Here is a 72,089-nt window from a genome sequence, read left to right as displayed (position 1 = left end):
CAATGACATGACCTTATCGGGGTTTGCTTCGATTCCTCGGGTATTGACGATGAAACCCAGGAATTTTCCAGATGCGACCCCGAAAGTGCACTTCTGTGGGTTAAGCCTCATGCCGTATTCTCTCAGTATCTTAAAGCATTCCTCCAGGTCGGAAACATGGTTATCAGTAGTTTTTGACTTGACCAGCATGTCGTCAACATACACTTCCATGTTCTTCCCAATCTGGTTGGCAAACATCTTGTTTACCAACCTCTGGTATGTAGCCCCGGCGTTCTTCAGCCCGAATGGCATGACTTTGTAACAATAAACATTAGTTGGGGTCATGAAGCTAGTGTGCTCCTGGTCCGCTGGATTCATGGCGATATGATTATAGCCCGAATATGCATCCATAAAGGACATGAGCTCGTGCCCCGCCGTGGCGTCTACCAATTGGTCGATCCTTGGCAAGGGGAGACAGTCTTTGGGGCAAGCTTTGTTCAGATCGAAGAAGTCGATGCAGGTCCGCCATTTCCCGTTGGGCTTTGGGACCAACACAGGATTTGCGACATAGACCGAGAACTTAACCTCACGGATAAAGCCGCACTTTAATAGCCGGGCTACTTCCTCCTCTAGGGCTTCAGCTTGGGTTGTTCCTAGGTGCCTCTGTTTCTGGGATTTCGCATGCACGCTTTTATCCAAATGGAGGGTGTGCATGATGACACTCGGAATGATCCCCACCATGTCCTCATGAGACCATGCAAACACGTCCAGGTTCTCTTGCAAGAACTTAATCAGCTCCGCCTTCCTCTCGCCAGATAGATTTTTCCCGAGCTTTACCATCCACGAGGGATTCTGTGGATCGATATTTACCTCCTTGAGCTCTTCGATAGCTTGGAGCTCGGATTTACCCTCGCCTATTCTGGGGTCAATATCATCACTTAAGATGATATTTTCCCCTTCGGCATTCTGAGGTTTTTCAATCTCAGGATTAGGCGCAGGTTCCTGAGATTCCTCATTTCCACCTTGAACGGTCATCGGTAACTGCCCGGGTTTTAATTTTCCCTTCATAGAAATGTTGTAGCATTCCTTGGCAGCAAGTTGATCGCCACGGACCGTGCATATCCCCGTGGAAGAGGGGAATTTTAGCGTGAGCGCGGATGGAGGTAACGGCTTCAACCGCTATTAGCGTAGGTCGACCCAAAATGGCATTGTACGCGGCAGGACAATCGATGACCACAAACTCGAGTAGTTTCGAGACTGTCCGAGGTCCCTCTCCCAAGGTGATCACCAGCTGGATCGTTCCTATTGCCGCCGATCCTTCTCCAGAGAATCTGTAAAGCATCATGGTGGTGGCTTTTCAGCTCGGTGACAGACAAACCCATCTTTCCAGCGTGGACTGGAACAGTAGGTTTACCGAGCTCCCATTATCGACCAGTACTCTCCTAACCCTCTTATTAGCGAGCTGCACGGCTACAACCAGGGGGTCGTTATGAGGGAACTGGACGTGGCTGACATCTTCTTCAGTAAATATGATTGGTTGCCTCTCCAATCGTTGCTGCTTTGGTAGATGCTGCTTAGGGACTAACTCCACTCCATTATGAGCCTTAAGTTCGTTGACGTATCTCTTTTGGGCACCTCTGCTCGTGTCAGCCAGATGGGGACCTCCAGAGATCGTGGAGATCTCTCCTCCTATCATGGGAGGAGGGACGTCCTGATTTACCCGAGACCCGGGCTGACTGACCGGGACCTCCGGAGCTGGATGGGCTGCGGGAACTCTATTCCGCGCATACTGAGCCAAGGGTCCGACTCTGATGAGAGTTTCAATCTCATCCTTTAGGTGTCTACAATCATCGGTATTGTGGCCAATGTCGTTGTGGAACCGACAAAACTTGGAAGGGTCTCGCTTACCCTTCTGGTGCTTTAACGGTTCCGGCTTCTTCCAGGGGAGGCGAGCAGAATTTGCTAGGAAGATGTTCTCCCTAGAGTGGGTGAGCTTGGTATACGTCGCGCAGACCGGCTTGAATTTTTCTACGGACTTGTTCTTCTTTGGGCCGTGCTGATTGCCCTCGCTGCTCCCCTTTCTCTTACCTCCACCAAACTAGTTATTCTGTGTAACGGTTTGGGTTGTTGTCACGACCTCTGTTTCCACTCCCGCGGGCTGCTCGGGGGCTTGGCTAGTTCTCGCGGCTGATGCTCACGCCTCCTCCAGGTTTATCCATCCCTGGGCCCTATTTAGGAATTCATTTATGGTGTTGACTCCCTTCCTTTGTATCTCTTCCCAGAGTCCTCCTCCGATGAGGATCCCAGTCCTCAAAGCCATGAGCTTGGAGCTGTCATCTGCGTCTTTGGCCCGAGTAGCGACATTCGCGAATCTACTCAGGTAAGCCTTCAGAGGCTCATCGGGTTGCTGCCTTACACTTGCCAGGGTATCGGCCTTGACGCGGGCAGCCTGGGAAGCTCATAATGCTCTCTTGAAGTTAGCAGAGAAAGCTTTCCACGAGCTTATTGACTGCTTCTTACTCTGTTTAAACCATTGTCTGGCTGGCCCAGTCAGGGTGGAAGGAAATATAAGACACCTCAGCTCGGGACCAATGTTGTGGGCCATCATCAAGTTATTGAACATACCCAGATGATCTGATGGGTCCTCGTCTCCGTTGAACTTGGACAAGTGAGGCATACGGAAACCAGGTGGATACGCCGTTGCTGCTATGCTGGGGGCGAAGAGCTCAAGTTTGTCCCCTGAATCATACTCATCTTTTTCTTTTTCTGATAAGAGTTTCCTCATCAGCTCCTCCATCTGAGCCAGGCGCTCCAGGGTTTTGTCTTGACTCCCTTGGTTGTTCCGGGGCTGTTCAATAGCTCCGGATCCATTGTACTCGTTTGGCAGGTTATTGTCCCTCCTATCTTAAGATAGGTTATATGGGACGTTCCCGCTGTCGCGTACTTCGGACAAGTCTTCCCTTTGGCGAGCACGGCTGCCGTTTCCCACTAGGTCTCCTCTTCGAGAGTTTAGGCGATCTCAGAGGTCGTCTCTAGGGGCGGCCTGAGGACTTTGCGCCGAGCTCAAGCGCTGGCGCAGGTCTCCGCCGCTGAGGACGAGGATCCGGGACTTCTCTAGGCGCCCGGCTACGATGAGAAGGCCCGACAGAAGGAGGATTTCTCCTGCAGCTCCCATGAGCTGGAATGTCTCAGACTGGCCGGGGAGGAGATGGGTATCTTATCAGTGAAGGAGGATGCCTGACCGGGGATGCGATCCTAGTCCCGTCAGGGCAGATCAAGCTAGGTCGCGGCTGCTCTGTTCTACCATCCTCCGCGTCCTGTGCTCGACGGTCTGAGCAGGGCGCAGGATGGCTGGCTAGGGCGGGCTGTCACTATGAGCCCTTCCCGGATCTCCTTTGCGAGCTCCCTTGAGCCCTCCTGGGAGTGCTCGAGGGTGGAAGTGAGCTGGGAGTTGAGGTCCGGACCAATCAACTGTATTGTTGCTCGGCCCTAGGTAGTTCCTCAAAAGTGGTTTCCTGGTGGTGCGATGTAGGAGTGGAATTTGATGTTGGGGGTCTGACCGACTGACTGGGCCTGGACCGATTACCCCAGCGGGACTTATGAGTCTCACCTTGCCTCTTTCCGACGTTAGCGTCGGTTGTAAGAGAGGGTAGTCGGGCCAAAACCTCTTGAATCTGCTGGTTAGCTTTCGCCAAATGACTCCTCAGCTATGCATTTTCAATTTCCACCGCCGTGTAAAAATCTGGGTTCGGATTGGGTGGCCAGAGAGCCAAACTTCCAGTGTCATCTTGGCCTATTGGCTGCTTGCTCGGCCGCTGCTGAACCTCAGGGTTCTAATCATAGGAAATGGCGGCATGATGGGCCTCTGGCCCATCACGTTGGTCGGCCTCGTTACCATGTCTTGAGCGAGAGACTACCATGGTTGGGTATTTGCGATAGCACCAATCTAACAGCTCTCAATGAAAGCACCAAACTAGTGACACGGTTCTTCGGCAACAGATAATTAATAGAATAAAGAGTGGGATTAGTGCTAAATAATGAACCGTAATAGATGAGTGATCTCAAAGTAAAATGATAACACAAATACTTTTTTAGGTGGTTCAAATGTTAAAATCCTTCTAGTCCACCAGCAAATATTATTGCTATCCTTCTGATATATTTTACAGGGTATTTCTTTACAAAATAGAATCCAACCCTTTGCAACTCCCAGGGTCTCCATATTTATAGGAAGAAGGCAACTGGGGGTTGGCAAGGGAAGTCATCCCGTGACCTTCTTACCCATCATGTCACTTCTGTGAAATTCATGATTAATTCTTAAAACCTGACAATGAAGTTTGGTCTAATATATAGGTAAGGGGGATAATGGGCCGCACGGCCCAACCCAGTCGTGGGTGCCTGAACACGCACGTTTATGCTGCGTGTCCGAGAATTCAGGGATGGATCAGATACGTGATGTCTGATATATGCACGTTTACATTGCGTGGTTGACTTTATAAGGGGTCAGAGGTGCCAACTCAAGCTCGCACCTCGAGCTTGATGTACTCTCAGCTCGTGGTGTCCATACTCCTGACCCGACTCTTAGTAATCTCATTAAGCCTTTGGTTACCTCGAGCAAAAGAGGTAGGACCTGGTAACAGCAGCTTCAGGTACGTGACATCCATGTGGCTGATATAATTACACCATTTCTCAGCTCGCTAATAGCCCGTGGATATTTAGGGCGTACAAGTATGATTAGCGGTTTAAGGATTAAAAATTTTGGTTAAGATATAACGTTTCACTAAAACGTTTACTGTATACATTGGGATCACAAAAATATAATTTAAAGGTTTATTACAACAAAATATTTACAACCAATCAATCTAAGCGGCAAAACAGGGTTTAACCCTAGTTCCTCTTTCAACCCTCGGTCATGGCGGTCGAGCAGCCGCATATGCACACATCGTCACCTAAGCTCTCCAACTCAAGGATGGTCTAGCTTTCTTTTGCCTTTACCTGCACCACATAGCACCCGTGAGCCGAAGCCCAGCAAGAAAACTCAATATGCTCATGACCATTAATATCATGTCATCAAATCATCAAGTGCATGCATAGCAATAATAGCCTTAATCACGCATGCAAATAAGTTCAAATAATGATGGGGTATCCAGGATATGGAATCCTGCCCTTCTGAGTGGATGACTATCAAGTCAATCCTAATCAGATCAGTGATTTAACACTGGTGGTTCTGATAACCATGTTGGGCTTATAGCCTTAATCAAAGTCACTAACATGGGATCCGCACCCTTAGATGAGTGACTGATAAGCAAGTCATTAACATGGGATCTGCACCCTTCGATGAGTGACTAATAAACAACTCACTAACATGGGATCCGCACCCTTAGATGAGTGACTGATAAGCAAGTCACTAACATGGGATCTACACCCTTAGATGAGTGACTAATAAACAAGTCACTAACATGGGATCTGCACCCTTAGATGAGTGACTAATAAGCAAGTCACTAACATGGGATCTGGACCCTTAGATGAGTGACTAATAAACAAGTCACTACATGGGATCTACACCCTTAGATGAGTGACTAAGGAGTCACTAGTGTGGGTTCCGTACCCTCAGCTATGTGACGATACAGTCACCTGGGCCTTCTGGCCCTGGCTCTGAGTAACTAGCCATAGGCTAGACAAGTGCTTATAGTTTTTCATCGAACTTGGGGTCGGTCCGGCATTAATGCTCATAATGAATCATTCAAAACAATTGTCGATTAGATCTAATCTTTTATCGGCTCCGCGTTGATGACGCTTATGCCGCTCTTGACTCGTAGGTCAATAGCAAACGACCAGTGCTCAGTACCGCTGTCGAACTTGACTAGTAATTCACAACTTCATAGCCAGTTCTGACACCATTTCCGATTCTGACTAGTAAGTCAGTGCCACGCATAAGTAAGCAATGCTACCAGGCATATATCATATGTCAAATATCCGAATGTAGGGCATTCAGCATGCTTACTTAACAATTGCTAGCATAATTAAGATCATGCACAAACACAAAGACTCAAGCTCTAATCAATGTCATATTTAACATTCATGGCATGCCCTAACCACATGTTTCTCATGCATAACATACTGGGTGCAGTTCTCTTACCTCTGGTTCGAGCGAGAAGTAACAAATGAACGACCCTTGAGAAAGATCAATCCTTTAATCCCTTAGCGGTTACCTAGTCATAACCAAATACAATCTCCATTAATGAAATCAACAATAATAGGGTCTTGACCTAAACCTCACTCCCGGGACCCCGAATTGTACCCAAACGGTGAGTAGATTCGATCCCGAGCTTTAAGGATTGAAACCCCGAGCCAAAAACCCTTAAAAACGCCCAAAACGGGAATCCGATGGAGTGGGGTAGCGCTGGGGCGCTACCCCACTAGCGCCTAGTGCTCAATTCAGCAAAACTCCACCTAAGTAGCGCTGTAGCGCCCCCTAGTGGGCACTGTAGCACTACCCCCAGACAGAAAATGCCCCTGAACCTTTTTCCTTCGACTCCACCATTTTCAACCTAAAAATCAAGCTCCCAAACACCATTTAAACCCCCCAAATGAACCCAAATATCATCTACACATATCCTAGGCGTCACAACCCAAGTAATCCTAGCCAAAGCTTCCATTAAATTCCCAACTTTCCAACTCAAAACCAAACTGGAACTTCAATTAAAAACAGAACAGGAAAAAGAGATTCCATGGTTAAAAACTCACCTCAATCTCAGCAACACACCTTCTTCAATGGTAGAACACAACCCTACATTATCAAAGCTTGGTTCCCTGGCTTGGTTCCTCAAAAGAAGTTTCAAAAATCAAAGAGAAAATGGAAGAAAAAGATTATCGGGAGAGGAAGATCAAGCTATGCTCTGTTTTGGTCACTTCCACAGCCATCTAATGGCTAATATATATATTTTAGGGTGAAAAGACTAAAATACCCTTATGTCATTTCAATTCCTCTTAAGGCCACCAAGGGCAAAACTGTCATTTCCCCCTTGTCTCGTTAATTACAATTAACACCCTCCAATTCCCGCTATTCTCAACATTCTCAAATGCCAATAAATCATATCCCATTACCCTTAAATTCCCAGTAATGTTCTAATCCTCAAAATTACCTTAAGACTCACCCCAAGCCCCGAAACTAATCCTGTTATGACCAGACTGAAAACTTGCATTCCATGATCATCTCATGTTGAATGTTTCGAACAAATCCACATATAATGTGGTATTATTTGTAATTCACCCACATGTATGAAAATACACAATTACACCCTCAACAGGCCAAATTACCAAAATGCCCTTATAATAAAATGTGGACCCATATGCATGCATTTATCATCATATAATAATATAATTCACATAAACATGCATATAATCATTTAATGACATAATAAATCAATTATGGCCCTCCTGGCCTCCTAATCAAGGTCCTAAACCTTATTAGGAAATTTGGGGCATTACAACTATCCCCTCCTTACAGAAATTTCATCCTCGAAATATATCTGAACTGTCTAAAATATAAATTATGCACAACTGATTCCAGTTTCCCAGGTCGTTCCCTCGACCTCACTGTCTCTATAACCTTACCTTGACTCAAGGTATAACTTTGTTCCTCAGAACTCTGTTTCTTCTATCAAAATCTGGACTGGCTTTTCCTTACAGGATAACTCAACCTCAATCTCCAAATTCCCATAACTCAACTCATGAGTTTCCTTTCAACTCATGTCCTCAACATGGAAATACAAATACACTGTATACCACTGTCAGAGCCAAAATTATGGCCTAACCAAAGGCAACCTGACCAGCCCTATCAAGGACTCAAACTTTCATACTAATCTAGGGCTCAACTTGCCCTTAACTCCTCACCCCTTTCCATGGTGATACTTTTAAGAAAAATACAATCTTCTACTTGGAACTCCATGTTCTTTCTTTTCAATTCGGTAAAACTTTTCCATTTACTCTGAAAAGTGAGTGTCCAAGCTCTAACCTTTAATAATCCCAATGGCCCCCTTAACTACCTCAGGATCCAAAATCAACACCTCACCCATCTGATTCCAATGAATAGGTGATACACATTCTCGAGTATACCTCGTCTCATAAGGTACCTTTCCAATAACTAGTTAACTCTCTCTCTCTCTGATTTACCATCAGTCTGAGGAAAATGAGCTGTACTGAATTCCATCTATATACTCATCACCTTCCTTAACCCTTCCAAGACCTAGAAGTTACAATAGAGTCTCCATCTGATAAGATAGACCTTGAATTCCATGAAGGCGCACTAACTCTTTCACAAGTGGTCTGAAAACTGATCAGCTGCATTACTTGTCCTTACTGATAAAAATGAACTCACTTGGAATACTGGTCCATCATGACCTAATCCAATTCATGCTGAACCCGGGGCAGCCCCACCGCGAAACCCATTGCGATGTTTCCTTATTTCCATTATTGAATACTCAAAGGCTACAATGGCCTTACTAATTTCTGATACTCTGTCATGACCTGCTAACAGGTTAGGAACTTTGCCACGTATATCATTATGTCCCTCTCCATCCCAGGCCACCACTATAAAACTTTCAAACTCTGGCACACTGTCATGATGCCTGAATGAAAAGAATAAGGGAGTAGCATGAGATTCATCAAGAATCTCCCATTTAATCTCAGTGTCCATCAGATTCCAAATTTGATCCTTATACCACAATAAATTCATACCCGACACTACAAAACCCTTAGCTAATCCAGCTAAGACTTTCCACTCAATCTTTCCTATCTGTGATTCACTTAATCATCTTTCCTTTGATCCTTTCCAAAATGATAATCTCAAGCATAAAGTTGGCCACCTGGCCCACCAAAAACTCTACTTTAGTTCTGGTCAGATCCTTTACCCAACATGATGCATAGGCAATCCCTTTCTCCCTGCCACTGAAGTGTCATAACAACCTACCAATTGATTCTGATCTGTAAAAAGACTTAGAACTCTTTCCTGAGGCACATTTAATATCCTGCCTGTCCAAGGAAACTCCTGCCCCTTAGGCCTTCCTTGACCTTGGCAAATCTCCGCAGAGAATAAATCACAACATCATTGATCAAAACGATCACAAATCCAATTCAGATAATCCTTAAATACTTTGTTCATCTAATCCATAAAAACCACTTGGCATTCCCAGTGCTCTTATCTGATATAACATCAGTTTTCTACATATCCTTCTCCCTGATCTCTACCTGATAATAACCAGATCAAAGATCCCCTTAGAGAATACCATCTAATTCAATGACTGAGCTTTTAGGTTCTTACAACTTTGCTGAAGCCATTCCAAACATTACCCTAGACCAAATTCCATCCCTGGCACCAATCCAATCACCATTTATCCCTTCATATAAAGGTATATGTACGCCTTGATATTCAGCCCGGGTCTTTTATGCAGCTCGAGTACAGCTGGCTAGCTAAGAACAGTACCAAGGGGCCCACAAGTTCATATTTCCTCTGCGAAGGTAGTGCGATTCCCCAGGTAATAACACGAGCTGAGAAATACAGCATCCTGGGCACGAGCTGACATTATATTCAGGTCGTAGTACTCCGACAACCTGCCATGACCAAGAGTTTATTAAGCTAAATACGTTATATATAAATGTGTGTGATCAGACATCACATGTCTGTTTATCCCTAAATTCTCGGACACGTAATATAAATGTGCGTGATCAGACATCACATGTCCGATTATGCCAGACGACCCATGATCATTTTTACCTAATGATTAGACCTTACCTTATTATATATTGTAATATTCATCATTTGTAGAGGACAGGTCACAAAAAGGAAGATGTATATTCACGTGGTGACCCCAACACCTATCCTGGGATGGTTCTTCTATAAATACCAAGACCCTGGATAGAGAAGGGGTTGGGTTTTTTCTGTGCAATGCAAATACTCTATCAAAATATAGAGAGAGACACAACAATAATATCGACTCGTGAACTAGGGGGATTTTAGCCTCCAAACCATGTAAAAAGGAACAAGTGTTCTTATTATTTCATTCTAAGCATCCTTAAGAGTCATTATTCTTACTACGGTTTATCCTTAAGCACTAGTTTATTTCAGCTAATTTATGTAATACACTGTTGGCGAAAAACCGCTTCAACAGTTTGGTGCTTTCATTGAGAGCTGTAAATTAGTGTCGTTGAAAAAGATTCAGGAGACAACTCATCATGGTGGTCACTTGTTCAAGGCATGGTAACGAAACAGATCAGCATGGTGGGCAGGAGGCTCACCATACCGCTGTTTCTGACGAGCGAAACCCGGAGATTTAGCAGTGGTCGGGAAAGCAACCGATGGGCCACGAAGACACCGGAAGTTCAGCACCTCTACCACCGAATCCGAACCCGGATTACTTGACTGCAGTAGAGATGGAGAACATGCAGTTGATGAGCCATCTAGCCAAGGAAAATAAGCAAATAGAGGAAGTCTTGGCTTGGCTACCCCCTCTTGCAACCGACGTTAACGTCGGAAAGAAGCAAGGCGGGAATCGTAAGTCTCGCCGAGATAGTCGACCCAGGCCAAGTCGATCAGTTAGAACCTCAACTCCAAGTTCTACTCCCGTGCCGCCCAATCACCAAGAAACCCCATTTGGGGCTTTCCCAGGGATCACCAATGAGTTATTCGGTCAGTCAGAACCTCGACTCTGAGTTCAACGCCATCGTCGAATGCCCATGGAAACCCACGCAGATGGTCAAGGACAAACTCGCAAAGACAGCATATCCCGACCGACTTCCCTATACCGCGATCAGATCGCCATGCACAGGGAACCAGAAATGGTGGAACAGAGCAACCGCGGGCTAGTTTGGTTCGACCTGATGGGAGGAGAATTGCTTCACCAGTCAGACACCGTCCGTCGCCGATAAGGCATCCGTCCCCACCTCGTTCTACTCGAGACATTCCTGCCTACGAAAATAGCAGGAGGAATCCTCCTCCCGCTGCCCCTGCTCATGTGCTGCAAGCACGCAGGAATGCTCCAGATCCTCATCCTCGACCGCAAGCTCTGAGCTTCTCTATTGGAAGCTATAGGATGGAGGATCGTCAAAGTGGTAAGACCAACACAGATTTGAGGAATCAGCTGAGTTCAGCTCAAAACCCTTGGGTTGATCCACATACCGATCTGCGAGATCACCTAAACTCACAAAGGACCAATCCGGCTCGCGATGGAGTTAGCGGCACTCACCACGAGGGAAGTCCTTCTGAAGTACGCGATAACGGGAATGCCCCACCAAACCAAGCTCGAACTTGGAGGGACAATAACCCATCAAATGCGTACGGTTGAATGGGAGTTGTTGAACAGCCCCAGGGAACCAAGGACCCAATCCTCGAAAGGCTGGCCCAGATGGAGGAACTGATGAAAATACTCCTATCAGAAAAGGAAAAAGACAAGTATAACTTAGGGGACAAGCTCGTGCTTTTCGCCCCCAACATCGCAGCAACACCATACCCGCCAGGTTTCAGGATGCCCCATTTATCAAAATTTGACGGAGATGGAGATCCGTCCGACCACTTGGGGATGTTCAATACCCTAATGATGACCCATAACATCAGACCCGAGTTAAGGTGCTTAGTATTCCCTTCGACTCTGGTCGGACCGGCCAGGCAATGGTTCAAGCAATACAAGAAGCATTCTATCAGCTCGTGGAAGAGCTTCTCCGTTGACTTCAAGAGGGCATTCTGGGCTTCTCAAGCAGCTCAGATAAAGGCAAACTCCCTGGAAAACGTAAAGTAGCAGCTCGGAGAGCCTCTGAAAGCTTACTTGAGTAGGTTCGCCAACATCACTGCACGAGCTAGAGACGCGGATGAAAGCTCTAGGCTTATGGTGATGAGAACAGGAATCCTTGTCGGAGGCGACCTATGGAAAGAGATCCGGAGAAAGGGCGTCAACACAGTGGATGAGTTCCTGAACAAGGCTCAGAGGTTGATCAACCTGGAAGAGGCGCGAGCTTCGGTCGTAGGAACCAGCCAAGTCCCTGCCTAGCCCGTTAGAGAGGTAACGGACGTGGCAGCTACAGCTCAAACCGTTACCCAGAATAACCACGGGGGAGGAAGCAAGAGGAAGGGAAGTGGCGAGGGAGGCCATAATGGTTTGAAGAAGAATAAACCCACGGAGAAGTTCAAACCAATCTATGCGACTTACATTGACCTCATAGACACCAGAGAGCGCATCTTCTTGGCAAATTCTGCCCGCCTTCTGTGGAAGAAGCCGAAGCCTCTAAAAAATCAAAGGGCGAAGAGAGACCCTTCAAAATTTTGTCGATTCCACAATGACATTGGTCACAACACTGATGACTGCAGGCATTTGAAGGATGAGATCGAGACGCTCATCAGGGCTGGGCCCCTGGCTCAATATGCCCGGAATCGAATCACTCCTAATCAGCTCGCTGGTCAAAACACTCAAGCAGCTCCGGAAGTTCCCGCAAGTCAGACCGGAGCCCAGGTGAACTAGGACACCCCTCCTCTGATAATAGGAGGAGAGATAACCACCATCTCTGGAGGCCCTCACCTGGCAGGCACGGGCTAAAATGTCCAGAAGAGATATGTCAATGAGCTGAGGTCTCACAATGGAGTTAAGTTCATCCCAGAGCAGCGTTTTTCTAAACAACAACGATTGGAGAAACAACAAATCAGTTTTACAAAAGAAGATGCCAGTCATGTCCAGTTCCTGCATAACGACCCTCTGGTCATAACTGTTCAACTCACCAATCAGAGAGTTAGGCGGACACTGGTTGATAATAGGAGTTCTGTGAACCTGCTATTCAGGTCAACACTAGAGAAAATGGGATTGTCTGTGACTGAGCTGAAGGCAACCTCCATGATGTTGTATGGGTTTTCCGGTGAAGGATCGGCAGCTATCGGAACGATCGAGTTGGTGATAACCCTGGGTGAGGGACCACGAACTATTTCCAAGCTGCTCGAGTTTATGGTTGTAGATTGTTTGACCACATACAATGCAATCTTGGGTAGGCCTACACTGATGGCATTCGAAGCCATAACTTCCGTCCGCCACCTTGCGATAAAATTCCCCTCAACCACGGGAATATGTACTGTCTAAGGCGATCAACTCGCTGCCAGGGAATGCTATAGCATTTCTATGAAGGGAAAATCACAACTTGGGCAGCAAATGATGGACGTGTAGGATGGAGGTGAGGAATCCCAGGAAGTTAGAGCTGGCCCTGGGATGGAAGAACCTCAGCAAGTCAGTTGCAGGGGAGCCACCCCGAGCGAGGATATTGATCCCCAAATAGGTGAAGATAGGTCCAAGCTCCAGGCTATTGAAGAAATCGAAGAAGTAAACATCGATCCCGAAGATGCTTCGAGGGTCGTTAAGCTCGAGAAAAATCTTGACGCCGAAAGAAAGGCAGAGCTGGTAACATTTTTACAAGAAAATCTAGATGATTTTGCTTGGTCCCATGAAGACATGATAGGAATCAGCCCGAGTGTCATCATGCATACACTAAATTTGGACAAAAGCATGCCTGCAAAATCCCAGAAACAGAAGCATCTAGGCACGACCCGAGTTGAAGCCGTGGAAGAAGAAGTAGCTCAACTTTTGAAATGCAATTTTATTCATGAGGCTAAATACCCGATCTGGGTCACCAATCCTTTCCTGGTCCCAAAGCCAAATGGGAAATGGTGGATCTGCATCGATTTCTCTGATCTGAACAAAGCCTCTCCCAAGGATTATTTCCCCTTGCCAAGGACTGACCAATTGGTGGATGCCACCGCAGGGCACGAGCTCATGTCTTTCATGGACGTGTACTGTGGATATAAACAGATCGCTATGAACCCCACGGATCAGGAACATACTAGCTTCATGACTCCAACCAACGTGTACTGTTATAAAGTCATGCCTTCGGGCTGAAGAACGCTGGGGCGACCTACCAGAGATTAGTCAACAGAATGTTCACTGGTCAGATCGGGAAAAACATGGAAGTGTATGTTGATGATATGCTGGTCAAGTCAGAAACTGTCGATAACCATGTCTCCAATCTAAAGGAATGTTTTGGGATTCTAAGAAAGTATAGTATGAGGTTAAACCCCTATAAATGTACTTTCAGAGTGGCGTTGGGAAAATTTCTAGGATTCATAGTCAACACCAGGGGGATAGAGGCGAACCCTGACAAAATCAGATCGCTGCTAGAAATGCCTTCACCCAAGTCGCATAAAGATGTCCAAAGTCTGACAGGAAGAGTGGCAGCCCTTAATCGGTTTATTTCTAAGTCCACCGACAAGTGTTTGCCATTCTACAACCTACTCCGAGGTAACAAAAAGTTTGAATGGACTGATGAGTGCGAGCAGGCTTTCCTCGATCTAAAGACGCATTTGGCCGACCCACCAGTGTTGTCTAAGCCAACGGCAGGAGAGCCCCTTTTTCTTTATTTAGCCATGACGGAAAGCGCGGCCAGTGCCGTGTTGGTCCGGGAGGAAGACCGAGTTCGAAAGCTAGTATATTATATAAGCAAAAGACTTCTCGGAGTAGAATCTTGGTATCCTCTAATGGAAAAGATGGCGTTCTGCCTCATTACGGCCTCCAGGAAGCTTAGGCCATATTTCCAATCCCATTCAATCCACGTCATGACTGATCAGCCTTTAAGGCAGGTGCTGCAGAAACCTGAGACATTGGGACGTCTGTTGAAATGAGTGGTCGAGCTCAGCCAATTTGAGATACTATATGTACCCCGAACTACGATCAAAAGCCCAGCCTTGGCTGATTTCATGGCTGAATGCACTGGATTCTAGGAAGAGCCCTTGAGAGAACCAGTTCAGGAATTATGGAGAATCTTCATGGACGAGTCATCTAACGAAAACAGATCTGGGGCTGGGATCATCTTAATATCCGCTGAAGGGCATCGTTTCCACTCCGCGCTGCGGTTCAGGTTCGTGGCATCCAACAATGAAGCTGAGTAGGAAGCCCTATTGGCCGAGCTCTGAATGGCGAAGGAGTTGAAAACCAGGGTCATCAGATGCTACAGCGATTCCCAGCTCATGGTAAACCAAGTGTTTGGGGAGTACCAAGAATGGGGGACCAAAATGGCAGCTTACCTGGCCAAGGTAAAGAAGGAGCTCTCTGAGTTTGAGTATAGCCTAGTCAAGCAGATCCCTTGTGAGCAGAACGCCAATGCCGACGCTCTGGCTAGACTCGCTACCTCCAAAGAAGCCGAGACTCTGAGCATAGTACCAGTGGAATTCTTGGAAAGTCTGAGCGTGGCAGAAAGCGCAATGGAGGTCAAGATGACCGATATCAGACTGACCTAGATGACTCCCATAATAGAGTATCTTATGACAGGAAAATTGCCTGACGAGAAGAAAGACGCGAGGAGAATACTCTATCAAGCTCCGTCATAGACGGGATGCTATACCAACATGGCCATTCTTTACCTCTTCTACGGTGTGTTCTACCGAAGGAAGCCAAAACTATTTTGCAGGAGGTGCATGAAGGCTTCTGCGGGGATCACGCTAGGGGGGGGAGGGGGCAAAACCTAGCCTTGAAAATATTAAGGCAGGGGTACTTTGGGCCCATGTTATCAAAGGACTCGATATCCTATGTCCCAAAGTGTGATAAGTGTCAGCGATTTAATTGGATCCATGCCCACAGGAAAAGGAGGAGTCTGCTATGCAGTGGTGGCCATCGATTATTTCACGAAGTGGGCAGAAGCGGAGCCCCTAGCAACAATCACCTCAAAAAAAGTCCTCGACTTCGTGGTCAAGAATATTGTTTGCCAGTTCGGACTGCCAAGAAAGATTGTATCAGACAATGGAACACAATTCGATAGCGATCTCTTCACCAAATTTTGTGAAAGACACGGTATAATCAAAAGCTTCTCCTCGGTGGCCTACCCGCAGGCCAACGTCATTTTAATTCCAAGGTCAAGAAGCGCGTCTTTGGATTAGGCAACCTGGTACTCCGAAGGGTATTTTTAGCAGGCAAGGACCCCAAAGATGGTGCCTTGGGTCCGAGCTAGGAAGGGCCCTATCAGATAGTGGAAGTCATACAGGAGGGAACTTTCAAATTGGCTCGACTTAGTGGAGAAACGGTTCCACGGACCTGGAATGCTATGCATTTGAAAAAGTACTATCAATGATCAAACCACCTGTCTATGTAAGGATCGATTATAAAAGCCATTTAATTTAAGAAATAAAAATTATGGTATATTTGTATCTTTGTATGGTTTCATCTGCGTGTTAGTTTGGATGGTAACGTTGGTCCAAAGTAACCCACAAAGTCCACTTCCTAATTACTCGGGGGGCAGATAACCCGAGAACCAGGTCTGAAACTTAGAAGTTGGTAAAATTGATTAACCAGTCTTTTTCTAAAAAATGCAAGGTGTCAATAAAACTAACACGAATTAAGTTTTAATTAAATATCCTGGATACGACCAGGTTCCGAAACTTAGAAGTTAGTAAAATTGATTAACCAGTGTTTCTCTAAAAAACGCGAGGTGTCAATAAAACTAACACGAACTAAGTTTTAATTAAATATCCTGGATACGACTAGGTTCTGAAACTTAGAAGTTGATAAAATTGATTAACCAGTGTTTTTCTAAAAAACGCGAGGTGTCAATAAAACTAACATGAACTAAGTTTTAATTAAATATCCTGGATACGACCAGGTTCCAAAACTTAGAAGTTGGTAAAATTGATTAACCAGTGTTTTCCTAAAAAACGCGAGGTGTCAATAAAACTAACAAGAACTAAGTTTTTAATTAAATATCCTGGACACAACCAGGTTCTGAAACTTAGAAGTTGGTAAAATTGATTAACCAGTGTTTTTTCTAAAGAAAAAGAGAGGTGTCGATAAAACTGACACAAACTAGGTTTTTAATTAAAAACCCTGGATACAATCGGGACCAAGGCCTGATACTTAACAGGTAGGATATAAATCGTCATTTTTGGTTACGGCCAGAAGTATCTATCTCGACCTAAGGGTCATTTCCTAAGGCTTTAAACGTGCACGTCATGAGGCATGAGAAAGAAATCAAGGAATAAATAAAACTTAGATACTAAAATTATAGATAAATTGTCTCGAGGAGAATAACCTCGTGCTTAACGTTTACAAAAAAATATATAACATAAAAAAAGGCAAATAAAATCTAAGACCCTCTAGGCCGCTCTGAGGATGTCACCTCCTCGATCTCCTGCTCGTCAGCGACAAAGGCCTCCCCGGTCTCAGACTGCAGCTCTTGTTGAAGTCGAGCCTTGAATTTCTCGAGGTAGTGCCCCCACACTTCGAAGGCCATGAAGGAGAAGTTGCCATCCTGATTGAAGGCCCAGCAGTGGTACAGCATGCTCTCCATGGAGGATGTCGATGCCTTCTTTTCCTCCTAAATAGCCACCTCGACCTCCAGCTATTTGACCTTGGCTCCCTCGAGCTTGGCCTGAAGGGAAGCCAAGGCAGCCTTTGCCACCTGCTCGCCCTCTTGATCCGTGGTTAAGACAGCCTTTACCGCCTGCTCGCCTACTTGGGCCGCCGCCAAAGTAGCCTTAGCACTTTGTTCGCTTTGCTGATAGGCAGCGAGAGCAACTTGGGCCACAGTCAGGGCGGCCTAAGTAGTTTGGAGCTCAGCCTTGAGTTCATCATTCCTGGCCCTAGCCCGAGATATGCTGCGATGTTGAGCCAAGACCGCTTGCAAAAAGCAAGGAAACAGTTAGGCACATACCAGGGAAAAATAATAAAAGTCAGGTCAGGGAAAATGCTTACTATGAAGTTCATTCCCAGGGCCGATTCCATAATGTTCTCCGGGCTCCTCTCCTCGATCGCCCTCAGGTCATTGGGCTTGGCCTTATAAAAATGCTCCACCGCGTGGTTCGCCATCTCATAGACAGTCCCCCAAAAAGTGTTTGGAATTTGCTCCAAGTCCTGGGTGTTGACGGGGATGCGAACAGTGGCGGTGGGGACTATTGGAGCTAGGGGACCAACTGGTGCTACCAGGTCCCGAGCAGGAGCTGGGGGAAAGCGAGGAGGGGGTGCACCCGGACCTCTCTTCTTTGGGGGTGCGACGGGTGCAGCTCCCAAGCCAGAGCCTTTCCCCTTGGCCGGGGATTTGGAAGCAGTCACGGCCGGGGGAGGCATTGTAATGCCCTTAAATCCCTAATGCGGTTTAATGGCTGGATTAGTAGGCCGGGAGGGCCATAACTGTTTAATTATGCCATTAAATGATGATATGCATGTTTATGTGAATTATATTATAATATGATGTTAAATGTATACATGTGGGTCCACATTTCATGGCAGGGGTATTTTGGTAATTTGGCCCGTTGAGGGCATAATTGTATATTTGTATGCATGTCGGTGATATATTGTTGAGGCCACATTATAATGTGGATTTGTTCGAGCTATTCGGCATGAGACGATCTTTGAATATTAAGTAGCGGTTTAGTCATAATGGGATTAAGTTCGAGGCTCGGGGTGAGTCTCGGGATGTTTTAATGGTTAGAGCGTTGCCGGGAATAAAAGGGTAACGGGATATGAATTATTGGTATTTGAGAATATCGAGAATAGCGGGAATTGGAGAGCGTTAATTATGATTAACGAAATAGGTGAAAGATGACAATTTTATCCTTGGGGAGACTTTAGAAGCTTTAAATGACCAAGGGGCATTAGGGTCATTTGGCTTGAGATATATATGGTTTAAGTTGGCTGTAGAAACATATTAAACAAAACAGAGCAAGGCTTCTTCTTCCCGTACATCAATTTCCCTCTCTCTTCCATTGAAGTTTTTGGTCCCAAATTGAAGTATCAAGCTAGGAAATCAAAGCTTGGAGGTTATAGACTTAGTTCATCTACTAAGGAGGATTCAAAACCAGCTGGAGGTAAGAAATTGTCCATGAATTCCAAGTATTACTCTGTTTTTCTTTTAGTTTTCAGCCTATAGATTTTGATGTGGATAGTTGGAATCAAGGGGAGTTTTTGTTTAAGATTGATTGGGTTTTGGTGAGGGGGTGATGTAGATGAGGGTTAGGGGTTGAATTGGATGTTTTGGTAAGGTTTGGGATTGGTTTCAAGGGGAATCGCAAGGAGGGAAAATCAGAGGAGTTGCTGGTCTGAAGTTGGCGCCCCAGCGCCAGTCCTAGCGCCCCAGCACTATGCAAGGCAGAGAATAGCCCTCTCTGTTTCCAGGGCAGCGCCCCAGCACTGGTTGGCAGCGCCTAGGCGCTAGGTCAGTTTCAGGGAATGTTACTTTTAGGGCTTAGGATGGTTTTTAAGGCTCGGGGGTTGGTTCCTTTACCCCTTTTGAGTAGTTTGAGAGTCTCGAGAGTGAGGGATTGATCCCGGGAGTGTGGTTTAGATTGTGAACCATTCATTGATTTACTTTATTGATGGTTTCTAATTGGTTATGATTAGGTAACCGCTAAGGAATCTAAAGGTTGACCGTTCTCAAGGGTCATTCTTATATTGTTTCTCGCTCAAAATCGAGGTAAGAAAACTGCACCCTATGTATATATGACATGCGTGATTGTTATTGAGGCATGTTGATTGATAAATGTTGACATGGATTTCATATTAAATGCTAGTGAATGTTGTTTACTTGTATATGGTACTAACTAGTCAGGGACACTGACCTAAGAGTCAGAAACGACATAAGCGTCCTGAACGCAGGGCCGAATGAAGATCAGATCTAATCGATATCAGCGTTGAATGGCTCTAAGGCATTAATGCTGGACTGACCCTAAGGTCGATGAACTTAAAAGCGCTTGGCTAGTCTAAGACTAGTTACTCAAAGCCAGGGCCTAAGGCCCAGGTGACTGTTTGTCACATGGCTAGGGAGCGATGTTCCAAGGTTATGACTCTATGGTCATGAGGAAGGTTATGTTGGTGACTAGACTCCATGCACCTAATTTGTTTAAGCTAGTGAAAGGTTCACTTATCTGTTAAGCCCCAGTGACCCTATAGTCACAAGGCTAAAGGGAGCTATACCCAACTTAGTGACTTTTGTGACTGTCACCTATTTGTTTTGGATTGATAGTCCTGAATGATTATTATGATCATTGTTGATATTATATCATGTTATGTTGTGTTTTCTTGCTGGGCCTTGCCTCATGGGTGCTATGTGATTCAGGTAAAGGGAAAGAAAAGTTCACCCAGCCTTGAGTGGAGAGCTTAGGTGATGATGTGTACATATGCGGCCGCTTGACCACCATGGCCAAGGAGTTCTCAGAGTAACTAGGGGGTTTACCCTATTTTGCCACTTAGGTCGGCAGATTTGTAAATTTGAAACAGTAGTGACCATTTTGAGTTGTAAATAACTTGTAAATGTTTTGATAAGCTCATGTGCAGTTATATACCTAATAAAATGTATCCTTTCCTTTTTATTGGTTTTCCACCTTAGCTTGTTAATAACACTTAGAGCGCGTTTTTAACCAAAGGACTCGGGTAGCGGGTCAAATTTCCAGTTCACCATTCACCGTAACTGTTCTAGGGTAACCAGGGCGTTATAGGCGTCTTCTTTGATAAGGGCCGAAGTTTCTTCACAAGGGGACCCTCGCTGGATCTCCCTTCCTGGAACATCAAGCAGATGTCAGGTTCCCCCCGCTGTGCCATCTCCTCACCTGAAAAAGAATGGGAAATGCGTAAGTATGCATATACATTCATCAGTTTACAAAGAAAATATGTACAATGTAACAAAAAGTCCTACCCTCCGAGCTAGAGGAGGAGTCTATTGCCACGACCTCCGGCCTCGGAACCATTACAGGAGAGGGAGAGCCTATATCTACGATTTCTTGGATTAGGGGAGGTTCAGGCTCAGGTTCTAGCTCAGGGTTGGACTCCTCTACATATTGCCTAAGCCCAGGGGTGAGAATACCCTGACGTAGGGAGTCCCACGACCTAAGGTTGGTCCCATATTCTTCAAAAAGGGCTGACCAAAAAGATAGAGTGTTGTCTATGACTACTGTTCCTCTAGGACGACCCATGTCGTACCATACCACTAATTGATCCACACACTGAAGTAAGGTTGTGTTATAGGCAGGGTCTCTAGGGTGGCGATGTACGAGCTGGTTGGGGTTAAACCTAACTAGCCTAAGGTCGGTGGCAGCCCTGTCTAGATCCCTAAAGGGGTATGGGTTACCTTGGCCAGAGGGAACGACTGCTGCCCCCGATAGAGCTTGGTCCGCGTCAGGGTTCTGAGCGGCCTCAGGAGCTCGCCTCTTTCGCACGAGCGACACCTCGGCCTCTTCTTGCTCTTCGCTGCCATCAGCAGCAGCGTCTCCCTCTGAAATGGGCACTGGCTCGCTGGCTATCGGGAAATTAGCTCGCATCCTCCTCAGGGCCAAAGTCTGGCCTTCAAAAATTAATTTACACGCCAGCATCGTGTCATCAGACACGAGCTGGCGGTAGTCCTTCTCACTGGGCGGAAGCCTTGCCAGGGTATCGTATTGACCCCCAAGGGTCACTGATTTGGCTGTCCTCGCAAAAATGGCTGCACGAAGATACTCCAGTCAACATACATGCAAGAAAATCAAGTATGAAAAGAATAATTCTCCGAGCTAAGAAAGGAAAGGAGACTTACGAGGACGGTTGAAGTACCGGAGCTCGCCATTGCGAAACCCATTCGACATAAAGAACTGATCTTTAAATTCGTTGGGGTGGCTGGGCAGTTCAATGACTGCGGGTGAGTTCAGGAAGCGGGTCAAGTAGTAGAACTCGTCGCCTCGTCCCCGTTGGTTTGGGCTAGCCTTGAGGCAGAAAAAGTACAAGATATCCGCAGGGGTAGGGACATCCCACATCTGCTTTAAGAAGAGGTACTTCAGCCCTGCCAGCAGTAAGTATGAGTTTGGGGGGAGTTGGAATGGCGCCAACTTCACATAGTTGAGGAAGTCAGCGAAGTACTGATCGAGGGGGAGGAAGGCCCCGGCCTTTAGGTGCTCATCGCTCCAGGCTGTGAAATCATCCTGGAGTGGTGCGCAGCTCCTCTCCCCCTCGAAGGGAGGTCGGGCGATGAGAACGTCCTTCCTCACCTCGATGTTGTGGGACAGCATAATCTTGTTGACCCTTCCTTGGGTCGTTATTTTGGAGACAATCCTTTCGGCCTCGAAGAATGCGTCAGGAGTGACCACAACCTCTTTCTCCACCACAGGGACGAATTCAGGAATGGAGGAATCGGGGACGACCTCATTTCCCTTGTGAGCTTGCTGGGATGATGAGCTAGTTACGTTCTTTTTGGATGCGCCTTTCTTGGGTGCCATCAGCTCGCCTATCGAATAAGAACGATGAAACTCTTAGTGGGCGATGTAGAATTTTTATACAGGCAAGAAATAACAAAGAAAGACTAAGGATTCTAACACACGAGTTGATCCTACCTCAGCCCGTGGTATGGAGCCACGCGGTACCTATGCTACGCGCCTAGGTTTCCCAATAGACCCCTAGAATTTAGGGATCTGTGTGTTAGAAGATCAGGCCACTACCCTCCTTGGGGAGCGGTTTAGAGCAAAACCGCCCAAGAAGCGTAGCCCCTAAGCAACCTAAGGTCGAACCCTGAAAACCTTTCATCTTCTACATACCGAATGGGTATTTTCTAAAAATTACCCAGGATTTACCCGGTCTATGAAAATCACAATCCTAGATATATTTTAGGACCTACTCAATAAACCTAAACAGAAACCTATGTACCAAAAACGTGGGGGCACAACCTAATGCTAATGACGGTGAAGTGCAGATTATCATTATGAAGAAAGAAGAGAAACACACAAAAACCAGTAAAAGAAAAGTTCTAGTAAAACAGAAAACTTACAGTGTGTTCTTCGATGAAAGGGATAAGCAACGTAGAAGGAGAGTTCTTGAAAGGGTCCTTGGTGACTGGGTTTCTGAAGGTTTCAGTGGCAGATGTCAGGGATTTTATGAGAAAAAGAAGATGGGTTTTTGAAGTTCAGAAGAGAGAAAATTAGGAAAAGTTTCAAATGAGAGGTGATAAACACTGAAAATTGCCAGCCCTATTTATACGTAATAAGCATAAAGAAACGTGGACTGTCCGATCAAGCTAATGCGAGATATGAGGGTTGTGTTTTGAAAGATTAAACGGCGCCAAAAAAGGTGGCCAGGCCATTTAATGCAATCCTCGAAGCCTGAACAGACGCCAATCGTGGCGTTCCACGTGTCCAGTACTCAAGTAATGAACAAACATGGATAATCGCACCAGAAGTTTAAAAGTCCCCACCGTGTCAGTTAGATGATGATGTCATAAGACACGGACATGGACATGGGGGGAAATGTACGCCCTGATATTCAGCCCGAGTCTTTTATGCAGCTCGAGTACAGCTGGCTAGCTAAGAACAGTACCTAGGGGCCCAGAAGTTCATATTTCCTCTGCGAAGGCAGTGTGATTCCCCAGGTAATAACACGAGCTGAGAATACAGCATCATGGGCACGAACTGACATTATATTCAGGTCGTAGTACTCCGACAACCTTCCATGACCAAGAGTTTATTAAGCTAGATACGTTATATATAAATGTGCGTGATCAGATATCACATGTTCATTTATCCCTAAATTCTTGGACACATAATATAAACGTGTGTGATCAGACATCACATGTCTGATTATGCCAGACGACCCATGATCATTTTTACCTAATGATTAGACCTTACCTTATTATATATTGTAATATTCATCATTTGTAGAGGACAGGTCACAAAAAGGAAGATGTATATTCATGTGATGACCCCAACACCTATCCTGGGATGGTTCTTCTATAAATACCAAGACCCTAGATAGATAAGGGGTTGGGTTTTTTCTGTGTAATGCAAATACTCTGTCAAAATATAGAGAGAGATACATCAATAATATCGACTCGTGGACTAGGGGGATTTTAGCCTCCGAACCACGTAAAAATGAACAAGTGTTCTTATTATTTCATTCTAAGCATCCTTAAGAGTCATTATTCTTACTACGGTTTATCCTTAAGCACTAGTTTATTTCAGCTAATTTACGTAATACAATGTTGGCGAAAAACCGCGTCAACAGTATCTTTGGCAATTCCCCCTGGAAGCATATCCAGAAACTCATAGACTAATCCAGTCTATCCTGATCCCACTGGCACAATCTAAGTGATACCCACCACACTAGCTAAGAGTTCTATGCATCCCCCTGCAATAAAAATCTAGCTCTAGATACAGATGTCATAAACATACAAAGCCCATGCATAGTGCCAGCTACCACAAGGGTTTCCCACTCTCAAACCCAAGAATTACTATCATTTCCTAGCCATTTAGCATTGCCCCATAATTACTTAACCAATCCATATCCAGGATTAAACCGAAGCCAGTCATAACCAACTTTATCAAAATCATTGATGAGTCCTTTCCACTATAACCTAATTCATCTCTTAAATCCCCAATATAGTACCGCATTCCCATCACAACATAACCATGTGATCTGCATAACATCTCTATGCTTCTTTATATGCAACAAACAAAGAAACATCATGGTACCAAAACCAGTCAGCATAAAACAAGAATCAAAACTAGAAAGCTGACCTTCCATCCCTGAGGAACTAGTCTCAGTCTCAGCCTCTGACTGCATCAGAACGAACACTCAAGCTGGATTCGAGCTGTCCATCCCCTTTTTGCTCATTATTTCTTAACCTTGGGCAATTCTTCCTATGATGCCCCACCATTCCACAAAAGAAACATACCCTTGCTCGGCATTTTCCCAGATGACGCCTCTTATACCGAGTGCATTCTAGGTAAGTCATCCACTCCTTCTTCTTGCTTGGTCCAATAAATGGAGGCATCACTGCTTGAGCTCCGTGCTCTCCAGCACTCTCCTTCTCAGTCTGATTTCCTATGCTCTCAACAGCAAGAGTCTTGCCTACCACTTTAGTATAGGTGGAGGTTTCATGCACTAGGGCAACTCTAATGCCCTAAGCTATTCCGGGATTCAGTCCCTGAATAAAATTTTCCTTCCGAGCTACATCTGTGGGTACCATATCAAAAGCAAACTCGGCCAACCCATCAAATTTGTTAACATATTCGGTTACTATTGCATTTCCCTGAACGAGATTCAGAAACTCATTTATCTTTGCAGTCTTGGCTACATCACAATAATATCTTTCATTGAACAGCTGCATAAATTCTTTCCAGTCCATCACAGCTGTATCTCGTGTTTGGGATATTACTTCCCACCACATCCGGGCATCATCCCGCAATACATATGTCGCATAGATCACCCTATCATGACCTACCAGCCCCATGCTATCAAGAATGGAACTTCCATGCCCATATGGATCTAGGCCTCCCTCGAAGATTGGAGGGTAATACTCCTGGAATCTTCCACAAAGAAATTCCCATCTGCTCTCAACCCTAGGCTGAGCCAAAACTGGTGCCTCTCCTGGCATAGCAAAGGAAGATGTGCTCCCCAACAGATTCTGCTGTTGCTTCAAACACCTAATCTCTTCCTCCTGTCTCTACAATCTTAATTGCACATCTGTAACCATTTGCTGGAAATTTTGAGGGGCAAATGAAGAACTCAACCCCTGGCTAAAACTCCCAGCCTCAATATAACCACCACCAGGCCTCATTATCTGTCTTGGATACATACATGTTGATTGAATCTGCAATCAATAACTTGACCCATTAATCATGATGAGCATATCAAGAGCTTTCCTCATGAGAACAATCTTACCACACTACAATCACAACCCACTGTAGTGCTAAAAACATGCCCATGGCATTCATTTATCAATCATAATCCCTGCTTTTCTGACATACCTACCATGCCTCCAACTCCAGCATGCAAATATCACAATTATATATATCCATGGAGCAAGTAATCATATGATCACATTCATATATATATATATATTTACGGAGCATGTAATCATATAGTCAAGAGCCAGCCTCTATCAGAATCTCAGCTGCCTAATACAATGTGCAGGTAAAGCATTTACATTCTATTTAAGCAGTTAAGCACATAACTAAAGAAATAGTTACCATACCCTGAGTGAAGCTATCTTTAATGATGAGTGTGCATTCCCAGTCTGTCTTCAAGAACCCTTAACCTTGGCTCGCTCTGATACCAAGTTGTAATGCCCTAATCTCCAGGGACCGTTACGGTGTGCCTTTTAAACAGTGCTAAACTCACTAATTGAGTCATTTGGCCATAATCGTGTAACTAAGTATGATTAGCAGTTTAAGGATTAAAAATTTTGGTTAAGATATAACGTTTCACTAAAACGTTTATTGTATACATTGGGATCCCAAAAATATAATTTAAAGGTTTATTACAACAAAAAATTTACAACCAGCCAATCTAAGAGGCAAAACAGGGTTTAACCCTAGTTCCTCTTTTAACCCTCAACCGTGGCGGTCAAGCAGTCGCATATGTACTCATCGTCACCTGAGCTCTCCAACTCAAGGATGGTCCAGCATTCTTTTGCCTTTACCTGCACCACATAGCTCCCGTGAGCCGAAGCCCAGCAAGAAAACTCAATATGCTCATGATCAGTAATATCATGTCATCAAATCATCAAGTGCATGCCTAGCAATAATAGCCTTAATCATCCATGCAAATAAGTTCAAATAATGATGGGGTATCTAGGATAAGGAATCCTGCCCTCCTGAGTGGATGAGTATCAAGTCAATCCTAATCAGATGAGTGATTTAACACTGGTGGTTCCGATAACCATATTGGGCTTATAGCCCTAATCAAAGTCACTAACATGGGATCCGCACCCTTAGATGAGTGACTGATAAGCAAGTCACTAACATGGGATCTGTACCCTTAGATGAGTGACCAATAAACAAGTCACTAACATGGGATCCGCACCTTTAGATGAGTGACTGATAAGCAAGTCACTAACATGGGATTTGCACCCTTAGATGAGTGACTAATAAGCAAGTCACTAACATGGGATCTGCACCCTTAGATGAGTGACTAATAAACAAGTCACTAACATGGGAACTGCACCCTTAGATGAGTGACTAAGGAGTCACTAGTGTGGGTTCTGTACCCTCAGCCATGTGATGATACAGTCACTTGGGCCTTCTGGCCCTAGCTCTGAGTAACTAGCCATAGGCTAGACAAGCGCTTATAGTTTTTCATCGAACTTGAGGTCCGTCCGGCATTAATGCTCATAATGAGTCATTCAATGCAGATGTCAATTAGATCTAATCTTTTATCAGCTTTGCGTTCATGACGCTTATGCCGCTCTTGACTCATAGGTCAATAGCACACGACCAGTGCTCAGTACCGCTGTCGAACTTGACAAGTAAGTCACAACTTCATAGCCAGTTCTGACACCATTGCCGATTCTGACTAGTAAGTCAGTGCCACGCACAAGTAAGCAATGCTACCAAGCATATATCATATGTCAAATATCTGAATGTAGGGCATTCAACATGCATACTTAACATTTGCTAGCATAATTAAGATCATGCACAAACACAGAGACTCAAGCTCTGATCAATCTCATATTTAACATTCATGGCATGCCCTAACCACATGTTTCTCATGCATCACATACATCACATATTGGGTGCAGTTCTCTTACCTCTGGTTAGAGCGAGAAGTAACAAATGAACGACCATTGAGAACGATCAATCCTTTAATCCCTTAGCAGTCACCTAGTCATAACCAAATACAAGCTCCATTAATGAAATCAACAATAATAGGGTCTTGACCTAAACCTCACTCCCAGGACCCCGAATTGTACCCAAACGATGAGTAGATTCGATCCCGAGCTTAAGGATTGAAACCTCAAGCCAAAAACCCTTAAAATGCCCAAAATGGGAATCTGATGAAACAGGGTAGCACCCCAGCGCTACCCCACTAGCGCCCATCGCTCAAGTCAGCAAAACTCCACCTAAGTAGCGCTGTAGCGCCCCCTAGTGGGCGCTGTAGCACAACCCCCAGACAGAAAATGCCCCTGAACCTTTTTCCTTCGACTCCACCATTTTCAACCTGAAAATCAAGCTCCCAAACACCATTTAAACCCCCAAATGAACCCAAATATCATCTACACATATCCTAGGCGTCACAACCCAAGTAACCTTAGCCAAAGCTTCCATCAAATTCCCAACTTTCCAACTCAAAACCAAACTAAAACTTCAATTGAAAATAGAGCATGAACAAGAGATTCCATGGTTAAAAACTCACCTCAATCTCAGCAACACACCATCTTCAATGGTAGAACACAACCCTACATTATCAAAGCTTGGTTCCTCAAACGAAGCTTCAAAAATCAAAGAGAAAATGGAAGAAGAAGATGATCGGGAGAGGAAGATGAAGCTATGCTCTATTTTGGTTACTTCCATAGCCATCTAATGGTTAATATATATCTTTTAGGGTGAAAAGACTAAAATACCCTTAGGTCATTTCAAATCCTCTTAAGGCCACCAAGGGCAAAACTGTCCTTTCCCCCGTATCTTGTTAATTACAATTAACACCCTCCAATTCCCGCTATTCTCAACATTCTCAAATGCCAATAAATCATATTCCATTACTCTTTAATTCTCGGTAATGTTCTAATCCTCAAAATTACCCCGAGACTCACCCCGAGCCCCGAAACTAATCCCGTTATGACTAGACCAAAATCTTGCATTCCATGATCGTCTCATGCCGAATGGCTCGAACAAAATCACATATAATGTGGTATTATTTGTAATTCACCCACATGCATGAAAATACACAATTACACCCTCAACGGGCCAAATTACCAAAATGCCCTTATAATAAAATGTGGACCCATATGCATGCATTTATTATCATATAATAATGTAATTTACATAAACATGCATATAATCATTTAATGGCATAATAAATCAATTATGGCCCTCCCGACCTCCTAATCAAGGTCCTAAACCTTATTAGGAAATTTGGGCCATTACAGCCTCACTAATAATTTCGTGGCTATCATATAACTATATTCTCTTTTAACGAGACTTGATGATTGTGTCTTTCTTCATACTGATCCTAACATCTATTCTTAAACAAGTCATGACTAGGTGTTTGTCTTGTATGGTGACAGTAACATTTTTCAAACAACACCGAGCTTGACATTTTTCTCAAACCTACCCCAGACTTTAATATGCTTTCCAACATTCGTTAACTAAATCATAAACCTACTTTTGGTCCCTTGATACATCTATTAAATTTTTTATTTAATACTTAGGTTAACTCATACCCCTCTCGTTTAATTGGTTTTATAACTTTGACAATATTTGGGAAAGTCCCTTCTTATTGATATTCGTAGATGAATATAGATACACGATACAATAATACAATAAAAAACAGGCAACTATAAACTATGCCTTAAATAGAATATCTTAACAATATTGCAATGCATGAAATCAAATCAACCATTCAATTCCTATATCAATGCATGCCAATCAATTTCCTTAATGCATGTCGTAATACCCCTCCTCAAGTTAGAGCATGAAGATCCGAAATGCCCAACTTGCTAAGAAGATAATCCAACTGTTTCTTTCCTAAGGCCTTGGTAAAGATATCTGCCAATTGTTCTGTAGTAGAGATATACAGAGGAGAAATAAGGCCTTCCTGAATAGCATCACGAATAAAATGACAATCGTGGTGAACAAGATTATGGGCAATATGTAAAGCAGAATGACTATCACAAAACAAAGGAATGGCTTTTGGATGATGCACCCCGAGACTCAACAACAGAGCCTTCAACCACTTCAATTCACAAGTAATAGAGCCCATAGAACGATACTCAGCTTCCGTGGAGGAGCGAGAAACTGTGGGTTGCTTTTTAGTTTCCCAGGAAATAGGTGATTGACCAAGAAACACTATCCAACCAGTGAGAGATCGGCAAGTAAGAGGACATGCAGCCCAATCGGAATCACACCATCCTTGTAAAGACAAATCACTATCTGAATGAAGCAAAATTCCTTCGCCTGGGGCACCTTTCAAATAATGAACAATTCGAATGGATGCGTCCCAATGCTCCTGCTTAGGATGTTGCATAAATTGAGATAAAACATGAGCAGAGTAAGATAAATCTGGATGCGTGACAGCCAAATAGATGAGACGACCAATCAATCGTCGATAGGATTCAAGATTCGCAATCAATTCTCCTTTAGCATGAGCAAGTCGGTGATGTTGTTCGACTGGAGAACCAGCTGGCTTGGCTCCCAATAAACCAACCTCTAAAATAATGTCAAGAGCATACTTGCGTTGACACAAGAACAAGCCACGAGGACTTCGAGCAACCTCAATACCCAAAAAATATTTTAGTACGCCGAGATCCTTCATATGAAAACAATTACTGAGATAGGTCTTAAAACCATTCAATGCAGTGGAATCATTACCGGAAAAGATTAAATCATCAACATAAATAAGCACATTCATCTGCACAACACCCTTGGTATATGTGAAAAGAGAATAGTCTGAACAAAATTGGAGAAAACCATAGCTCTTCAAAGCTGAAACCAGTTTTGCAAACCAGCAACGAGGAGCCTGCTTCAATCCGTACAAAGATTTTTGAAGCCTACACACAGTGCCTGGATCAGAAGTTTTAAACCCAGGAGGAAGTTTCATATATACCTCCTCATGAAGATCACCATGTAGAAAAGCATTGTGAACATCCATTTGATGAAGTTCCCAAATCTTTGAAGCAGCAATGGACAAGAAAGCCCATACAGTGACCATTTTTGCTACTGGAGCAAAAGTCTCATTATAATCAATCCCTTCAATTTGATGAATCCCAAGGACAACTAACCGTGCCTTCAATCTCTCAATCGTACCATCAGAGTGGTACTTGATTTTGTACACCCATTTACTACCAAGAGCTTTCTTTCCAGGGGGAAGAGTAGCCATTGTCCATGTCCCATTATCTTCTAATGCCCGGATCTCCTTTTGCATCGCACTACGCCAACCTGCCTCCTTGACATAGCCTCCTTAAAAAACCGTGGCTCCACTCTAGTAGTTATAGCTGCAAGAAAATTTCGGTGTTGCGTAGTAAATTTGTCACAATTAACATAATGTGCTATTGGAAAAGGTGTACCTGAGGGAGAAGTGGAAGCGGGTGACATGGGAGATGGACTTTTCTTAATCATTGTATGTGTCACAAAATCCTTCAATTTGGAGGAAGGAATTTTAGTTCTCATACCTCGACCCAAAGTGGAATCAAGGGAATCAGTGGAAACAAAGGTGAGTCTTAGAGATCATTACCAGGCGGAATAGCCCCATCCATAGATTGAGAAGGCAACATTGTCAAAGATGATTTGGGCTCACTAGTAATCGTGGTCATGCTTGCATGTGCCACACCATCATCCTCAAAACTAAAACTTGGCACGAAAGGTTTATCCTCCAAAGTTTCAAGAGATACGGTCGTAGGAGGATCATCCTCCAAATAGGGAAACTTATCTTCATAGAAACGAACATCCCTAGAGGCAAAAAAAACTTTTGTATCCAAATCATATAATAACCATCCCTTTTTTCCAAAAGGATAACCAACAAAAACACACTTTCTACTGCGACTTGCAAATTTATCACCTTTTGCTCTTTGATTATGAGCAAAATACAAACAACCAAAGACACACAAGTCATCATACAAAGGTGGGGATCCAAATAAAATTTCATAGGGGGTTTTATTATGAAGCACACTAGATGGAGTTCTATTTATAAGATGTGCCGCCGCTAAAACACACTCCCCCCAAAATTGAATTGGTAAATTTCCTTGAAAATGCAAAGCTCTAGCAACATTTAAAATATGTTGATGTTTTCTCTTGACTCGCCCATTTTGTTGAGGTGTTCCAACACAAGAGGTGTGGAATAAAATACCATAGCCAAAAAATAATCCTTCATACAATTAAACTCAGTACCATTATCACTCCACACTATCTTAATGGTCTGTGGAAATTGACACTCAATCATAGAAATAAAGGACATGAAACATCTAAAAACTTTTGTTTTATCAATTAATAAATAGACCCAAACAACACGAGAAAAATCATCAATGAGTGTAAAAAAAATATCTTGCTCCACAAGATGATAGAGTGTTATAAGGACCCCATAAATCACAATGTATTAATTCAAAACATCTTGATGCTTTGTTCGTACTCAAAGGAAAAGACTCTCTAGACTGCTTAGCACGATGACAGATTTCACATGCTTTATTCAAATGTTCCTTACAACTACTAATAAAAGGAAGCGATTTTACGACTTTCTCAGAAGGATGTCCCAAACGCTTATGCCATAGATCTACCGAAGATGATCCCACAACCAACGTAGCTTAAACGCCTAACATTCGCTGAAAATAATAAAGTCCATCTCGTCTCTCACCCGTTCCAATCAGCTCCCTCGAATGTAGGTCATGTATAGCACACATGTTAGAAGAAAATTGGACAAAACAATTCATATCATCATCCAGTTACGAAACCAAAATTAAATTGCAATGTAATTTTGGAACATAAAGGACATTATTAAGATGAATCTTGTCTGATAGTTTCACAGTGCCTTGCTTAGTTACTACAACTCTTCGTCCATCTGGAAGACCCACAGGACAAGCACTCACATCTTGAATGCCAATAAAAAAAGAAATATTTCTTGTTACATGATTAGAAGCACCAGTGTCAATTATCCAAGATGTATTATCAAACTCACCACTCAACCGATTTATTTGAGTTTGAGGATTACCAAAGGCAGCAACCAACGCTTGCCATTGTGTAGCACTGAAACTAGGAAGAGTTTCACTTGTTGCAGAGGAAGGTGAATTAGCATCAATCTTTGCATCTGTGTTTCAGTGATGGTGTTCCATCTGTGGTGGTCATTATTGTGATATTGTAGGTGTTGGATCTATGATAATTGAGGTGCTGGCTCTTGATACCATGACAATATTTGGGAAAGTCCCTTCTTATTGATATTCATAGATGAATATGTATACACGGTACAATAATACAATCAAAACAGGCAACTATAAACTATGCCTTAAATAGAATATGTTAACAATATTGCAATGCATGAAATCAAATCAACCATTCAATTCCTATATCAATGCATGCCAATCAATTTCCTTAATGCATGCCGTAATAAACTTGCCTTGTTTTCACTTGAGTTCTTCCCCTATCTTTAATAGAAACAATTGACTCTTCATACCCCTGACCTACTCTTTATTACCATAGACACATTTAGTGTGAAGTTGTGCTAAAGTGGTTCGATAACACATTACGACCTTAGTAACATTGTTAATTTAATTAGAAAATAAAAAGAGAATTTTATTTATTAGTTGGGATAAATTGATTAAAATTCCAATTAATTATATAAAGAGTTTACTTTAGTAATTAAGTGGCAACTTTATAAAAGGAATTTAGTTTTATGTTACAATGTTGTCTAATTAGCAAATAAAAAAAATAAAAAAATCAGTTTATTTAGGGCTTGTTTGGTAACTGTTTACCGAGTTTTTCGAAAACGAATACGAACGGAATAATAAAAAGATAAGAACTGTAGAAGTGCAGAAATGTAAATAAACAAACAGTGTTTTTACGTGGTTTAGGCGTTAACGAGCCCTAGTCCACGAATCGATGTTATTATACTTGTAGAGAATAACAGTCAAACAGCTGGTGTACAAGAAACTCACAACCTCACAGTGTTTCTCTCAGGTTTTCTTGGAGAAGATGAAGCTAGAGAGATTTTAGTAGAGTTCTTGCTATGTGATTTGTTGGCCGTCCCCACTATCGTAAAATGAGGGGGTCTTTATAGCTAGGGTTTTGGATTAGGGTTTTTCTCTACTCACATGAGTCTTAATTACACCAGCCATAAATAGGGGATACAATTACCGTAGTCGCCTGGCTACCAGGCTCTATGTGGGTATATTTACGTGAAAGTATGGGGAATGCACAAAGGCAGCCGTCTTTTCCAAGTTGTCAGCGGAACAGTAGGCGAAATGGTACTTTTAGGCGTGCTGGGATGTGTGCGGCCTTGACCTGTCGGGCGTGTCAGGCGGGATCCTGTGTCAGGCGGATATCATTCCAACTATGCCTCCTCCATGACTCGACCGCTTGGTCTTGTTCCGTGCGAGGCACGAAACTGTTTCCGCGAAGGCAACCTGAAGAGCTTCTCCTGGAAGGAGCTCCCCCGAAGGATATCCCTTCGGGAGTCCGGGAGAGTTGACGAGCTTCCGTGTCCCGTTTGCTTGAAAGAGTAAGCCGGACACTAAACGGGAGAGGCGAAGCCTTTCTGTCCATCCGCGAGCTCTGGTCACCTACCGTGAAAGACTTTGATAATTCTGCTTCCCCGAGGATATCCATCTAAACGCTATCCGGAAATCTGGATAACAGTAACCATTATTTAAACAGTTTTTTATTTATTTAATTAAAAATCTGACAATAAAATTGGAAAGTTTGTTTGGTAAGTCTATTTTCATTTTTTACTTTTTTTTTAATTTTCATTAAATTTTATCAAATTTTGAAAACATACTTTTCTCACTTTTAATTATTTTTTAAATAGTTTCTCATTTCTTTTTCTCTTCACGCGGGTAACCTTGGGCTTCTTTCCACCTCCGGCATCGATGACTTCCAAAACTATTTACTAAATATATAAGTTACCAAATACATTTTTTATTTTTTTGTTTTTTAAAAATAAAAAACAAAAATAGTTACCAAACACATTTTTATTTTTAAAAAATCAGAAAACAAAAATGAAAACAATATTTCTATTTTCATGTTTAAAAATAAAAAATAAAAATTTTACCAAACACAACCTTAATTATTTAAACAAGAAAAGAAATAAATTAAACATTTGTAAAATAATTACCTTAATATATTAAAAAGAAATCGGTTTATTTAAAAAAAAAACAAAAACAAAAGCACAACAAAACCCTAAATTTTTAGAAACCCAGCCCCATCTCTGGATTCTCTCTCTACCATTGCCTCCCTTCTTCTTGCCTCTGCCAAGCACGATCGGACCGCTGCCGCAAGCCGGAGCCGTACACGCACCAGCCCAGTCGAATCGCCAGCCCTCGAAACGTGGGCCCCCGCGAGCTCGCAGCCGCACGCGCCGCCCAAGGCTGTCAACGGAGATGCCGAAGTCGTCCGCCTGTGTGGGTTTCCGAAGTTTCACGGGCTGTTCCCAGCCACCCTGGGCCACCATGAGCCGAACCACCATCACCACCATACTCCTCGAGTTTTAGGCTTCAAAACCCTATGGATATTGGACCCGAACGTCGCCGGAGGTGTTCGCCGGAGTCGCGAGAGTCTGAGTGTTCTCGGTCTTGTTTCGACCACCACAGTGGGCGCTGAGTCGCACCACCGCGATGTTTGAGTTCCCCTCAACCTCGACTTCAAAACCCAGGGGTTTGATTCCTCAACCACCGCCGCTAGGGTGGTGCCGCCGCTGTCTTCGCCGAAGTCCAGCGTGAGCTTTGGCCAGCAATGGTGTGGGGTGGCTCGAGGCTCGTTTTGACCTCTAAATGTTCCAATGCAGTTCGTATCGCCCTCCTAAGTGTTGGGTATAGATTTCTAACTCCAATTTAATTGATTTTTGAATTTAGAAATTTATTGTGAGTTAGGAAATTAAATGCAATTATGTATGTTTATAGTATGTTATAAGCTAATTAGTATACTGAATTGAACATTGATATGTTGGGACTGCTTTTATGTTATGTTATAGGTTTTTCAAATTTTTAGATGTCCGATTTGCAGTTGTAATGCTGTCTGTTTTTCTAGAAATTTACTGACTCGTGTTGAGTTAATTTTTATAAAAATCACTCGTTGCTTTAGAATCGATTAGAATATCGATTTTTAACTTGTATTCTATTATTGCTCGAGGCTAGAGTAGTACTCTATTAAGAAGTATTATAAGCAATAGAATATTAGGAGCCATTAATGCAGCTTTCGTGTAGTATTTTAAAAATCATTATCAAATGATAAATTGTGATTTTTGAAATCCGTGACGGTATTTTAAAGCTAAGTCATAATCTTTACAAAAAAAAAAGAAATTTGTTAATCAAGAATTAATGGTTTAACGAGTCGAGCACTTTGATAGAAATCATTTAGAACCTGAGGGACAAATTATAAAGGCTAATTACATAATTGATCATAAATAGCATGGAGATTTTGAAAAGGAAATTCACTATTTTTAGTATAGTTATTGTTATTAATAGTTATATTATCAAGAATTGTTTATGTTTAATTAATGTGTTATTATGAGTTTACCAATGTGATTTTCATACTGAAATTGGAATTGTTATAAAAAGAAAAATGGTGGATTTTAAATTGTTTAATTCCAATCTTTTTAAACTTAAGGTCTTGGATCATTTTAATGACAATAATTTCTACAGGAGAAACCATTGAATGATATTGTCATCAAGATTTTATTATCCTAATTTTTATAATAAATGCAAAAGTTTCCAATTAAAAGAATAGTATATTTTGGCCTTTTATGGATTTTTTGGAAGAATAAATTAATGGTTACCAACAAATCAATTCAGGACTTGGAAGCTTGAGATTTAAGCTATTTGTTCTAACCACTTGATCTAAGTTAATGGGTTATGGATAAAGAGAATTTATCTATAACTAAGGACACCGTTTTAAGTCAACTATACTTGTACCGCTTCGTTATTTTACATGGGCTGTTTTATTATAGTTTATCAATATGAATATTAGTATGGTTTGGGTCAGTACTAATAATAGTAAGGGTTGTGTGGTTGTGTTTATTAAATTGTTACAACTTTGAGGCCAGGACCATTATTAGATGATAACTAATGTTATCATTTCGTTAACTTTGATCTCTCTTGGGTATGCACTAAGTTTAATAGTGTATGATTTAGCGAGTTAGTAATTAACTCAATTACGATCCTTGGATAGGATTGAAGATTTTGGGAAAAGCTTGGTTGATAGCTCTTGCTGAGTAATCTTATATATCTAAGGACCTGAGGTAAGTAAATCTCACCATACGTGATTTACTTGCTCATGTGTTTGATTATATGGCTGCATATACTGCATGACTTATGTACTCTTAGATATTATTTAGACGCATGCCCTATGAATGTGTACGTGTTTCCTGGTTATGTGATATGTGTCTCAATAATTGAGAAAGATTGATATGGTGATTATAAGTGCATTTTTAGGCAATTTATAATATAACTGATTTTGCACGTGTACTAGCTTTGTCTATGTAATTAAGAATCACAAACTTTATGATTATGCTCGCATGATGAATGAGTTTTGCGTCTTTGTAATGCTTTGTAGTTGGCATGATTAGGGCGAACTTTGTGAATTGCTTTGTTGGAAGTCAACCTTTTGACTTCTGTGGCTAAGACATGAAATAGCTTGTGTTATATACGTTAGTATAGAACACATGCAAATGCATACTTATCGTAGAAGGTTTACATTGAGACCGTAACCTAGTGGGTGTTCGTCGTGATGCGGTATGACCCACTCACAATCATTATCTGTCCGGTTCAAGTCCGTGACATTTGGCCATTATTCGGTCCAGTTCAAGTCGATGACAATTGCTATTAGGTCCAGTTCAAGTCCGCAACAATATGACTTAGACGAGTAACCCAATATTAACTAGGAGTCTTTGTAAATCGATTTAAACATATTTACATTTGTGATAACAACTGTGGTTTGGAACTGATGCTTACCCTTGGTGGGATTGGATGTTTGGAATGGATAATGTTGATGCTCGATTCCCCATTTTAATAGTATGCATGTTTAGGGTTTCCTATTAGCCCGAAGTTATTTTGGTGACTCCCAAATTGACTTATAGGGTTAACTTTGGTGTATTCTCCGCTACCTTGCAGGTTGATAGTATTATAGGCTATTATATTTGTGAGTTGAATTTGCCGTTGTATTATTAGAATTGGTGCAAGTCATGAACGACTTGAATTAAATGCTCAAATTAGATTCAGGAGATGTGATCTGTTAAGGGGTGTGACTAGATAAATATGATTTATGAAATTGTGTCAAGGACTTGTAAGCGTTTAATGATGGTATGTGGCCAGTTTTAACAAGCTAAAGAGTACACATAGGTTATGGTAGTTTAATTAACCTTGTGGCCTAATTAGGTGTCTTTTCCCCTGGCCTCAGGGTTATCTTACGAAGCTAACATCCTGTATGTTGGGATTGAATGTTGATTCTCGAGCCTTTATACGGGATACATTATACAACGTAGTTAAAGGCTTCTACTAGTTGTCCTAAGTTATACTAGAAACGTAATGTTGAATCTAAAGTCGTGATGCATTATTCGACTACTTTAACACCACTTCACGATAAACATGTCTAGGGTAGTAAAGAGTAAGTAGGGGTATGAGGAGTCAATAAATTCTATTAAAGACAAGGGAAAAGCTTGTGGGAGAACAAGGTAAATTCTAAAACCAATTAACTTGTGAGGTGTCTGAGTGAACCTTAGAATCAAATAAAAACGTGCTAAATGTGTCAAAAAACATTTTGTAGGTTTGTCATTTAGGTAAAGTATATTAAAGTTTGGGGTAGGTTTGAGAAAAAGGTCAAGCTCGATGTTGCATGAAAAACGTATTGGCACAGTACAAGGCCAACACCTAGTGGTCAGTCGTTAAGATTAGATGTTAGAATCAATTCGAACAAAGGCACAATTAGCAAGGCTCGTTAAGGGAGATTATAGTTATATGATAGCCAAGAAAATTATTATTAGTGCAGTAAGAAGGTAAAAGTTTTTAGTTAGGGATGTAAATGGGTGCTCCTAAGATTATCATAGATCATTGCGTTGGCACATAATAATATTTTGACCATTGCGATCTTGAGGGTGTGGTATTACCGTAATTACTAACTTGCCGCCATGCCTTAGTGAAAGGCTACAGCTAAACCCTACTTGAGGGATTATGTTCTGCGTAGTACTGTATTATCGGATGAACATAAGCTTATGTTATTTTCGTTTTGCAGCTATTAATTGTGGTCACTACTTTGTCAAATGTATAATTGATTATTGGAGCATGACTTTATGGTGTTTGAATTAATGGTGACAAAATGTTGACTCATATGGTTGTCCTATGCATGTTAAGCACATGGCTATGATGTATTGTCATGCATCATTAGGTCACGATATATGTATATGAACATACATGCATTGGATGAGATTTACTTATTGGGCGTTAGATCATTATTTTGTTGTTTCCCCTTCTCAGGTGTGGCTTGATACTTGGACATCTTATGGGCTCTGATCTTAGTAGCAAAGACTTTTATGAATAAGATTTTCAGAAGTCCAGTATTATTGTATAAGATTAGTTAATTTGACTTTGTAAATAGTTGTGTTATTAAAGTTCAAATATTTTTATATTTTTTGCTTTTTTATGGGCTTTGAGTTATGGTTTTAGTATTAGATGCTTGACATATTTGTAGGATTTGTCCTATGAGTGTGCGGTAGCCTTACTCGACACAGTGGGTCGTTACAATATTCCTATTGAACAAAGAACAATAAATTAAGTCAAGTACAACATCAAAGCGATGTTGGTATAAATGACATAAATCAGGGTCCTTGGTTATGGATAAATTCTCTATGTCCATAACTTGTTAACATAATTAAAGTGGTTAGAACAAATAACTTAGAACTCAAGCTTTTAGGACTTGAATTGATTTGTTTGGAAACCATTAATTTATTCTTCGAAAAATCGATAATGAATCAAAATAGATTACTCTTTCAATTAGAAACTCTTGCATTTATTATAAAAATATGAGCAATCAAATTGTGATAATAATATCGTCCATTGGATTCCTCTATAGAAATCATTATCATTAAAATGGTTCATGACCTTAAGAAACTAAATAATTTGGGAGCCATTTGTTTCTTTCTTTCTAATCCATCCAAAATGGTGTGTTAACCATTTTCCTCTTTATAATAAGCTCCAATTTTATTATGAAAATCATAACAAAACATCAAATAAACATAAACAATATAATTATTAGTAACAATAATTATACTCATAATAGCCAAAGTCTATCTAGATGCTAATTTATGTTCAATTATATAATTAGCCTCTTATGCTCTAGATGGGTTTCTATTAAAATGCTCGAGTCCTTAAACAACAATGTATTGAGAATTAATCGTTCATTGACTTATAACTCATAACTTGCAAATTTCCTTTTTATAAAGATTATGACTAAGCTTTTAAAATTCTGTCAAGGATTTCAAAATCATAAATTGCCCTGGATATCAACTTGCACTATCACAAAAGCCGCACCAATGGCTCATAATACTATAATGCTTATAGTGATTCTTAATAGAGTACTACCCTAGCCTCGAGTAACATTAAAATACAACTTAAAATTCACATTCATAGTTTTCTAATCTTTAGGAATCATTATTTTAACCAATTCTAAAGTAACATGATTTTATAAAAATAACTAAATATTAGTTCATTAATTTTTTTTTATAAAATTGAGCAGCATAACGACTGCAAATTGGACATCTCCAAATTTTAAAATCCTACAAACATCGTATAAAATAGTCACAGCGTAGGCATATATATCATAATTCAACTCAGTATACTAATTAGCTCTTAATATTCTATGAACATAGACAATTGCATTTTAGTTTCCTAACTCGCAATTAATTTTAAAACTCAAAACAGTTAAAATCCGAGTTAGGAACATAGACACGATCGTATAGGCGCTTTTCAAAGTTCAAAACGAACCCCAAGACACTGAGAATAGCGATTAGTTGAACTACAGCAGTGGTTCGCGGTGGTCCGCTGTGGAGCCACCATCCAACAGTGACGATTAAAGAAACGGTTCGATAGGTTTTGAAGAGCGTTTGATGGGGAACACGATAATGATGACGGTGAGACTCACCCCCCACTGTGGCGGTCAAGACAAGGCCGAGAACCCTAGGAGTTTCGTGACTCCGGCAAGCACCTCCGACGACGTTCAGGTCCAATCTCCATAGGGGTTTTGAAGCCCAAGGTCCAGGGAGTATGGTGCTAGTGCTAGTTTTGCTTGGGGAGGCCCAAGGTGGTCGGCACTACAAGAAAAACACTCTACAACAACGACAACTATTACTACATGTCGTTGCTGTAGTGGTCAACGATAAGATGGCTAACCCCTTTATTTTCCTGACACCCTACTATGACGACATGTGGTCGCAGTAGGGTGCTAGGAAATTGGAGGGAACATAAGGCAGGCAAATGACAAATCCCTTCAAAAAATCTGACTCTACAGCGATGACAAGTCGTCGCTATAGGGTAATAGAAAAAATTGGAGGGAAAACTAGACCGGCCTAAAAAATTTCCAGACTATAGCGACGAAATTTCGTCGCTATAGACACCGAAAAAATGAAGGGAAAGTTGACAGGCAAGAATTAGTTGTCAAATCTTTGTTGTCTATAGCGACGACATGTCATCGCTATAGAACCATTGGATATAACCCCAGCCAAAGCTCTTCTTCTCCATTTTTCTGAAACTTTCTTAGAAAATAGAGAAGGAAAACTAGTGGGAACCGCCATACTTCGCCTCTCCAAGGGTGTCCCAGCCTGATTTTTGCCAATTTCTCCCAAGTTTTAATAATCTAAACACTTTTCCTTCCTATTATACCCTTTAAATTGTTTTTTTTTTTCTTAATATATGTGTGTATTTTGTATTTGGTAGAAATGGATTTTTGATTTTTTTTTATTTTCTTTTCAGATTACAGTAGTGGATCATCATCCCAAGCCTTTGCCCTTGGATAACCCCCCCAACCCGAGCCTTGGGTATTGTTTTTATTTTTATTTTTTTGTGATTGATTAATGGTTAAATTATATTATTAATTGTGTAATTGGTTATTTTAGATAGTGTTGAATTTTATTTTTCATTTCAGATTTGCATATTTGTTAATTTAATTATATTTATGTTTTTTAAGAGATCGATTGCAAACTAGACATTTGATCAAATTCCAATGTCATACTCATCTGATTGTGCATCTCTTTTTTGTGTTCAACTATGTTGATGTGTCGTTTACGACAAATAGAGTCACCTGAGTATATTGATGACTTATTTGCTTTAGCAAATCGGTCAAATCAAAATACACACTCGTACACTACTTGCACTGTCAACAATAAGAAGTTTTTGGTGCTTAGTCGTTAAAAATGAATCACTACTCAAAACTGCGGAGTTTCGGTCTTAGGAACTGATGGTTTCACTTTCTATGGCCTACTTGAGGATATTATAGAGCTATTCTATTTCCATAGTTACTTGATAGTATTGTTTTGCTATAAATGATTCAACACCAATGTAAGCAATGGTAAAAAAGGGACTGAAAATAACATCACCAGTATCATGGTTAATTCTGAATGGTACAAGAACGAGCAGTTTATTCTCACCACTCAAGCAAAACAAGTTTTCTACTTGGAAAATCCTTCAAGAAACAAAAATTGGAGGGCATTACAAAAAGTTAATCATCGAAAGATTTTGGATCATCCAAGTATTGATGATGATAAGATCCGGGTTCATCCAAGTATTGATGAAGAAACAAAAAATTTGTACTCGCTGTCGAATTAGGAGAGTTGAAGATTACCACTTTCCATTGACCTGGTCAAACCAGCATAATTGGTGAAACCTATCGACTTGTTCCGAATGTGGATGATGATTTCATTAATGATGAAGAAGATGATTAAATTAGTGAAGATGATGAGAAAGTACAGATGATGAATAATACTCTGCAACCTTATGAATATTGTAATTGTAACTTTAAAGTGTATGTTTACATTTCAGTTCTTTCCAATCAATATTAATTAATTGTTAAACTTTTAATATGATTTCATTAATATTATTTTATGATTGATTTTAATTTAATTATTATATGAATTATAAAGAGATGTCTGCTGCTATTGCTCGCTCACACTGTGGTGATGGGGCAGGTGATTCTCCTCCAGATCCCTCACAGGTACCTACTTCATGTGAGACATGTAATATAATTACTCTATGTTTTATCAAGAAATGAGAAAGTGATATTATTTTATTCAATTTAATTTTATTATTCACTTAATATATACATCGCCTCCCCTGAGAAAAAGAAGCCAGTTTGGATCCAAAAATTTAGAGGAACTTGTGCAAGAATATAAAGGCCCGTTGACTCTAAAATTCGATCTGAAGGGGGAAACCTACAAGGCAGTTGGTACTAGTGGGTCATTGTTCATGAGACTTATTGGTAACCTTATTGGTTACCAAGTGCCATTTTATTGCCATTATATTATGACTTCTGGCAGAGGGTTCCAGAGGAGCATAAGATATGATAATTGTCTAAAATTGAGGTAAATTTATAAAGATATTCACATGTGATATTTTTTATAATTTCAAAATTACAGCAATATTTTTTTGGAGTATTTCATTCTCCCCAGAAATCTCCCCGAGTGGCGAGTGATAGAGACCGACATTGAGCAAGAGTTTCAGGATCGCTACATAGACAGAAAAGATCAAAAGAAAAAACAGTTTGATGAACATGGTAGATATGATGATATTGAGACAGTCAGGAAGAATCCATAGACGGGGGTGGAGAATGGAGATTGGAAAAATTGTATTGACCTTTTCACCTATAAACAGTACATGGCACACTCAAAGGAAAATCCAGCCAACAGATCAAAATAGTGTTGGCGTTTTATGCCCTAATTAAAACTCAATTTCTTTGTAATATCATTTTATTATCAAAAAAAGAATATAAATCATTTTTTGCTTACATGTTTTATTTTCATGATTATTTGTTTAATATAAACTTCTATTAAATCCTGAGCATATAGCTAATCATATTTATAGTGACGTAATCACAGTGGAATATAAAAATGATTATATGTGCAAAAATAAGTTAGTCCTAAGATTAGTCATTGCACATGATTTACACTAACTTGCCAATCTACGATATGGTCTACTTACACATTGTAGTGTTATGTTCTTTCCAGAACATTAGCAAAGTAGATAAGTTCGGATGTATTTGTTACATCAGACTGGACCGATATTGACTTTAGATAGATAAGTAAATGTACCGTTATTATCCAATATAGTCATATCATAAAGTTGACCATATGTCAATTTTAATCTTAGTTCTGAATGATTAGTATTCTAAATAATTGTATTATTCAAGTCATTTGATTTATTAGTTACTAGCTTACCCTACGAACTAGCCCATCCTTACATCTTGGGGACTTGGTCGTATAATTGAATGAGAGTGTTAATTATAGATATAAACATCTATAACTTCTAGCAAGAAGTGAAATGATGATCACCTCATAGCTTGGTTCAACGAGTTAACTGATTGAGTACTCATTTCTATGATTAAAGTTCACAGAAATATCATTTACAAGGAACTTAGTGATATTTAAGGATAAAATACAATGAGGAGTAAAACGGTAATTTGCACCCAACTCAGTTGTAGATCATCTATAGAGGATTAAATGACACATTATGGTTGTAACAATGGATAACATATTTACTTTAAGTGTAAAGCATTCTATGAGTGCAAGAGTGCAATTCTGAGTCTTTAGTGGAGTTATGAGGAATTAATAAGGTAGTAAAATTATTCGATAATAATTTTACGGTAACTTATTGGAGCTTGAATTCATGGGTCCGTTATCCCCACAATGTCTTTGATTAAATCATCTAGAGAGACTCGATTAATTGATTTAATTATCAATTAGGATTGTCAAAATTGTTTTGTGTCAATTTTGGACAATTTTACTAAGATGTGGAATTTAGAGAAGGAAAGAGACAATTGGGAAAATTTATTAATTATGACAAATTGGTGTCAAATTGATAAATAGTATTAAATCAATGTTCAAATTATAATTAGTTAATTTGAATAAATAATTAAATTATTTAATTAATTAATTATTGTTCAAATATAATTATAATTATATATATGTATAAAAAGTTTTGATAAAAACTTTATAAGATTTCGTTAAACGAAATCAATATATATATTATATTTATTTAATTAATTAATAATGATTTTGTTTTATTATATAATGATTGAAAATAATAGTATTTGAATTTAAATATTTTTATGTCTTGAATTTAAAAATGGAAAAATCTCAAGGTTTGGCAAAATATCTAGTATTCAGCCATATATAGATTTTTAAGCTATTATTTTAATTATTTAATTAAATTGTATTAACCCTAAAATATTGCTATAAATATGTACTTAAGTCTAGGGTTTTGGGATTTGAAAGAAGTGAAAATGCAAAAACATAGACTCAAGAGACCTATTGTAGCCGCTCATATTCTCTCTTCTTGTCTATAATTTTCCTATCTCATGTGTTGAGAATTGCCCATTCTAGTCTAGGTAATCAAATGTAATTGTGGAAGATTGTGTAGTTTGAAGATCCAGTTCACTCTCTTGTCATTACTTTACGTCAGAACGGAACAAGAGTTAGAGAGAGTGAATGAAGGAGTCTCAATATCCGTTGCGTAAAAGTAAGATTCTTAAACTCTGTTATTTGATTTACTTAATGAAATTCATTAGAAACATGTTTCTAGGTTGTTTTATATATTAATTTGTTTAATATATGAAGCATACATGAAAATATTTATGATCCTGTAAAATGTATTCCCAATAAATAGAAGTATCCAAAATTCCAGGAGGGGGAGCCTAGAGGAGGCAGCGTCTTCAACAGACTTGGGAATTGGGGAAGTGACTTGCAAGATATACTTGACAAGCTTCACAAAGGCAATGGGTCTAATGTTGTAGGACCCATCGCACCAATAATCCCTCCAGCAACACGAAATGAAGCTGCATCACTCCCAGTTGCTACCCTAGCAGCTGGGCCATTATTCGCTCCAACAAATCTACCACAACCGAATGCCCTTACTCAGATGTTTCAGGAGTTAACAACAACTGAATTAACTGACATTGATATAGAGAGAAGGAAATGCTCTCCCTTATCTGATTGAATCAATGCACTTACCATTCCCCCCAAGTTCAAGATGCCAACTTGGAAGATGTACAATTACAAGCAAGATCCCATCTCTCATGTGAATAACTTCGAAATACAAATGGATCTTCAAGGAGTGCAAGAAGATGTTCGGTGCAGGATCTTTCCTGCAACCCTTGCTAACTCTGCACAACAATGGTTCTTCAAACTAGAGCCTAAAACCATTAATTCCTTGGACGCATTTGTGAGACTCATCTACTCACAGTTTTTCGCTACTTGGACTCTACCAGTTGAGCTCAATGACCTTGTCGATATTAAGAAAGGACCCAACGAGCCCCTCAAATATTATGAGGACTCTGTTACACGCCGAACACAATGCAAGCATTGTGATTGGCGTGTAACACATGCTTTTTCAGGACATATGTCTTAACCAATTTTGTTAATTTATTATTTAATACTAATTTATTTATTCAAAAATATCTAAACCTGATAACTAAACTTATCCGATTAATTAATGAATAAATTTCAAATTAATTCAAAACAATTTGGAATTATCATTTCACATTATTTGAATAGATAAAACTAATTAATTCAAAATTAATTATTCTAATTATTTAAATGGAATTTTAAAAAATTACCATTTTATTTAAAAAATTATTTTCGAAAATTTAATGAATTCATTTAATAATTTCAAAAATTAATATATTAATTAATTAATTAATTGTGAGAATACACACTTGACCCTAAGGAACAAATTTCTTCCAAATATGCCATTTTCCAGATTTTTTCTAGTTTTAACGCTTACATTGAATAGTGTTGATAGAGCCATTTCAGGGACCTATGAACCTATAATTTCAAGCTCCAATAATTTAGATAATCAATTAAATCTCTTAAATATAATAAACTTAATTTATTAATTTCAATATTATTCTACTAAAAATATTATAATGCACTCTTGACATTATAAATATTTATTTATTGAGTACTTTTTAAAGATAAAAAGTGTTTATAGATTTAATCATTACACACAATTCAATCCTCTATTAATGGTTCATAATAAACGTAGGGATAAGTTACCGTTTCACCTCTTTAATTATTTCTTGTTTCCATAAGTACCATTAACTTTACTAGTGAAAGTTAATTCATAAATTGTTTTTATGAATTTGAGCTCAATAACCTTTTAGTTCCAAAAGCTAACCTATTTAACCAAAAATTGGACAAGATGATGTGGTGTTTGAAGAGCACATGTGGCATTAAACAACATCAAAACTCCCGAGAGCTGGTCAAGATAAGTCAACTGCTCGAGTAGGCTTTGTCAGCATGAAGACAGTAGTTTGTTTTGCAGAATATTAAAGATGCTCCAAGCTTGCTGCTAGAGGGGAAGGACGTTATAGAAAGCACAACCACATTATGATATGCTACTCGAAGGGAGGCCTGCTCGAAGAACAAGTCATTCAAACAGAATGATTCGGATTTTATGAGATATCACGAAATATCACAAGATATTTATGTAAATTTTATTTGAATGTATTTTTCTAGTATTATTTGAATATGTAATTAGTTGTAACAATGCAACGTCCTGGGAAACATTACACTGTGTATTTAAAATAGTGCAAGACTTGCTAATCAAGTCATTTAAACAACATGTGAATCTAACGTCATCAACGGATTAGGAATAAAAGATTTTGGTCATGAACAAGTTATTTTCATTAAAAATGACAGTTTAATACATGGAAACTCAAAACAGGGTTAGATGACATAATTACAAAAATACCAGAAGTTATAAATAACTCAGGCCACTCTAATGGAAAATTACCCCCCTAGCGCCCCAGCGCTACAACCAAGGGCGTTTTGCCTTGGCTAGCGCTGTAGCGCTACCCTCTGGGCGCTAGGACCAGGCAGACATGGCCCTGGTTCTTCGTCCTTCGAATCCTTCATTTCCAACCTGATTCAAAAGCTTCCAAACACCATTTAAACCCCCAATTGAACCCAAATACCATATATAATAGTCCTAGTCATCATAACCTAACCAATCTTTGCCAAAAACCCCATTGAATGCTCAACTTTCAAACCCAAAATCTCAACTGAACTCAATAATAAAAGAGAGCAGAAAACCAGAGTTCTAATGGTTAGAATCTTACCTCAAGCACGGTATGAACTCCTCTTCAATGATGGAGCAATACCCTAGATCCTCAACACTTGATTCCCCATCTTAATTCCTCAAAAGAAGCTTCAAAATTGAAGAAGAAAAAGGAAGAAAAATGGTAATCGGTTGAAGCAAGAGAAGGTGCTCTATTTTCTTAAGTTTTCTACAACTTTCTAGTTTTAAGTATCGATATATAACCTTAAAGGTAAAAAGACCTAAATGCCCTTAAGTTTAATTAAAGTCCTTAACAGCCACCAAGGGCAAAATCGTCCTTTCGCACCTATCTCGTTAACCATAATTAACACCATCCAATTCCCATTATTCTCAATATTCTCGAATACAAATAATTCATATCCCGTTACCCCTTAACTCCCGGCAACGCTCTAATCACCAAATTACCGCGGGACTCACCCTAAGCCTGAAACTTAATCCTGTTATGACCAAACCGCTAACTTATACTCAAAGATCGTCTCATGCCAAATAGCTCGAAAAAATCCACATTATAATGTGGCCTCAACAATAGCTTACCAAAATGCATACAATTATACAATGACGCCCTCAACGGGCCAAATTACCAAAATGACCTCATAATAAAATATATACCCATATGCATGCATTTATCATCATATAATAATATGATCCACATAATCATGCATATAATCATATAATGGCACAATAAATCAATTATGGCCCTCCCAGCCTCCTAATCAAGGTCCTAAACCTTATTAGAAAATTTGGGTCATTACAAACAATCCCACACTAATTGTGTAGGGACTAGATCATTTTGAAGTGCCCATAGCCCACTAAGATACTCTATAAATAGGGATCTCTCATAGTCATTATTTTCATAAGCTGAATACGCAATTTACATACAAATTATACTAAATTATATTCTCTCTCAGGCTTAGGAAACTCAGTTGAACCTTGTTCTTCTTTATCTTGAGTTTGGGACTTTCTTGATTAATATAACTGCAAGTGGACGTAGGTCATTACCTACAATTGGGGAAAAACCACTATAAATTTCCTGTGTCATTTTAATTGATTTTAGCTCTTCAAATGACTTACTGTCATTCATGTTGACTTAGTGTCGTGCACCGAAACGCTGGTCAACATTTTGGTTATTTCATTGAGAGCTGAAATTCATGAACACAGTCTACCAGATCCATCTGAATCTATGACTATCACTACTAGAAGCCAAAGCAAGGAACCGCAACTGGGGAAACCCTATCGTGAGACAGTATGAACACCATTCGAGCAGTCATATTCCTCTTCTGCACCCTGGTCAGCAGGTTCCTCCAGAAGACTAGCCCCCACAAAGAGCATTTGGGTGTTATGAGCCCCGCGTGGGCTTAAGGGAAGACCTCAAACCCGACATTGAACAACTGAAGGATGTTGTGGGAAAAATGAAGGAGCAGTTTGTTACTATGCATGGAAATCACCTGGCAGCCCAAGAAGCTATATATGAAGTCCTAAACAAGGAGAGACAACACTTTTGTCTTGGGTGGATCAACGGCAGCGAGACCTTGACACTCGTCAAGAAGAAGCTAACCATCGTAATAGTTAAGTAGCAAGGCTGCTAGAAGCATTATTGCAACAAACTCAAGATGCAAGATCTTGAACACCATAGAATATTGGCTGAGAAAATGCCGAGGTTTGAAGGCCAGCTGGTCGAGCTCCAAAGCCTGCTCAACAAGCAAGGTCTCGAGACCAAGTTGTTCCCCCTAGGAAAACTCAAAGTCATCCCTCGAAATGGGGATCTCAACCAGGAGTACATCGTCAAGTCCACCAAGATGAACAAGTACTACACAATCGTGAGCAAGGTCAAGGCTGTGGTAGACAAGTGTTTGAAGTTGAAAGGCCCGATGATGGGCAATCGAGGCGAGCAACCTCGAGAGGGGGGCAACCTCCTAATCCACAAAACCCAGAACATGGCCAGCAGTTCTGAGAACTAAGGAAACATGCCACCAATAAGTCAAAATCGAGGCCAACAACATTGACGTTATCATTCAGCTGGATGCAGTCATGGTCACCCTCCCAGAAGAAACAGGCAGAGAAATGACCAAGAAGTAAGTAGAAGCTATCAAACATCCTACCCTGATGGTTATGATGATGACGAGGGTGATAGTTAGTACTACCGAAACCACAACAATCACTACTATGACGATCGTCAAAATGATGGACACCCAAGAGGACAATTTGTTCCACCAAGGCCACCTAGGCCTCAAAACCTCCCTGCTAGGGAAAATGTGCATCCTGAAGGACCCCGTTTGTCAACCTAATGAAGCCCGAGGCAGAACAATTGTCCGGCTAGACCACCCCTGGTGCTCCCCAGCCGGATTGACAAATTGACGGGTGGCAGCCTAGAGGAGGTAATGTCTTCAACAAACTTGGGAACCGAGGACATGATTTTTGAGACGTCCTTGAATAGCTTCGGGAAGGAAATGGATCTAATTTTGTAGGACCCATCGCACCAGTAATCCCTCCAGCAACACGAAATGAAGATGCAACACTCCAAGTTGTTGCTCAGGAAATTGTGCCACTGGTCACTCTAGGAATTCAAGCAAAACTGGATGCCCTTACTCAGATGGTTTGGGAGTTAACAACCACGAAATTAATTGAAATCAATTTAGAGAGAATGAAGGCTCTCCCTTCTCTGACTGAATTAATGCAGTTACCATTACTCCCACATTCAAGATGCACAACAATGGTTCTTCAAACTAGAGCCTGGAACCATTATTGCTGGGACACATTTGTGAGATACTTCTACTCACAGTTCTTCACTACTCGCACTCTACCTGTCAAGCTCAATGATCCTATCGTTATTAAGCAAGGACCCAACGAGCCCCTTAAAGATCATGATGACTCTGTTACATGCAAGTCACAGTGCAAGCACTGTGATTGAAGTGTAACATGTTTTTTCACAACATCTGTCTTAACCAATTTTATTTATTTATTATTTAATAATAATTTATTCATTAAAAAATATCTAAACTTGATAACTAATCTTATTAGATTAATTAATGAATAAATTTCAATTTTTTTTTGAATTATCTTGTTGCATTATTTAAATAAACAAAACTAATTAATTCAAAATTAGTTATTCTAATTATTTAAATGACATTTTCAAAAATTACCATTTTATATAAATAACTTATTTTTGAAAATTTAATTAATTAATTAATTTAAAAATTTAATATTTTAATTAATTATTTGTGAGATTACATACTTGACCCTGACGAATTAATTTCTTCCAATTATACCCTTTCCCTGATTTTTTCCAGTTTCTACTCTTACCTTGAATATTGTTGATAGAGCCATCTCAGGGACCTTTTCACCTATAATTTCAAGCTCCAATAAATTTAGATTATCAATTAAATCTCTTTAATATAATATCCTTAGTTTATTAATCTCAACTGGGAAAACCCAACCACAGGACGGTATGACCACCCATCAAGTAGTCAGATTCCTCTTATGCACCTTGGTCAACAAGTTCCACCTGGAGACCTGCCCCCACAAAGAGCATTAGGGCTTTATGAGCCCCATGTGGGCTTAGGGGAAGACCTCAACCCCAACATTGAACAGTTGAAGGATGTTGTGGGAAAAGTGCAAAAGCAATTTGTTATTATGCATGAAAATCAGGCGGCAACCTAAGAAGCTATATATGAAGCCCTGAAGAAGGAGATACTAGACTTTCAGTCTTGGATGGATCAACGGCAGTGAGACCTTAAAGCTCATCAAGAAGAAGCTGACCATCATAATAGTGAAGCTAGAAGCCTTCTTGCAACAAATTGAAGCTGCAAGATCTCGACCACCTGAGAATAATGGCCGAGAAAATGCCGAGGTTAAAAGGCCAGCTAGTCAAGCCAAGAAGACTTCTCAACCAGCAAGGTCGCGAGACCAAGTAGTTCTCCTAGGAAAACTCGAAGTCATCACTCGAAAAGGGGAGCTCAATGAGGAGTACAAAGTCAACTCCCCCAAAATGAACTAGGGCTACTCAATCGTGAATAAGGTCAAGGATATGGTAGAGACATCTACGGAGTTGAAATGTTTGATGATGGGAAACCGAGGCAAGCATCCTCAAGAGGGGGGAAACCTCCTAATCCACAAAACCCAAGACCTGGCCAGTAGTTCCAATAACCAAGGAACGAGCGACCAGCAAGTCAAAATTGAGGCCAGCAACATTGACATTATCATTCAGCTGGATGCAATCATGGTCACCATCCCAAAAGTAAAAGGCAGAGAAATGACCAAGAAGTAAGTAGAAGTTATAAAAAATCCTACCTTTATGGTTATAATGATGATGAAGGGGATAGTTGGTACTACCAAATCCACAACAATTAATACTGTGATGATCGTCATAATGATGGACACTCGAGGACAATTTTTTGTGCAAAGATCACTTGGGCCTCAAAACATCCCTGCTTGGGAAAACATGTATCCTGAAGGACCATTTGTCTCACTTGGGAAGCACAAGCCAAAAAATTGTCCAACTAGACCACCCCTGGTGCTCCCTAGACTGATAGACAAAATTCCAGGTGACAGCCTAGAGGAGGTAGTGCCTTCAATAGACTTGGGAACCGAGGATGTGATTTGCGAGACGTCCTTGACAAACTTCAGGAAGTGAATGGGTCTAATGTTGTCAAACCTGTCACACCAGAAATCCCTCCAGCACCATGAAATGAAGCTGCAGAACTCCCAGTTGCTACCCTAGCAGTTGTGCCACTATTAGCTCGAGCAATTCAAGCACAACTAGATGCCCTTACTCATATGGTTCGGGAGTTAACAACCCTAAAATTAGCTGACATCGATTTAGAGAGAATGAAAGGCTCTCCCTTCTCTTACCGAATGAATGCACTTACCATTCCTCCCAAGTTATGGATGCCAACTTGGAAGATGCATTACAATGGTTCTTCAAACGAGAGCTTGAAACCATTAATTGCTGGGACACATTTGTGAGATTCTTCTGCTCACACTTCTTCGCTGCTCAGACTCTACTAGTTGAGCTCAATGTCCTTGTCGATATTAAGCAAAGACCCAATGAGCCCCTCAAAGATTATGAAGTCTCAGTTAGACCCCAGTCATAGTGCAAGCACTGTCATTGGCATGTAACACATGCTTTTTCAAGACATTTGTCTTAACCAAATTTATTTATTTATTATTTAATAATAGTTTATTTATTAAAAAATATCTAAACCTTATAACTAATCTTATCAGATTAATTAATGAATAAATTTCAAATTAATTCAAACCAATTTTGTATTATCTTTTCGCATTATTTAAATAAATAAAACTAATTAATTCAAAATGAATTATTCTAATTAATTAATTCGCATTTTAAAAAACTACCACTTTATTTAAAAAAACTTATTTTTGAAAATTTGATTAATTAATTAATTTAAAAAATTAATATATTAATTAATTAATTTTGAGATTACATTCTTGACCTTAAAGAACAATTTTCTTCCAAATATGCCCCCTGATTTTTTTCCAGTTTCATCTCTTACCTTGAATAGTGTTGATAGAGCCAACTCGGGGATCTAAGGACCTATAATTTCAAGCTCCAACAAATTTAGATTATCAATTAAATCTCTTTAATAAAATAATCTTAATTTATTAATCTCAATATTATTCCACTAAAAATATGAGACTGTTCTCTTGCAATTATAGATATTTATTTATTTATTTGAGTACATTTTAATGATAAAAAGTGTCCATCGATTTAAATATTACACACAATTCAATCCTCTATTTGTAACGACCCAAAATCGCTAATAAGGCTTAAGGGCCTTGATTAGTGTGCCAGGAGGGCATGTTGGGATTTGTGTGTGATTTTATGAGTTTAATGCATGGTTATGATTTAAAGCATGTTATTTGGCTATTTGTTTAACTGAGATGCATGGCTATGTTTACTAGTATGCATGTAGGCCCGGATCGTGTTAGAAGGGCATAATTGTAATTTTGGCCATGTTGGGCATAACTGTATTGATATGTGATAATTATATTCTGTGAATTGTACCACGTGGGTGTGGTTGTATTATTGTGATGCACGTGCCGAGACGGTCCTAGAGAGCTAGTTAACTCAAGAGTCACAACGGGATTTCTATACCCAGCTCGGGAGGAGCCTAGGGGTACCTTGGGAATTTTATGTTTAAGTTGAGGTTTAGCGGGTAATGGTTATTGGAGATTTAGTAACCTGGGTAACCATCAGTTACTGCTGAGAGTAACAAGTTTTAGAAAGAAAATGGTAGAAATGAAATAGAAAGGAAAGGACTTAAGTGTCCTTTGAGGTTTAGCTAAGGAAATTAGTAGGAAAGGGTAAAAGGGTCCTTTGGCAAGGGTTATAGGCAAGTTTCAGCTGGGATTTAAGGGGTTCGGTTTGGGCATTTGGGGTTATATGATGGCTTTGCTAAAAATAAAGAGAGGGAGAGTTAGGGCAATGAGAAGATGAAGAAGAAGAAGAGGAAAATGGGCTGAAGTGGGAGCTTAGGAGGTGAATCAAGGGAGCTTGTAGGGTGGATTCTCTACTTGAGGTATGGGTTTTATGAGCATTTAAGTTTGATTTCTGTTTTGAATTGTGAAATCTATAGCTTGAGTTAAGTTTTTAGTGTTTGAGTTTGGTGTTGCTAATTTTTGCAATCTAAGGGTGGATTGTTGGGTATGTTTGTGTTTTAAGCTTGAATCTAGTGCCTATAGGTTGTTAAGTTGTTCATACGAAGTTTTAAATTGATTTTGGGGCTTAGGTGTGAGTTTGGGTTGAATTGGGTGTGTTTTGGATGATGAAATGCAGAGGAAAAACCCAGTTTTTCTGGGTTCGCGAAGGAGCGCCGTGGCCCTGTTCTTGGGCGCCGCGGCGCGAGGCTGTTAGCAGTCAGGGGGCTTTCTGACTTCGCTGGGCGCCGCGGCCCTTGCGGGTAGCGCCGCGGCGCTACGCCTTTTTCAGGATGGGAAAAATTGCTTTTTTCAGCTTTTGCTCCGGGGGTTCGGGGGATGTTTCCGATGATTTGTTTTAGGGATTTGGGAGTCCCGAGAGTGCGGGATTGGTCCCGGGAAGTGGTTTTGGGTTGATTAGTATTGAGGGGTGTTTCTTGTGTGTTGTGACTAGGTTGTTGGTGAGGCTCGTGCTAGAGGACCGTGCTCGCGGCTTTAGTGCATCAGGAGGCTCGGAATACAGGTAAGAAAACTATAACACTCGTAGGATAGGGCGTGGGCCCATAGTGTGATTGGCATGACCCTATATTGCATGTTGCATGATGAGATGATTGCCGGGCATGGCCCTATATTGCATTACATGTTAGGGTGCAGATTTAAATAAATTGGCATTTGTTTGAATGTTGCTTGATTTATGCTATATATGATTATAATGAAATGAACGGCAAGGGTCGAGTGCGGCGTAGGCCGGGTACGGCAGCGGAGCCGGAAGTAACACTAAGCACATGGGATGCTTATGGTCAGGGCAGGGCCCGGGACCCAGAGGATATGTGTGAGATCCTTGCGGTGAGGACCGAGACCCCAGGCTTCGGTAAGGCTTCGGGGGCGGCATGGCCGTGTTTGCTTAGTCTAATGGTTGACTTATTTGTATGTGGACTATCTGATATGATTAACTGTATATTTGCATATGTTATGTTCTGCATGAGTTTTCTTGCTGGGCTTCGGCTCACGGGTGCTCCGTGTTGCAGGTAAGGGCAAAGACTGAGTCAACCAACCATGAGTACGGAGAGCGTGACGCGACGCGTGCATGTTTGGCCTGCTCGATTGCTTTGGTTGGGGGTTTGTTTGAAAATGGCTGTAATAATCTATGATTTTTAGAACTGATCAACTGTAAACTTATTTCAAGATGAAAATAGTTTTCAAACCTTATTTTGGGATCCCAATTGTTTAATACTAGAAGTTTTTATTAAGTCAACGCACTTTCAAAGATTACAGCCTTAACTTTTTATTAGACACACTTTTGTTTCAAAACCTCGGTTAGCGAGTTCCTTGCACTGTTTTGTCTTAAAACTCACTTAGTAACGGCTCTAAGGAAGTAGGGCGTTACACTATTAATGGTTCATAATTAAAATAGGGATAAGATACCGTTTCACCTCTTTAATTATTTCTTGTTTCCTTAAGTACCATTAACTTTACTAGTGAAGGTTAATTGATAAATTGTTTTTATGAATTTGAGTTCCAAAAGCTAACCTGTTTAACCCAAAATTGGACAAGATGACATGGCGTTTGATGAGGACATGTGGTATTACAACATCAAAACTCCCAAGAGCTGGTTGTGATAAGTCAGCTGCTCGAGTAGGCTTCGTCAGCATGATGGCAACAGTCTGTTTTGCAGAATATTAAAGACCTACCAAGCTTGTTGCTTGAGGGGAAGGACGCTGAACGAAGGCACAGCCACATTACGATATGTTTATAAAAAGGAGGCTTGCTCAAAGAACAATTCATTCAAACAGAATGATTCAAATTTTACGAGATATCATGAAATATCACAAGATATTTATATAAATTTTATTTGAATGTATTTTTCTAGTCCCATACTACTCATGTAGGGCCTAGATTATTTTGAAGGGCCCATAGTCCACTAAGAGACTATAAATAGGGATCTCTCACATTCATTATTTTCATAATTTGAATACGCAATTTACATACAAATCCATACTGAATCGTATTCTCCCTCAGGCTTAGGAAACTCAGTTGAACCTTGTTCTTATTGATCTTGAGTTTGGAACTTTCTTGATTCATATAAGTGTAAGTGGACGTAGATCATTAGCAACTCTTGGGCCGAATAACACGGAGTCAGAATAACGACAAAGAAATAAGAAAGAAATCAAGAATGGAATCAAATGGTAAAGAAATGACACAAATGATTTATAGTGGTTCGGCCCCAACTGTGTGGTAATAACCTACATCCACTTAGTGATATTATTGATGTTGAATCCCAATGCCGTGATCAAAGAACTAGGGTTCTTGAGTTTCACAAGCCTTAGCAGAATTACAACTTTTCGGTGAATAATCGTACTATGCTCTTTCTATGAGTATTAAAAAATAAGGTTCAAAAGTCCCTTCCTTGAGCCCGCTCATTCATATTTATAGGCTCAAGGGGGTTACATGGGCCAATGGGCCTTAATTATCCTTAATATCAGCGTATCAAGGCAATAAAGAGAAAATAATAAATGTAGTTATTGCAAGATTACATATCTTTAAAGGAAATAAACCGAAGCATGCGACCAAGCTAGTTGCATCTAATCGCGAGATCTGATGAAGCAACAAGGAGCTGGTCGATAGGCGAACAACACCTCTTCACTCTGATGTTGCCACGTGCCAACCACATGTAATAAGTTCTTGCCACATCACTAGGAGACATTTTTGGGTAAACATTTGCCCCCCAAGTTTATTTTACTGCGACCAGCATAAAGTAAACTTAGGAAACTGACCCTTCGCGTACCCCACCAAATCTGTCAGAGCCACCCATGCCTTTTCGAAAAAGGCAACCAATCATGTCTATTTTAGTTTCCAAAAAATTGTGTGATGGCTATTGCATTTCCCCATGCTTTGAAAAAAGCAATTCCATGATTACCTCTTTTACAGTACTACGATCAATATAAATAATCCCTCAGGATCATTTTTGACTTTTTACTTTTCAGTTTCTCTTCAAGAACACTGAAATCAAGGCGTAGAAAACTCAGAAACCTCAGACAAACTCGACGATCCACGGAGTTTCTGCCCAGCCAACCGACTTAGTGTCTCAAAAACTTGCTTCAACCTTTTATCCAAGTAAGTTTATCGACCTTTTTAGTCATTGAAATGCAATAAAATATCTATTTTATATCTGTTTTGTATCCTAAGTTCTTGAATGTTCTTGAAAGAAACTGTTTGGGGGTAAATGGGCATATTGATTTGCACAAAATTTAGTAGGAGAATAACATTTTTCTGGGACGACGAAGTAGTTGGGTAATTAGGATTATAACTTTAGGTCATGAAATTGAAGTAAAAATTCGATTTCTAAGCTTGTAGAAAAAACTGGGTTTTTCCCGCCCTTTCAGAGTCGAAAAGTTTTTCTTGAAAAACTTTTTACTTTTGCTTTTTAATCCATTTTCCAAACTGTTCGCTTTAAATATAGTGTTTTTTGTCAGAATGCTGCTGGTCGTATAAAAACTTAACTTTTATACACGAGCAACGTTATTCCAACTTTTAAACACCTTGATCCCTCTTTGTCATAGCATACTCACTTATTCGTACTATCTAACTGTGTGTATTTTCCTTCTTGCAAACATGCAATCCAAAGAGATGTTCGATCACTACAGTGCGCCTGATGCTCCAACAAGCAAGAAGAAGGCGAGCAGGCGACATCGCGAGGAGTCTAGCAAAGAACCTCCGGCCAAGAAAACCCATACTGAGGACCCCCTAGCAGCTGGTCCTTCAAAAAATACCACACCAACTCCATCTCCTCTCGAGCAGCAAACTTCGCCTGCACCGGTTGAGTCGACCCCTTCTCCAGCGGCTCCTGTCGATCAGACATAGCCAGCAGCCCCTGTTCAAATAGGGGATGACATATCGAGACGCACTCTAAGATCGACCAAGGATAGGATGACAAGGATCCTGAGGCACGAGCGCAGCTGAGAAGCTATGGCTGGGACAGAGTCGATGGATGTCGACCAGATTTTGAACTGCACTCTAAACGAGCTTGCCAGTGTAAGTTGTATCTTCTTGTTGAGACAATCTTTTTATCTATAATAGTCATTTTAACTTTTGTTCTGATCGCAGGCAATGCTGACTGTGACTGCCAGCCGGCTCCGCTCGGGGGTCATCACTGAGCAATCCAAGTCATCCGAGCAACAACATGCTAAGGAGCTTAAGGCCATCGAAGCGAAATATGCCGAGCAGCTTGAGGTGGCTAAGAAGGCAAATGCGACATTGCTCGAGGAGAAAAATAAAATGGCTGAGGAGATGAAGGAAAAGCAGGCTGCTCTGGACAAAGCTCTCGAGGCAAAGGAGAAGTACAAAGAGTCTCACCTCATCAATTTTTGCGAAGCCAAAAAGCTCGAGGCGGACCTGATCAAGAGCAGGCAGGAGGTTGAGAAGTTGGAGGTTTGGATCAATGATCTCGAAAAATCCAACGCCAGCAATCTGGAGAGGTACAAGGGTGCCACGTCCAAGTGTTTCTATGATTTCTGGAAACACAACCAAGGGGCCGATTTCAGCTATCTTCCCAAGTGCATGAGGCAGAATGAAATAGCCCGGTGCATTGCTCGCTTGGAGGAGGAAGAAAGAGCGAGGATCCCAACCTCGCCTGAATCTCTTTGGCCACTGGCGTTGAAGGCGTGGACAACGAAGCCGAAGCTGCAGTTGACCAGGAAAATCCACAAGACCCTCCTGCCTCCTGATTATAATGTTTTTATATTTTTTGTTTTTTTTATTATTTCTCTGTACTTTAAAACAATTATTTTTATTGTTGCATGGGCAGCTTTTACTTTTAATCAGGCAATTGGATCCGAGCAGTAACTGCTCGCAGTGTAAAAGGTTTCCTTTTTGATATTATAATACTTGCATTTTATTATAACATCTGTTCGCATGACCGAACTTAGCATAGTATTTTGGTTTGATTTAACAAAATACAAAATTTTGAAAAATACTCTAAGTACCGTAGCATGCTTTCACTTATTTTTCTCATGTGTTTACATACCTTTCGATATGCTTTGCCTACTAGATGCCTTATATGCCCCCTAAGTGATTGAGGAGCTTTAGGTCCTCGGTCACTTGCCTTGACTGAAACCTGTTCGAACATTTCTACTCGGAATAAAGACTTGTAAAAATGACAATACAACAAAATAACACACGCAATGAGCAAATACTTGTAATGAATACAATAGTTGGCAAGAATGACTGGCTGCGCACAATCCCTTTTATTTCTCGTAATAAATGGACCAAACATGTCTGTACGAGTGATCAATACAATGATCTTACACTTATAAGTGATCAGTCACATAAAATGACCAACCCTTTTTCATAACTTGTAAAAAGTAAAATTAATACAAGCCAATTCTTTAAGAAGAATTGTTTATTGATAGTACTTGCGTAGGTGTTCTCCATTCCAATAGCAAGGAATGAGATCTCCATTTAAGCGAGCAAGTTTATAGGCGCCTGGTTGAAGGACTTCTTCAATTTGGTACAGTCCTTCCCAATTAGGTCTGAGTACTCCAGCGGCCGGATCACGGGTGCTGAGAAAAACCCTTCTAAGTACTAGGTCCCCGACACTGAATTTCCTTTTGTGTACTTTAGAATTGAAATATCGGGCGAACTTTTGCTGGTACGCTGCTACTCAGAGTTGGGCTTACTCACGCTTTTCATCGACCAAATCTAGAGATTCCATCAACAACTGGCTATTGGAGCCTTGATCGTACGTTATTCTTCGATGCGACGACGGATCTAACTCAACAGGCAGCATAGCCTCATATCCATAGGCCAGGGAAAATGGAGTATGGCCCATTGCTGTTCGATGGGAAGTTCTGTACGACCAAAGGACTTTAGGAAATTTCTCTGGCCATGCCCCCTTCGCTTCCTCAAGTCTTTTCTTCAGAGTATCCTTTAGCGTTTTATTGACTGCTTCGACTTGTCCGTTTGCTTGAGGATGAGTGACTGAAAAAAAGCTCTTGATAATTCCATATCGCTCGCAAAAATCTGTGAACATATCACTATCAAACTGGGTGCCATTGTCTGAGACAATTTTTTTTGGCAATCCATAGTGACACACGATGTTTTTGATTACGAAATCCATCACTTTCTTGGTCGTTATGGTTGCGAGTGGCTCAACTTTGGCCCATTTAGTGAAGTAGTCGATGGCCACTTTGGCGTACTTGACGCTGCCCTTTCTTGTGGGAAGAGATCCGATTATATCTATACCCTAGAATGCGAACGACCACAAACTTTGCATCTGTTTTAGATCATTAGGGGCTGCTCGTAGAATTTTGGAGAACCTTTGGCATTTGTCACACCTTCGCACAAATTCCATCGAGTCTTCATTCATTGATGGCCAGAAGTATCCTTGCCTTAGGATCTTTTTTGATAAACAAAAGCCTTCGTGGACCTCTTTCATCAACTCTTTGGCCTTCTCTTTCAAAACACACCTGAGGAGTGGCATTGAGTATCCCCTTCGGTACAGGATTCCATCGACCGGGATATACCTAGCAGCCTGCCGCTGAAGTGTCCTGGATTTGTTTCTGTCCGTTGGTAACACGCCTTGTGTCAGGTACTCTATGTAAGGTGCAATCCATGTATCCGCCACCTGGATCACCAAAGAGGTATCCTCTGCTTGGATGCTTGGTGCAGATAGTCGTTCAACTCGCACTATGTTCAAAGTGTCAGCATCCTTGGCACTTGCCAGTTTGGCCAAAGCATCAGCATTTGAGTTTTGGTCGCGAGGTACTTGCTGGAGAGTGTACTTATCAAACTATGCCAATAGGTCCTTCACTTTATTCAAGTAAGCGACCTTTTTTAAACCTCGGGCTGGTACTCTCCAATGATCTGATTGACTGCTAACTGAGAGTCACTGTAGATTTCAAGTGACTTTATGTGCATGCTTCTGGCTAACTGTAATCCTGCGAGTAGTGCCTCATACTCGACTTCGTTGTTAGAAGCAGTAAAGTCGAATCTGATTGCGCAGTAAAATCGATGCCCCTCAGGCGTTATCAAAATCACTCCTGCTCTTGCGTGGTGCTCATTAGAAGAACCATCTGTGAACAACTTCCATGAGGGAGTTTGGATTTGAGGCTCAGGCTCTTTAGGTGCTTCTTCTTGGTCACTATCTAGATGACTAGTGAGTTCTGCGATGAAATTGGCCAGAGCCTGTCCTTTTATCGCTGCTCATGGCAAGTAAGAAATATCAAACTGCCTAAGTTCGACTGCCCATTTCAACAATCTGCCTGCGGCTTCTAGCTTTTGCAGAACTTGTCGTAGAGGCTGGTCGATCAAAACTGTGATTGGGTGAGCTTAGAAGTAGGGCCACAGCTTCCTGGAGGCTAAGATCAAGCAATAGGCTAATTTTTCAATAGGTGGATACCGCAGCTCTGCTCCTATTAGCCTCTTGCTTACATAATAAATAACCTTTTGCACGCCTCCTTCTTTTTTTACTAGGACATCACTAGCAGTGTATTCTGTGATCGCCAAGTAGATGAAAAACGTTTCTTTATCAACCGGCTTTGATAGAATCGGTGATTGCGACATGTGCATCTTCAAATCTTGAAAAGCCTGTTCGCACTCCTCCATCCATTCGAATTTCTTGTTACCTCTAAGTAGATTAAAAAATGGGATGCATTTGTCTGTAGACTTGGAAATAAATCTACTGAGAGCAGCAATTCTTCCGGTCAAGCTTTGAACATCCTTGATCTTTGTTGGCGATTTCATATCGACCAGGGCTTTGATATTTTTGGGATTGGCCTCAATTCCTCGAGAGTTTACTATAAATCCCAAGAACTTCCCTGATCCTACTCCGAAGGAGCACTTGAGGGGATTCAACTTCATCTGATATTTGTTCAAGACGTTGAAGCATTCTTGCAAGTCCCCTATATTACCTTCTGCCTTCTTCGACTTAACCAGCATGTCATTGACATATACTTCCATGTTTGTGCCGATCAGCTCCTTAAACATGTGGTTGACCAGTCGCTGGTAAGTCGCACCAGCATTTTTCAAATCGAAGGGCATTACTTTGTAACAGTAAAGCCCTGTATCAGTCCGAAAGCTAGTGTGATCCTCATCAGGAGGATGCATACTGATCTGATTAGATTCAGAGTATGCATCCATGAATGAGAGAATCTCGTGTCCTGTAGTGGCATCAACTAGTTGGTCGATTCTAGGGAGTGGGAACCAATCTTTAGGGCAGGCTTTATTAAGGTATGTGAAATCCATGCATGTTCGCCACTTGCCATTCGGCTTGGGAACAAGTACGGGATTAGAGACCCATGATGGATAAAACGCTGCCCTGATGAATCCATTCTCCTTCAGCTTCTCGACTTCTTCCTTTAGAGCCTTTGATCTATCCTTGTCGAGCAACCTCCTTTTTTGTTGTACTAGTTGAAAACTCTTGTCTATGTTCAGGACTTGGATAATGAATGCACGGTCTATTCCAACCATGTCCTTGTGCGACCAGGCAAAGGCTTCCTGGTTTTTCCTCAAAAATTCCACCAGTGCTTGCTTCGTTTTTGTCTCTATGTTTTTACCGACTTTCATAACCCTGGTTGGATTTTCTTCATTGAGTTGGACCTCCTCAAGGTCCTCGATGGGTCCTATCTATAAATCAAAATCCCCAAAGCGAGGATCTAAATATCTATCCTCACTTTGGGAAACGCCCTATTTGGTGACATCATCACCTGATTGGGCTTGTACATCAATAGCTGTTTAGAACTCTTTTCCAGCAACTTCCCTCGATACACCTTTCTTTGCCTTAGATATCGAGGCGTTGTAGCACTCCCTCGCTTCCCGCTGATTTCCCAACACGCATCCTATCCCTGCGTCGGTTGGGAATTTCATGGCAAGGGGCCATATCGAGGTAACGGCTCGCAAGTCGACCAAAATTGGCCTCCCAATTACAGCATTATATGCTGATGGACAATCAACTACTATGAAAGTAGTGAGTAATGTCCTATTTGCTGGTGTAGTTCCTGCCGTAACTGGGAGCCTAATTGACCCAGTTGGGGCGAGCCCTTCGCCAGAAAAACCATAAATGGTTTGGTTGCATGGCTCCAGGTCCTTGACGGACAATTTCATTCTTTCCAGTGAAGACTTGTATAAGATGTTGATTGAGCTTCCTGTGTCAACCAACACCCTCTTAACCATCATGTTGGTGATTTGAACGTCAACGACCAGCGGATCAGAGTGTGGGAATCGTACGTGCTGGGCATCATCCTCAGATAAGGTTATCAGTTCCTCCTCTATTCGAGCCTTCTTTGGTACTCAATCCTCCATACTCATCATCTCGATGTCCTGGTCATGGCGTAGGGTTCGAGCGTATCGCTCCCTTGCCTTCCCACTGTCCCCTGCAAGGTGTGGGCCACCACAGATGGCGAGTAACGTACCTGCCAAAGGAGCTGGCTGTAAAGGTGGTGAGCGTTGGCGTGCAGGCACCTGCTCGTTGCCACCTTGAGCCTCTCACTGAGACCCTCCTGCGGTTCGCACATATCTCCTTAGATATCCCTGCCTGATCAGGAACTCAATTTCATCCTTCAACTGGTTGCACTCATTGGTGTCATGTCTGCAGTCGTTGTGAAAATGACATAATTTTGTTGTTTCTCTCTTGGAGATATCCTTCCTTATAGGTGCGGGTCGCTTATAAGGAACATTAGAGCTGGTCGCCTAGTAGACCTCTGCTCGACTTTTGACAAGGGTCGTATAGTTGGTGAATCTCGGTTCATTTCTATTGCCTTTGGGGCGTTTATTGTTAGACGTTGATGGCTCATTGCCCACCCTTTTTCCATCATTTCTGCCATTTCCGTTCCCGTTGCCTTTACCATTGCCATTGGGTTTATCCGACCCATTGGCGGCCTTGGTGGGTTCTTCTTTCTCTCCCTTATCTTTAGTAGGCGATTTCCCCTCGTTGGCAATCGCGTCCTTGAGCTTGATGTATCGATCATCTCGATCCAAGAACTCCCGGGTACTCTTTACCTCGTTCTTTCTTAGGCTATTCCAGAAGGGAGAATGGTGTTTGACCCTGGTAGTTAGGGCCATCATCTTTCCCTTGTTGCCTACTATTTTGGCTCTAGCTGCTGCTCACATAAAGCGCTGGGCATACCCCTTTAAGGGCTCTCCATCCTTTTGGCGTATCTCAACCAGTTGGTTGGCCTTAGTGGGGTGTATGTGACCCGCATAAAATTGACCGTAAAATTCCTTCACGAACATCTCCCAGGATACTATACTAGCAGGAGGGAATTTAAAGAACCACTCCTGGGCGGTGTCAGATAGTGTAGCGGGGAAGATCCTGCAACGGGCATCGTCCGACACCTTCTGAATATCCATTTGTATCTCGAATTTGTTGACATGAGATACTGGGTCTTCGTACCCATCAAAGTTTGGTAGTACAGGCATTTAGAATTTGCTGGGGGTTTCTGCCACAACAATCCTCTTCACGAATGGAGTGCCTCTCCTCCGGTCGTACTTTATGTGGGATGTCCAGCCCCCGACCAGCTGTTGTACTGTCTGGTTCAGAGCATCAATTTGAGCCTGAACCACTTTTGTCTCCATCTCTTTCTTCATTCCTCTGACCATCATTCCCCCTGCCAGAATCGCTCTCATTATAGTCATGGCCGTCTCTAAACTGTGGCCGACTATGGCGCGATCAGCTGCTCACACTGTTTCCTCCTTGGGCTGGCATCTCCCTAGCGTCAGGGGGAGGCCTGCGCTGGTCGTTGGGTCCCCGTGCATTATTATGCCGTGGGGGGCCCCTGACCGCAGAGCCTGACTCGATGTGCCTTCTGTTGGCAGAAGGACGTTGCCCTCTGCTCGGTGGATTTGGCTCTTCGTCCCCTGGGCGTCTAGGGCTGTGGGGCGGCTACCCGGCCCTATTCTGCCTCTGGTGCTGGGATTGCCACGACCAACTTGAGATGGCAGCTGCTGTTTAGGATCCCAAATTGGGACATCATCTTGAGCCACAGGTGGCTGCTTCGGCCTTTGAGGGCTTGCTGGCTAGAGCGGAGGACTTGGATTGGGAGCCCGCTGTTGTGGCGTACTCGATGGCTGATCCGGTTGAGAGGCCAGTGCAGCCTGTCCTCGAGCCAATTGAATGGCTGCTTCAAGAGCAGCCTTGGCATCCCTCTGCTGACGGTCCATGTCCGCCTGCCACTCATTCAGCTCCTGGCGCTTACTCTCAATCTCCCTTTGCTGCAGCGCCATGGTCTCCACTGCATTCTCCTGATTGGCCAACTCGTCCTGCAACACCCCCAGTGTTGCCCTCAGTGTTTCCGAATCTAATTCATCCTCTTCGAATTCCAAATGTGGTTCATTCTCAGCAACATTTGGAGGAGGAGGTTGAGATGGTGCAGCGCCAACGGTCTGACCAGCTCTCTTGGATGTCTTCGCCATTTGATTTTCTTAAAGCTTCTAGACCAAACTCTCAATGAAAGCACCAAAATGTTAACCCTTCATTTGAACAATGACACAGAGTCAGAATAACGACAAAGAAATAAGAAAGAAATCAAGAATGGAATCAAATGGTAAAGAAATGACACAAATGATTTATAGTGGTTCGGCCCCAACTATGTAGTAATAACATACGTCTACTTAGTGATATTATTGATGTTGAATCCCAATGCCATGAACAAAGAACTAGGGTTCTTGAGTTTGACAAGCCTTAGGAGAATTAGAACTTTTCGGTGGATAATCGCACTATGCTCTTTCTATGAGTATTCAGAAATAAGGTTCAAAAGTCCCTTCCTTGAGCCCTCTCATTCATATTTATAGGCTCAAGGGGGTTTCATGGGCCAATGGGCCTTAATTATCCTTAATATCAGTGTATCAAGGCAATAAAGAGAAAATAATAAATGTAGTTATTACAAGATTACATATCTTTAAAGGAAATAAACCGAAGCATGCGACCAGGTTGGTCGCATCTAATCGCAAGATCTGATGAAGCAACAAGGAGTTGGTCGATAGGCGAAAAGCACCTCTTCACTCTGACACTGCCACGTGCCAACCACGTGTAATAAGTTCTTGCCACGTCATCAGGAGCCATTTTTGGGTAAACATATGGCTATCACTACTAGAAACCAAATCCAGGAACCACAACTGGAGAAACCCTACCACGGGTCAGCAGGTTCCACCTGGAGACCTGCCCCCACAAAGATAATTTGGGCATTATGAGCCCCACGTGGGCTTAGGGGAAGACCTCAATCTTGACAATGAACAACTGAAGGATGTAGTAGGACAAATGAAGGAGCAGTTTGTTATTATGCATGAAAATTAGGCAGCAGCCTAAGAAGCTATATATGAAGCCCTGAACAAGGAGATACAAGACTTTCAGTCTTGGATGGATCAATGGTAGTGAGACCATGAAGTTTGTCAAGAGTAAGGTGACCATCATAATAGTGAAACAGCAAGGCCGCTAGAAGCCTTCTTGCAAGAAACTCTAGTTGCAAGATCTCGACCACCTGAGAATAATGGTCGAGCAAATGCCGAGGTTCAAAGGCCACCTGGTCAAGCCCTAGAGCTTTCTCAACCAGCAAGGTCCCGAGACCAAGTTGTTCCCCTAGGAAAATTCGAAGTCATCACTAAAAAATGGGAGCTCAACCAAGAGTACAATGTAAACTCCACCAAGATGACTAGTGCTACTCAATCGTGAACAAGGTCAAGGCTGTGGTAGACAAATGTCTGGAGTGGAAAGGTCTTATGATGGGCATACGAGGCGAGCAACCTCAAGAGGGGGGCAACCTCTTAATCCACAAAACATTGGACCTGGTCAGCAGTTATGATAAACAAGTAATGAGCGACTAGCAAGTTAAAATCGAGGCCAGCAACATCAACGTTGTCATTCAACAGGAAGCAATCATGGTCACCCTCCAAGAAGAAACAGGTAGAGAAATGACCAAGAAGAAAGTAGAAGCTATCAAACATCTTACTGTGATGGTTATGATGATGATGATGGTAATAGTCGCTACTACCAAACCCACAACAATCAATACTATGACGGCCGTCATAATGATGGACACCCAAGAGGACAATTTTTTCTGCCAAGTCCACCTGGGCCTCAAAACCTCAATGCTATGGAAAACACACATCCTGAAGGTTTGTTTATCCCACAAAGGAAGCACGAGCCAGAAAATTGTTTGGCTAGACCATTCCCTGGTGCTTCCTGGGCGGATAGACAATATGTCAGGCAGCAACCTAGAGGAGGTAGTGTCTTCAACAGACTTGGGAACCGAGGACGTGATTTGCAAGACGTCCTTGACCAGCTTTGGGAAGGAAATGGGTCTAATGTTGTAGGACCCATCACACCAGTGATCCCTCCAGCACCAAGAAATGAAGTTGCAGCACTCCCAGTTACTACCCTAGAAGTTGTGCCACTGGTCGCTCCAACAATCCAAGCATATCTGATGCCCTTACTCAGATGATTCAAGAGTTGAAAACCTCGAAATTAAGTGACATCCATTAGAGAGAATGAAAGGCTCTCCCTTCTCTGACGCAATCAATGCAATTACAATTCCTTCGAAGTAGTTCCTAGAACCATTAATTGTTGGGATGTATTTGTGAGACTCTTATATTCACAGTTATTCGCTACTCAGACTCTACCAATCGAGCTCAATGACCCTATCAATATTAAGCAAGGACCCAATGAGCCCCTCAAATATTATGAGGACTCAGTTACACGCTAGTCACAGTAACACATGCTTTTTCAAGACATTTGTCTTAACCAATTTTATTTATTTGTTATTTAATAATAATGAATTTATTCAAAAATGTCTAAACCTGATATCTAATCTTATCAGATTAATTAATGAATAAATTTTAAATTAATTCAAACCAATTTTTAATTCTCTTTTCACATTATTTAAATAAATAAAATCAATTAATTCAAAATTAATTATTCTAATTATTTAAATGGAATTTTAAAAAATTACCATTTTATTTAAAAAGACTTATTTTCAAAAATTTAATGAAGTAATTTAATAATTTCAAAAATTAATTAATTAATTAATTAATTGTGAGAATACACACTTGAACCTGAGGAACAAATTTCTTCCAAATATGCAATTTCCCTGTTTTTTTTTCCGGTTTTAACGCTTACATTGAATAGTGTTGATAGAGCCATTTCGGGGACCTATGGACCTATAATTTAAAGCTCCAATAATTTAGATTATCAATTAAATCTCTTAAATATAATAACCTTAATTTATTAATTTCAATATCATTCCACTAAAAATATTAGAATGCACTCTTGACATTATAAATATTTATTTATTGATTATTTTTTAAAGATAAGAAACGTTCATATATTTAATCATTACACACAATTCAATCCTCTATTAATGGTTCATAATAAACGTATGGATAAGATACCGTTTCACCTTTTTAATTGTTTATTGTTTCCTTAAGTACCATTGACTTTACTAGTGAAGGTTAATTCATAAACTGTTTCTATGAATTTGAGCTCAATAACCTTTCAGTTCCAAAAGCTAACCTATTTAAAAATTGGACAAGATGATGTGGTGTTTGAAGAGCACATGCGGCATTAAACAACATAAAAACTCCCGAGAGCTGGTCAAGATAAGTCAGCTGCTCGAGTAGGCTTTGTCAGCATGAAGACAGTAGTCTGTTTTGCAGAATATTAAAGATGCTCCAAGCTTGCTGCTAGAGGGGAAGGACGTTGATAGAAGGCACAACCACATTATGATATGCTACTCGAAGGGAGGCCTGCTCGAGGAACAAGTCATTCAAACAGAATGATTCAAATTTTACGAGATATCACAAAATATCACAAGTTATTTATGTAACTTTTATTTGAATGTATTTTTCTAGTATGATTTGAATATGTAATTAGTTGTAAGAATCCCACACTAATTGTGTAGGGACTAGATCATTTTGAAGGGCCTATAGCCCACTAAAATACTCTATAAATAGGGATGTCTCACAGTCATTATTTTCATAAGCGGAATACGCAATTTACATACAAATCATGCTAAATTATATTCTCTCTCAGGCTTAGGAAACTCAGTTGAACCTTGTTCTTCTTTATCTTGAGTTTGGGACTTTCTTGATTAATATAACTGCAAGTGGACGTAGGTCATTACCTACTCTTGGGGCAAAACCACTTTAATTTTCCTGTGTCATTTTACTTGATTTTAGCTCTTCAAATGAATTACTGTCATTCATATTGACTTAGTGTCGTTCATCGAAACGCTGGTCAACATTTTGGTTATTTCATTGAGAGCTGAAATCCATGATCACAGTCTACCAGATCCATCTGAATCTATGACTATCGCTACTTGAAGCCAAAGCAAGGAACCACAACTGGGGAAACCCTATCGCGAGACAGTATGAACACCCTTCGAGCAGTCATATTCCTCTTCTACACCTTGGTTAGCAAGTTCCTCCAGGAGACTAGCCCCCACAAAGAGCATTTGGGTGATATGAGCCCCACGTGGGCTTAAGGGAAGACCTTAACCTCGACATTGAACAACTGAAGGATGTTGTGGGACAAATGAAGGAGTAGTTTGTTACTATGCATGAAAATCACCCTGCAGCCCAAGAAGCTATATATGAAGCCCTGAACAAAGAGAGACAACACTTTTGTCTTGGGTGGATCAACGGCAGCGAGACCTTGACGCTCTTCAAGAAGAAGCTAAGCGTCGTACTAGTTAAGCAGCGTGGCTGCTAGAAGCATTCTTACAACAAACTCAAGCTGCAAGATCTCAACCTCCATAGAATATTGGCCGAGCAAATGCCGAGGTTTGAAGGCCAGCTGGTCGAGCTCCAAAGCCTGCTCAACAAGCAAGTTCTCGAGACCAAGTTGTTCCCCCTAGGCAAACTTAAAGTCATCACTCGAAATGGGAATCTCAACCAGGAGTACATCATCAACTCGACCAAGATGAACTAGTGCTACACAATCATGAGGAAGGTCAAGGCTGTGGTAGACAAGTTTCCGAAGTTGAAGGGCCCGATGATGGGCAATCGAGGCAAGCATCCTCAAGAGGGGGGCAACCTCCTAATCCACAAAACCCAGAACATGGCTAGCAGTTCCGAGAACCAAGGAACGAGCCACCAATAAGTCAAAATCGAGGCCAACAACATTGACGTTGTCATTCAACTGGATGCAATCATGTTCACCCTCCCAGAAGAAACATGTGGAGATATGACCAAGTTGCAGGTAGAATCTATCAAACATCCTACCGTGATGGTTATGATGATGATGGGGGTGATAGTCGGCACTACCAAACCCACCACAATCAGTACTATGACGATCGTCATAATGATGGACACCCAAGTGGACAATTTGTTCCGCCAAGGCCTCTTGGGCCTCAATACCTCCCTACTAGAGAAAATGTGCATCCTGAAAACGACATGAAGGCAGGAGTCTATTTTTGCAGAATATCAAAGTCATGCCAAGATTTTTGCTTGAGGGGAAGGACACTGATTGAAGGCAGAACCACATTATGATATGCTGCTCGAAGGGTGGCCTGCTCGAAGAATAAGTCATTCAAACGAAATGATTCAAATTTTACGAGATATCACTAAATATCACAAGATATTTATTTAATTGCTATTTGAATGTATTTTTCTATTGTTGTTTGAATATGCAATCAATTGTCACAATACCACACTACATGTGTAGGGCCTATAGCCCACTAAGAGACTATTAATAGGGATCTCTCATAGTCATTATTTTCATAAGCTGAATATGCAATTTACATACATAACCCTACTGAATTGTATTCTCTCTCAGGCGTAGAAAACTCAGTTGAACCTTGTTCTTCTTCATCTTGAGTATGAGACTTTCTTGATTAATATAGGTGCAAATGGACGTCGGTCATTAGTAACTCTTGGAGTAGAAAAACTCTAAATTACCTATGGCATTTTACTTGACTTTAGCTCTTCAAATTATTTACTCTCATTCATATTTACTGAGTGTTGTTGACCAAAACATTGGTCAATGTTTTGGTTCTTTTATTGAGAGCTAAAATCCATGATCATTGTCTACCAGATCCGTCTAAATGTATGGCTATCACTACTAGAAGCCATAGCCAGGAACCAAAATTGGGCAAACCCTACCACTCGACAATATGACCGCCCTTCGAGCAGTCAGATTCCTCCTCTACACCTTGGTCATAGTTCCTGGGACGCATTTGTGAGACTCTTCTACTCACAGTTCATTGCTGCTCGGACTCTACCAGCTGAGCTCAATGACCTTGTCAATGTTAAGCATGAACCCAACGAGCCCCTCAAAGATTATGTTCAATGTTTTATGCAAGAATATGCTCGTTCCAAGACGGTCAGTGATGATGGAAAACTGATGGCGATCATGGTTTTAATCCAAGTCAAAGGTCCTCTTTGGACCGACCTTAGAATAAAATGTGTTGAATCGACCAGAGAGTTCCTAGATCGAGCAGACGAGTTGATAAAACTAGAAGAAGCTATAGGGAAAGCTGACCAAGATAACAAAGCTAGAACGAGTACTGCAC

General features: G+C 41.2%; 1 long non-coding RNA gene across 1 annotated transcript; it reads left to right on the top strand.

Annotated features, from left to right (window-relative positions):
- The first annotated feature begins 34,786 nt into the window (after window positions 1–34,786).
- Window positions 34,787–39,262, top strand: LOC133803779 (uncharacterized). Its single transcript, XR_009878147.1, has 3 exons — window positions 34,787–35,439; window positions 36,797–36,866; window positions 39,097–39,262. It is a non-coding gene; the product is annotated as an uncharacterized LOC133803779 (long non-coding RNA).
- The last annotated feature ends 32,827 nt before the right edge of the window (window positions 39,263–72,089 follow it).

The sequence above is a fragment of the Humulus lupulus genome, chromosome X (genome assembly GCF_963169125.1).
Source record: "Humulus lupulus chromosome X, drHumLupu1.1, whole genome shotgun sequence".
Classification (NCBI taxonomy): Eukaryota; Viridiplantae; Streptophyta; class Magnoliopsida; order Rosales; family Cannabaceae; genus Humulus; species Humulus lupulus.
Note: the sequence above shows the minus strand (reverse complement) of the source record. Positions and strands in the feature narration are given on the sequence as shown.